At 38.7% G+C, this 72,089-nt stretch overlaps 1 protein-coding gene and 1 long non-coding RNA gene across 2 annotated transcripts; one reads left to right on the forward strand and one right to left on the reverse strand.

The window, feature by feature from the left end:
* Positions 1–29,544: 29,544 nt before the first annotated feature.
* lyplal1 (lysophospholipase like 1) lies at positions 29,545–43,248 on the reverse strand. Its single transcript, XM_072267056.1, has 5 exons — positions 43,101–43,248; positions 41,812–41,911; positions 40,996–41,165; positions 31,575–31,690; positions 29,545–30,622 (listed from the first exon to the last, which is right to left on the reverse strand). Exons 1-5 carry the CDS (start codon positions 43,177–43,179, stop codon positions 30,395–30,397), a joined length of 693 nt encoding a protein of 230 aa, XP_072123157.1. The 5' UTR covers positions 43,180–43,248; the 3' UTR covers positions 29,545–30,394.
* Positions 43,249–43,266: 18 nt separating this feature from the next.
* On the forward strand, positions 43,267–59,337 carry LOC140202187 (uncharacterized). Its single transcript, XR_011887024.1, has 4 exons — positions 43,267–43,301; positions 48,608–48,703; positions 55,229–55,304; positions 58,229–59,337. It is a non-coding gene; the product is annotated as an uncharacterized lncRNA (long non-coding RNA).
* Positions 59,338–72,089: the final 12,752 nt, after the last annotated feature.

A 72,089-nucleotide genomic window follows, 5' to 3' on the forward strand; every position in this document is an offset into this window, starting at 1 on the left:
ATTAAATTTAGATGTGTGGTAAAAGTGAAAAGGGTAAGTAATAGACTGCAAGAAGACATAGGTAGACTGGGAGGTAGGCAGATAATTGCCAGATGAAATATACTGTAATACAGAAAAACACAAGGCGGAACATTTTGTAAGAAAAAACAAGAGCAGACCGTAAACGGAAAGGTACATTTCTAAAGAGTGTGCAGAAATTAAGAGATCTGACTGTGACTCTTTGGAATATTGTATGAAAGTAATTTTTACCCATTCTCCAAATGGCACAAATCAGAAAGATGATCTGCACTATGTGGTGGTTCATGGCATACTAATAAAAGCCATTTTAGAATTATGGACAACTATTGTAATGATTTTTATTGGGTATATGTTTCTCTTGAGAAGAGCATTAAAAGGTTGCTAGACAAGCCCTTCAGCAATACCTGTGTAAAGATTATGTCTATGGAGCGAAGGCACATTACAGTATGATACATTTTAACAAAACATTCTGATCTGAAAAGTCTATTGAAAGTTTATTCAGTTTCACAATATCAGGTATCACAAAGTGCTGTGCTTTATTACAGATCACATCTAAAAATATATTTGTAAATGTAAAGAATTAAAAAAAACATATTAGTTAATGGGGCTAAAAGTGACAAATGGAATTCAATCCAGAGAAGTGTGTGGTAATGCATCGGAGGGCAAACAAGGTGAGGAAATGTCTAACATATGGTGGGATATAGAGGGAGTGCCAGTCTACAGATTTCTGAAGTGAGCTAGACATATACTGTATATAAATAAGGTAGTTAAGAAAGCATATGGAATACTTGCCTTTATCAGGTCAGACACAGAATACAGAAGGACGAAGATCACACTATGACTAGAAAACTTTAGTTGGACCATTCTGATCATCAGACCACAAAATGGACATGATGTCATTTGAAAATATAAATAGATTTAAGATGATATTGCTCTGCCAAAAAATTGAAGAATTCTAACTCAAAGAGAGACACTGGAATGTGGAGAAGAAGGACCTACCTACCTTGAAAGTGGTATTGCATTCTGGAAGTATCAAACTAAATACATTGGGATAAGTTTTATAGTGGAGTTAAGAAAACAATTTGTACATGAAGGGATGGAGAATCTGGAATTTACTGTCTGAGGCGAGGAGTGGGGTTGAGGTAGAAGGCTATTAACCTTCAGACTCTTCACCAAAGAGAAGGCAGTGCTCATAGTCACAGACATATTCTGTGAAGTATCTGTTTGTAGGCAATTCCTAGTGTAACCTAAGGATTTCAGAACTTGCTTCTCAAGAACAGTAAGGAATGGGCAACAAATTAAATACCCAAATCTTGAAAATGATTAAAACAAAATAGACATTTAAAATTGGAAAAATGTTTGACATTGAAATGAATAAATACAAAATAATCTGCAGATGCTGGGGTCAAAGCAACACTTACAACTCGCTGGAGGAACTCAGCAGGTCGGGCAGCATCGGTGGAAACAATGAGTCAACGTTTCGTCAGGACTAAAGAGGGAAGGGGCAGAGGCCCTATAAAGAAGGTGGGGGTAGGGTGGGAAGCTGAAGGCTGGTAGGTTCCAGGTGAGAAACCAGTAAGGGGAAAGATAAAGTGGTGGGGGAGGGGAAGCAAGGAGGTGATAGGCAGGAAAGGTGAAGAAGGAATAGGGGAAAACACAATGGGTAGTAGAAAGAGGCGGAACCATGAGGGAGGTGATAGGCACCTGGGGGAGAGGGCAGAGAGAAATAGGGATAGAGGAAGGGACGGGGAAGGAATTACCAGAAGTTGGAAAATTCTATGTTCATACCAAGGGGCTGGAGACTACCTAGACGGTATATGAGGTGTTGCTCCTCCAACCTGAGTTTAGCCTCATCATGGCAGTAGAGAAGGCCATGTCTGAATGGGAATGGGAAGCAGAATTTCACCCACCCACCCGGCACTTACCCCTCTACTCCCACCCGGTACTTATCCCTGTAAGCATAAGTGCTACACCTGTCCCTACACCTCCTCTCTTGCCACCATTGAGGGCCCCAAACAGTCCTTCCAGGTGAGGCAACACTTCACTTGTGAGTCTGTTGGGGTCATCTATTGCATCCGGTGCTCCCGGTGTGGCCTCCTCTACATCGGTGAAACCCGATGTAGATTGGGGGACCACTTCGTCGAGCACCTCTGCTCCGTCCGCCACAATAGACAGAATCTCCCGGTAGCCACCCACTTCCACTCTGCTTCCCATTCCCATTCAGATATGTCCATACATGGCCTCCTCTACTGCCATGATGAGGCTAAACTCTGGTTGGAGGAGCAACACCTCATATACCGTCTAGGTAGTCTCCAGCCCCTTGGTATAAACATAGAATTCTCCAACTTCCGGTAATTTCCTCCCCCTTCCTTCTTCTATCCCTATTTCTCTCTGCCCCCTCCCCCAGCTGCCTATCACCTCCCTCATGGTTCCGCCTCCTTCTACTACCCATTGTGTTTTCCCCTATTCCTTCTTCACTTTTCCTGCCTATCCCCTCCCTGCCTCCCCTTCCCTACCCCTTTGTCTTTCCCCTTACTGGTTTTTCACCTGGAAACTACCAGCCTTCTCCTTCCCACCCTCCCCCCACCTTCTTTATAGGGCTGCCCCTTCCCTCTTCAGTCCTGACGAAGGTTTCCGGCCCGAAACGTCCACTGATCGTTTCCACCGAAGCTGCCCGACCTACTGAGTTCCTCCAGCCTGTTGTGAGTGTTGGAATGAATAAATAGTTGGCAGAAAAGTAGATTTTAAGAAAAGTGCAACAGGAGGGAAAAGAGGTAGAAAAATAGGGGTTAGGAGGAAAATTATCGGCACTGGCCAGTGATAGGCAAGTGAGGGAAGGGATACTGAGATATGTTGGAGATTATACTTGGAGGAAAAATTCTGTGAAGGTTAATGGACCAGTGGAGCTTTTATAAGTAGGGAGAAATCATAGTGTATCAGAATTTCAACCATCCAACAAAATTTAGTTTAAAATAATGGGGACTGAACGAAGGGTTCCAGCCCGAAACGTCGACCGATCTTTTCCATAGATGCTGCCCGACCTGCTGAGTTCCTCCAGCGTGTTGTGAGTGTTGCTTAAACCAAAGTAGCTCACAGGATCAACTGGTAAGCGGAACTTGGTGCAGCTTAAGAAACAGTAAAGTCAAAATTTTCATTGCTTTCCTTTCATTTAGTACTTTCCTCACAATTTAACCTCCCATCACCTTCCCCCAGCTGCTAAACACTCAAAAATAACTGAGCAGCTGGATTGTATGGATTCAAATCAGCAGGGTATTTGAAACATTGCTAGATTCAAAAAAAAATCAGTCAGGAATTGAAATTGGCCATTTCAAATTATTCGTCTCAAGGGAAACTTTTCATGATTTGAAGTAGAAGATGTATTTCCATAAATTCACTCTATTTCTAAGTTAGAATGATGTGTGGCTTGAAGAGCAACTTCCAGATGGTGATGTTTCCGTGCTTTTGCAGCCCTTATCCTTCCAGCTGGTAGAGTTTGTGGGTTTGAATTATACTGTCTATGGAGCGAAGGTACTTGACAAAGAGGTCCTTCAATTTGTATCGGGTCTCCCTGATGTAGTGGATGCTGCAATGGAAGCACCGGATACAATAGATGACACCCAAAGACTCAGAGGTGAAATGTTGCCTTATGTAGAAAGACTGTTTGAGACCCTGAATGATGGTGAGGGAGGAGGTTTAGAGGCAGGTGTAGCACTTGTTTTCCTTTTAGTGCAGCATCAGGTAAGATCAATTACCTCTGCATAAACTGAAGAGAGTAGAGTCTTTCTGTTTGATTATTTGCCTTGGGATGTGAGCTGAACTAACAAGGCAGCAGTTACTGCCAATCTTTGGTTGCCTCAAGGGGTTTAAGTGTCAATCACTTAGGATTGGGTCAGACACAGTCTAGTCCCATAGCTGATGGACATCAGTCACCCTGCTATGTTTTGTTTAATTATTCAACTCCCAATTAGCATTATAAATCACAAATGGCCCAGCTGAAGCCTTCCCAGTCAGTATGTTTAATGTGGCAGCACAAGGAGAACTGTTGTGAGGCTACTTGAGCAAGAAGAATGTAGGAATCATGTCCAGTGCTGACGCTCACAGAATCAACAGTTTCAGCAGGAACTAGGGATGAGAACCCTGGCTACTTCTCCTTTCTTTTTAGTACAGACACTAAACCCAATTTTAATATCCAAACTACCTCCACCAATTGTACCCCACTCCTACTTGGAGGCCAGCTAATTCAGTACATATGCGAGACCAACACTCATATGTTTGGCTGCTTCTGTTAACAAATGGGCAAATCAGAGCATCTGGAGAGAAAAAAAATGATTAATGGAGAACTTCTCAAGAAAGGTAAAACATTATTGGTGAAATCATTGACTCAATGTGTAGATGAAAAGTTGAGCCAATGTTTCTTCTTTGAATGAGCTAATAATTAGTCATATTCTTTTGCTCTTTCTTCATAATATTTCAATTAAAAATGCATTCACTTAAAAAAGTGCTACTGAATATTCTTCCAGTCCCCTTCCAGACAGTGCTTTCCACATCATAACTCCATGAGTCAAAAAATTCTCAATTGCATCTAGTTTTCATAACAGATATGTTTTAAACTGTTTCCTTTGGTATTGACCCTACTGACTGTAGAAACACTTTCGCCCCATCTAAATTTCTTAATCTAGGAATTTTATGCTGAGCAATAAAATTTGAAAAAAAACACTTAAATTCAGAAATTCAAGCAAGTTTCCGGCCTCAATGTACAGTTGAAGTCAGAAGTTTACATACACCTTAGCCAAATACATTTAAACTCAGTTTTTTCACAATTCCTGACATTTAATCCTAGAAAACATTCCCAGTCTTAGGTCAGTTAGGATCACTACTTTAGTTTAAGAATGTGAAATGTCAGAATAATAGTAGAGAGAATGATTTATTTCAGCTTTTATTTCTTTCATCACTTTCCCAGTGGGTCAGAAGTTTACATACACTTTGTTAGTATATGGTAGCATTGCCTTTAAATTGTTTAACTTGGGTCAAACATTCTGGGTAGCCTTCCACAAGCTTCTCACAGTAAGTTGCTGGAATTTTGTTCCATTCCTCCAGACGGAACTGGTGTAGCTGAGTCAAGTTTGTGGGCCTCCTTGCTCGCACACACTTTTTCAGTTCTGCCCACAAATCTTCCATCGGATTGAGGTCAAAAAATGATGTCAAGTCCGGTTCATCCTTGGGAGCAATTTCCAAATGCCTGAAGGTACCACATTCATCCGTACAAACAATAGTACGCAAGTATAAACACCATGGGACTATGCAGCCATCATACTGCTCAGGAAGGAGACGCATTCTGTCTCCTGGAGATGAACATACTTTGGTGCGAAAAGTGCAAATCAATCCCAGAACAACAGCAAAGGACCTTGTGAAGATGCTGGAGGAAACGGGTAGACAAGTATCCATTTCCACAGTAAAACGAGTCCTATATCGACATAACCTGAAAGGCTGCTCAGCAAGGAAGAAGCCACTGCTCCAAAACCGCCATAAAAAAGCCAGACTACAGTTTGCAAGTGCACATGGGGACAAAGATCTTACTTTCTGGGGAAATGTCCTCTGGTCTGATGAAACAAAAATTGAATTGTTTGGCCATAATGACCATCATTATGTTTGGAGGAAAAAGGGTGAGGCTTGCAAGCCGAAGAACACCATCCCAACCGTGAAGCATGGGGTGGCAGCATCATGTTGTGGGGGTGCTTTGCTGCAGGAGGGACTGGTGCACTTCACAAAATTGATGGCATCATGAGGAAGGAAAATTATGTGGATATATTGAAGCAACATCTCAAGACATCAGCCAGGAAGTTAAAGCTCGGTCGCAAATGGGTCTTCCAAATGCACAATGACCCCAAGCATACTTCCAAAGTTGCGGCAAAATTGCTTAAGGACAGCAAAGTCAAGGTATTGGAGTGGCCATCACAAAGCCCCGGCCTCAATCCGATAGAAAATTTGTGGGCAGAACTGAAAAAGCGTGTGCGAGCAAGGAGGCCTACAAACCTGGCTCAGTTACACCAGTTCTGTCTGGAGGAATGGAACAAAATTCCAGCAACTTATGGTGAGAAGCTTGTGGAAGGCTACCCAAAATGTATGACCCAAGTTAAACAATTTAAAGGCAATGTTACCAAATACTAACAAAGTGTATGTAAACTTCTGACCCACTGGGAAAGTGATGAAAGAAATAAAAGCTGAAATAAATCATTCTCTCTACTGTTATTCTGACAGTTCACATTCTTAAAATAAAGTAGTGATCCTAACTGACCTAAGACAGGGAATGTTTTCTAGGATTAAATGTCAGGAATTGTGAAAAACTGAGTTTAAGTGTATTTGGCTAAGGTGTATGTTGACTTCAACCGTATGTTCCAAGTCGTACATGGGTCTTTATTGAAATAGTGCATGAGGGTAATAGGACAAGTTCAGTGGCACCCAACATTCCCTAATTCAAAGGTTTCAAAGGTACATTTAATGTCAGAGAAATGTACACAATATATATCCTGAAATTCTTTTTCTTCACAACCATCCACAAAAACAGAGGAGTGCCCCAAAGAATGAATGACAGTTAAATGTTAGAACCCTAAAGCCACCCCCAACTCCCCTCCCACACATAAGCAGCAGCAAAGCAACAATCCCCCCTCCCCCACCAGCAAACAAAAATGCATCGATGCCCCCCACCGAGCACTCAAGCGTGCAGCAAAGCATCAATAAAAACACAGACTTGCAGTACCCCAAAGACTAGTCATTCACTCGATAATTCGACATACACAGGCTCTCTCTCTCTCTCTCTCTCCCCCTAATAAGGGAAAATGGGGTATTCTTCTGTAGTTTTCAAACTGGTTTGCAATGTGTGTGAACAGAAGTGACAGCAAAACTTATCTTCCTGTGCCTTAAATGTGTCTGTCTGAGAAGAATTCCAGATTATTGTTTGGTATGTGACTCATTTAAGGTTTCAACCCTCGATTTCCTTGCTCTGCCACAGAGCAATCCCCAGATCAAGTACCAGACTTGACAGCTCACCCACCGATTTACTGATCCAACAACACTCCACCTGATCACTCAATGGAACCTCAAACCCCATCATTATTGATTAAAAAACCAGTCACCTCTACTCTACTGACTGACAAGGCAATTCACTGTTGACTGCCCAACTCCTGTACCTAATACTTTTATTTATGAAGACAATGTGCCAAAAGCACTCTTTGTGACCCCAACTACCAGTGACACCACTCAGTGAATTATGAATCTGTATTCTCAGATCTCTTTGTTTTACCACACTTGCTAGTGTCCTACTGTTCACTGAGTAATTCCTACCCTGGTTTGCCCTCTCAAAGTATAACACTTTACACCTGGCTGCATTAAACTTCATCTCTCTTTTTTCAGCCCATTTTTCCAGCTGGTCTAGATCACCCTGCAAGCTTCCTTGCATTCCTTACTGTCCACTACACCCCCAACCTTGGTGTCATCCACAAATTTGCTGATCTGGTTTACCACATTATCATCCAAGTAATTAAAATAGAATACAAACACCAACTAGCCCAACACCAATCATTGCGGTACCCCACTAATCACGGGCCTCCAGTCAGAGAAGCAACCATCTACTCTCACACTGGCTTCTCCTGCAAAGCAAATATTGGATCCAATTTACTACTTCATCCAAACTGCCAAGGGACTGAACCTTGTTGAACATAGACCAACAAACAAAAATTCATGAGCCCAAGTCATGTGCCTTTTGGTGGCATTAAGTTTTAGGAAGTCATTGTTTGAATTTCTCTATTAAAACTTTGACTGTTCCAAGGGAAACAAACCTTGTTTCTTTAGTCATAAACCAGTCTTGCTACAATGTAGTGTTTTCAAGAGAGCCCCAATTCTGCTAGGAATTCTACCACTGGGCTATTTTTATTTAAGTACTATGATCCAAATGCTTTTGGTTTATGACATAATAGGATACAGTGATCACAACTCTTCTGAAATGAATATTAAGCAGGATATGAAAATTGAGAGAAAAGGCATACACAATCAAAGTGTGCACTGATCTGGATTATTTAACCATTTTGCTAAAACCTATTCCCCAAAGCACATGAATCATGGACTTTTAAAAGACCAAAGACAATGAATGATTTCATGTTGTGTCTAGTCATTTGGAACCATCTGGCACTCAACTCAATTTTGATTTGATCTGTTCATTTGTGTGAAAGAAAAGTTTACAAAAGGGTTATATCCTTTCCAGTTCTCATTTAACACAGTATAATGAGGTACACACAGGTTCTTAAATCCAAAGCAGTGAAGAATAATTTAGCAGATGTTAGATGAATGTTCTATAATTTCCTGAAGCAATGCCTTACAAAGTTTTTTCCATGTCATACAAGAATGTGTGCAGACGCTGCTTAACCACATAACAATGGATCAAATTAATATATCTTCGAATGGATGCATGTAATTTAAGGCTTATGCTACTGTATCAGGTTTAATTTTGTGACATTCAGAATACTGTAAAATTAGTGGTCTAGTAAGAAAATAAGAAAGATTATGGAACATTTTGACAGTTGCCAGTAATTGATAAAACCCAAATGATACATATAATAATATGTGGTTTAAAACCCCTGAATGCAGTTTAAATATACATTATTTTTAACTTTGGAATATGGCCATTGATGGGAACATCAACATTTTTTGCTCACCTCTAATTGCCTGTGAAAAGCTGATAATGAGCTACCTACTTGAATAATTTCAGCTCTTTTGCTGAAAGTACACTCATAAGCTCTGAGAAGAGAGTTTCAAGTCTTGGACCCAGTGATTATGAAGGACCTGAGTCAAGAGATCTTGTCAGTGTAGCCCAGCGGTCGTGCACTTCATGGATGTTGAAGGTGCTGGTGGTGGAGGGAATGGCTGCTGCTATTAGCGAATGAAGTACTATTCAAATAGTTGCTTTGTCCTAGATTCTGCTGAACCTTTTGAATGTTTTTTTTCCAAGCAAGGCATTAGTCATACAACTACAGAATATTCCATCACACTCCTTGCATGCTTTTGCACATGGTGGAAAAGCTTTTGGGGGTGAGTTATTTTCTGAAGCGTACTTAAGTTAAAAGTCAATATGACAGTTGATGAATAAGAAAAGTTTAAAAGATTATGGGTCAAATGGTTGCAAATGGAACTAGCTTGAGTGGGGCTGGAATAGTTGGGCCCGTTTCTGTGATGTCTAATCCTATGACTATAACTTCAACTTCAAGTTCAAGTTTAATTATTATTCAATCACACATGAATACAGCCAAATGCTCCTCTGGGGCCAAGGTGCAAAACACAGTACCTCCAGTCATACACAGCACAAGGCACATATAGCTCATATAAAGTAGCAAGTCACATACAAAAAAAAACTACATTATGATGCATTACTGCTTTCAGCATTTGGGCTCTGCATCAATGAGGTTGGGAATATTCTTAAGGCCTCCTCCACTATTCACCACTGGATGTGACAGAATTACAAAAACTATGACCTGATTTGAGATTGCTTGGGTCTATACAATGTAGTTTTTGATGCTTGACATCATTTAAGCCTGTGGTGCAGTTTCACCAGCACAACATCTCATTTTTGGTACAGTAGATGCGGCTCCCATCGGCAGTCCTTTTTTTTTTAACTGATTTCCTGATTGAATTTTAAAACTGCAAACAACAGGAATTCTGCAGATGCTGGAAATTCAAGCAACATATTCGGCCTGAAACATCAACTGTACCTCTTCCTAGAGATGCTGCCTGGCCTGCTGCGTTCACCAGCAACTTTGATGAGTGTTTCCTGATTCGATTGTCCAGGTCGTCCTGTGGTAGGGTTCTGTGTCTATAAACTGTAACAGGTAAAATTTGTGTTTCAGATAGAATGATACATCTTGTGATGCACTCAGGTACATCATCAGTGATGTAACTGGGAGGTCACAGGGTGTTTTGGGTCCCTTAACACCGGAGACCCTTGCCTGGGTGACCCGGCCAGGGTTGATCAGGCCCCGATTTGTGTCTGAGTAGCATTCTGCCATGAATCACTTTTCCTGATCCACAGCCATCTTGAGGCTCGCTCTGCTACCTCTATGGTGCTCCTGGTGGCTTTCCTCTCCTGGGCTCCTCAGATGCCCATCTGGCTGTAGGCAAGTATTAAAAAGGGTGTTTCAGAGATATGGCTGCAGTCCAAATTCCTGGAAGTGGAAAATATCTGCAGTGCTACTGTAGTTGGCAAATCTATGTACTGGTCTTCCAAACGCCTGTTCGTTTATATGATGCTATAAATAAATAAGTCAAGTATTAATAAGCTGGGTAGGACCTGTAATGGGAAAGGGATATAATAAGCTACGAGATTACAAAGTGTGGTGGTGCTGTAGATTCGGCTGCTTTGATGGTCCACAACATCTTCTGAATTCCAGGTTTTGAACAATGATATCTTTTCTGAGTCTATCCCGATTATTACAACTGTCACGCCACACATTTTGATTGTGGGTATTCTTAGTCTAAAGATGAGATTCTGTCTCCAGGTGGGCTATGCAGTGGTCACTTCTACCAATTCTATCATAGAAAGATGCATCTGCTATCATGTAACACACACAAAATGCCGGAGGAACTCAGCAGGCCAGGCAGCATGTATGGAAAAGAGTAAACAGTTAACGTTTTGGGCAGAGACTCTTCATCATGAGTCCTGATGAAGGGTCTCAGCCTAAAACGTTGACTGTTAACTCTTTTCCATAGATGCAGCCTGGCCTGCTGAGTTCCTCCAGCATCTTCTGTATGTTGCTTGGATTTTCAGCATCAGCAGATTTTCTTGTCTTTCCGCTGCCATGTAGATTGATGAGAAAAAAAAAATCAGCAAGATTGGTAGCTAAGTCCTTCAGTTCTGTGATGTTAGCCACACTTGCAGTTCCCCGGGCAAGGTACATTTTTTGTTATTGCTATTGCAAATGTTCAACCTGGAAAGGCATTAAATTGTTACCCATGGAATGCTGATGAGTAGAAATCAGGAGGAGGTTTCCTTGCCTATGAGGTGTCAAGCTTACTCTTTTCTGACTGTATAGTATTGTTCTGTACCCTCTGGTATGTTTAGCCTTCCTGTGGAACAAGAAACAGCAAATTATTTTGATGGGGAAGTCTGGCACATTGTCTGCATGGTAGGATTCCGCTGTCAGTTGCTGTTTAATAAGCCTACATTTAGTTCGTCCTATTTAGACGGCAGACCTCAGATGTTTATGAGAAAGCCTTTGCAAGGCTAATTGTCTGAATTTGATGCCCAAGTTTATTTAGTAATATATTCTTATGTTCATTCTCTGAATTTACATTCAGTGGTTGAGCTATAAGACAGTGACAAGAGTATTCAGCTTTAAAATACATATAATTGTAATTATTTATCAGCTAATTGTGGAATTGATTAAATGAGGGCATGACAAAATAATGAACCATTGGCCAGGTAGCCTGACACTATCTGCTGGAAAATGTTGGAATCTATGAACAAGGATGAGGTAGTGGGGCATTTAGAAAATAATAATTTAATTAAATAGAATAATATGAAAGTACAATCATTTTAAAGGAGATTTTTTTGAGAAAATACTAGCTGGGTAGATAAAGGGTAGGATGAGACAGTGAATCTAGTTTGTCTGATTTCGGAAAGGCATTTGATAAGGGACTTCATAAAAGGTTGTCATATAAACTAAGATCCATGAGATTAAGAGCAACATGTTAAGTTAGATAATGAATTGCTTAAAAGGCTGTAATTGCAATAGAAATTATTGGTCTTTTTCAGATTGACAGATTGTTGCTAGCAGAATGCAGCTGAGATCAGTATTAGATCTTCAGCTGTTCACAGCTTACATAAATAACCTAGGTAAGTTACATTGTCTTTTCTTCTAAATTTGATAATGATAAGAGACAGTAAGAAAATGAGCATGTGAGAACAGTAGGAGTACACAGGCAGGGTTAGGCAAATTGACAAGAAAGTAACAAATGGAATACAACATGAAAAAATGTGAGTTTGAGCACTTTGGTGGGAAGAAATTTCTTTTTTAAATCATGAGAACCTAACTGTGTGCAGAGAGATCTGGGTGTACTAGATGGGGAATCAAAGAAAATAAATAGCCTGGTAAAGCAAGCGATTAACAAGGGCAATGTTATGTTGAAATAAGGCTGAGATCCATTTATGGGTTTCCACACTGAAACAGCTTACCCAATTATTTAATTCACTCCAGTTTCTGAGGACTGATTGTGTGCTCGTATACACAATGATAGTGGCTACACTTGGCTGTGAAATCCTTTGCAACATATGAAAAATATGAAAGGTAAATGGGAGTACAAGCTCTTTCTTCCTGGAATTTGCTATTCAGCAATGAGATTACTATCACTGTAAAGACTAGAGTGGTTTAATGAGAAATCTAACTTTTCAGGGCGATTTGGAGTGATAAATAATTCGGTCTTGTCTACAACCATCAATAAGATAAATATAATAAAAGGAAGGTCACATAGAAATAACAGATTGTTTTGCACAAAGGGGTAGAAGCGGTTCTGATCCCAAATGAGAAATTATTCAAGATTTCGGTAATGCTATTTCTGTTCTATTAATACTAAAAATGGTCTGATGGGATTCAAAGGAGAACTTTCTGAAGAAGTGTGTATGGGGCTGAGAAAAAATGATGTATGAGGAAGGTGGTATCCCTCATTATGGACTCTCGCCATCCAGAACATGTCCTCTTCTCATAACTACAATCGTGGAAGAAGTACAGGAGCTTGAAAATTTTTAGGAATGCTTTAGAAACAGCTTCTTTCCCTCTGCCTTCAGATTTCTGAACAATCCATGCACCTGTGAACACTAACTCACTATCCTTATTTTGCACTATTTATTTATTTACTGTAACAGTCATTTTTATGTCTTTAACTGTACTGCAGCCACAAAACAACAAATTTCATGACCTATGCCAGTGATAACAAACCGGATTCTGATTGTGACCATTAGGAAGAATGACCAGCAAAGCCACACTAGTTAAAGAATATGGAGCATTTAATAGTGTTTGCTGAGTGAAAGGAGGATGGAGGTTCTTCAGATGGGAGGGTCGGTGCTGAAAATAAAAGATACACCCAGAACTTAAAATGAATTACATTATGTGTAAGTTGAGATTGGGATAAGTTTTCCAAAAAGACAAGAAATAAAAAAAGCAGCTCAGTGCCTGTTGTAAAAAAACATGTGAGAAAATATGAGTAACCTTGTTCACTACTTTGTAAAGGAAGCCCCAAGGCTAACAGCTTCTTTAATGAATGCCCTGTGTCTCACTGATTTTAGAGCAGCTTAACTGAGATGTGTATGTGAATGTACATACATTCACCAACAAAAAAATTAATCTCCTATAGTATACCTTTAAGACTTACAAGTTGTCCATTCACTTCCATACAAGTTCTGAAAATGGTAAAGTATAAAGATCTTTATTTATCACGCTAGATTTTTTAAACAGGAACAGGTAAAAATTTATATTCAGAAACATCTGCTAAACTTGCAACAAAGGCTGTGTGTTTCTGAAATTTGCACCCCTTATTTTGCATAGAAGTGAACCTTGCAGATGACTTGGAAAGTGTAGGTGCAATCATGGGATAGATATAGTTTATGAATTTCTATCCCTTTGGAACCTCAAAGCTAAAGGTTCAACAATAAGCACTATAATGGTCATAGTACTAATACATAACTTCTAGATTCACACTATTTTGCACCCTTCCTTAATAGGCAAGTCCAAAATGATGTCTATCCAAGAAGGAACTTGTATTGTAAATATGAAAACATTAAAAATAGGTGCAGAAGTAGGTCATCCGGCCTGTCAATCCTGCTCTGCAATTCTACAGTATCATGGCCAATCTGACAGTAGTCTCAGCATCACCTTCCTGCTTCCCCCTGCCCCTTTATCCTTAGTTCCTCAGCTATGCAAAAGTCTATCTAATTGTGCCCTCAATGTATTTAAAATGAGGTAGCCTCTTCTGCTTCTCTGAGCTGAGAATTCCATCAATTCACTACTCTCTGAAAAAGTTTCTCTTCACTTCCATCCCAAATCCATTTCCTAAAACCATGAGGCTATTTCCCTTAATTCTATTCTCACTCACCAGTAGAAACAACTTTTCTGTCTCCATCTCATCAGTCCCCTCATAATTTTAAATGTTTCTATAAGATCCCCTCTCATTCTTCTGAATTTCAATGAGTTTGGTCTCAGGCAACTCAATCACTCCTCATAGATTAACCACCCCCCCACGAAATCTCCAGAATCAACTTGGTGAACCTCCTCTGCACCAACTCCAAAGCTTTCTCATGTAACGAGAAAAGAACTGCACACAGTAGATCTAGGTGTGACCTCAGGTTATGTACGATTGCAGCATAACCTTCCTGCTCTTAAATTCAATCCCTCTAGCAATTAAGGCCAACATTCCACTTGCCTTCTTGATAACCTGTTGCACTTACAAACCAAACTTTTGTGAATCATGCACAAGCATTCCCAGGTTCTTCTACATAACAGCATTCGGCAATATTTCACCATTTAAAGAATGCTCAAATCTTCTACTTCACTATTCAAAGTGAATGGCCTCATATTTACCAACATCGCACTCCATCTGCCAGACCCTTGCCTACTCACTTAACCTTACTACAGTATACCTCTCTGCCAACTTCCTGCATCATCTGCACAATTTGCTTTTCTACTTAATTTAGTGTCATCAGCAAACTTAGAGATGCTACACTCTGTCCACTCTTCCAAATTGTTAATGTATATCATGAACAGTTGCGAGCCCAACACTGACCCTTACAGCAATCTGCTCACCACTGACCACCAACCAGAGAAACACCTATTTATTCCAACTCTCTACCTTCTATTGGTTAACCAATCCGCAATCCATGCTAATACATTATCTCCAACTCCATACATCATTATCTTACGAATATGTCTTTTATGAGGCACTCCAGAAATCTAAGTATACAACATCCATCTATTCCCCTTTATCTACATCATCAAATAACTCCAGTATATTTGTCAACCCGGACCTGCCCTTCATGAATCCAGGCTCTATCCGGATGTCTTACTATTCCTTCCTTTATGATAGCTTCAAGCATTTTCCCCACTACGGAAAATAAACTAACTGGCCTACACTTACTACACCTTCTGCCTACATCACCTTTTAAACAGTAGTGTGATATTCACTCTCTTCGAATCCACTGGGAGCTGCCCAGAGTCCAGAAATGTTGGTAAATTATTAGAAATGCACCTACTTTACTAAAAATCTTTTTTTTTAATCCACAAAAGGATATATTATATTCATTGTATTTATTTTACATATTTAAGAACATAGCAAATAAAACAGCAGAGCACAAAAACAGGTCCTTCAGTCCACAACGTCTGTGCTGACCATAGTGCCAATTTGAATTTGCACATTTCACCAGCTATTAACATATTTTAACCATATTTAACCATATTTAATCAATTTTAGCTTTATAAACTTCCATTTCTAACTTTGGGACAGTAAACATGTATTTTTTTTACTGCAATGTTGCTTACTGCACAAATTTTTTGTAGACAGTTGTTTGTGCTAAGGATAATTTGGTTCTCCTTGAATTCTATGGGTCTGAGGTGACCCATAATTCTTACGAGGGTTTAGCAGAGCCTACCATAGGAGGGAAAATTGAGCTTTTATTCATTTTAACCAATAACTATCTTAATTACAAATGGCCTGCTTTTAATTATTTTCAGATGGTCTTGCTTCTAGGTCTGTTTTGGGTAATAATTAATTTTTTAAAATGTAACTTTTCTGCCATTAGATTTGATTGCTACACTTTTGTATTGTCGCCACTGTAGTCAGGCTTGTTTTATTATAGCTGCTGTTAAAATTCAGGCAACACACATCAAAGTTGCTGGTGAATGCAGCAGGCCAGGCAGCATCTGTAGGAAGAGGTGCAGTCGACGTTTCAGGCCGAGGCCCTTCGTCAGGACTAACTGAAGGAAGAGTGAGTAAGGGATTTGAAAGTTGGAGGGGGAGGGGGAGATCCAAAATGATAGGAGAAGACAGGAGGGGGAGGGATGGAGCCAAGAGCTGGACAGGTGATAGGCAAAAGGGGATATGAGAGGATCATGGGACAGGAGGTCCGGGAAGAAAGACAAGGGGGGGGGGGGACCCAGAGGATGGGCAAGAGGTATATTCAGAGGGACAGAGGGAGAAAAAGGAGAGTGAGAGAAAGAATGTGTGCATAAAAATAAGTAACAGATGGGGTACGAGGGGGAAGTGGGGCCTTAGCGGAAGTTAGAGAAGTCGATGTTCATGCCATCAGGTTGGAGGCTACCCAGATGGAATATAAGGTGTTGTTCCTCCAACCTGAGTGTGGCTTCATCTTTACAGTAGAGGAGGCCATGGATAGACATGTCAGAATGGGAATGGGAAAACAAAGCTGTTAAAACTCAGCTTTGTTTTGTTTTTATTTTTATAACCCCTTGCCTCTGCTCAAATAAATACATCAGCCTTTTGTAATTGTGTACATGTGATATCATACCTCTTGACCTTAATTCAAAGTGCCTCTTAAATAGACAATAAAATTTAATTGGGGGGGGGAGGTTGACAAGAATCTGTTAAGTGTTGAGATACCTACACCCAGTGGCCACTTTATTAAATACACAAATACACCTGGCCATTAATGCAAATAGCTAATCAGCCAATTGTGTGGCAAAACTCAATGCTTAAAAACATACAGACGTGGCCAAGGGGTTCAGTTGTTGTTCCGACCAAACATCAGAATGACGAAGAAATGTGATCTAAGTAACTTCGACCGTGAAATAATTGTGGTGCCAGACTGATATATCAGAAACCGCCGATCTCCTGGGACAACAGTCCCTAGAGTTTACAGAGAATGGTGTGAGAAACAATTTTTAAAAATCCAGTGAGCGACAGTTCTGTGGGCAAAAGTGGTTTGTTAATGAGAGAGATCAGAGGAGAATGGCCAGCCAGACTGGTTCAAGCTGACAGGAAGGTGATAGTAACTCAAATAAGCACAGGTTATAACAGTGGTGTGCAGAACAGCATCTCTGAATGCACAACACTTCAAACCTTCAAGTGTATGTGTGGGCTACAGCAGCAGAAGACCACAAACATACACTCAGTGGCCACTTTATTAGGTACAGGAGGTACCTAATAAAAGGCCACAGAGTGTATTTTAATGCTTTCACATTCCTTCCTCCCAGATATCTATTATTACTCTCTCATCACCTGTCCCTACTATCTCCTTTTCCATCTTCTTTTACTAATCTTGTCTCTATATCCTCGTCCTCCATTTCTTCTTTTGCCACTCCATTCACTTCTGCTCTCTTCTATTAACACTCTTAAATTTGTCACACCAGTTCAGAATACTGAACAAGAACAATGGAAAGGACAAAGGAACTTAAACAAAGGTCCATGAGATAACTCTGTCTCAGTCACAATTTTCCCCAATTTCACACAATGCTATATTGAGGCAGAGTAGCACATTTATATGTTATTTAAATAAGCAAATAAACTCTTAACAGATTGACATCATCATAACACTCAATGATTCTTCACAGGACTTCAAAATGACTGAGTCTGAGTGGAAGAAACAGCAAGATCTTTGTAGTTCTGATGATGATTGTACTTTGTTAAATGTAATTACCAGTAAGAAAGAGAGAGGAGCATCATCGCTGAAAATGGCAGAGTTTTCCATTGGGCCGTTGCTTATAATCAATACCTGTACCTGGCTTGAAGCCCAAGAAGAGTTTATTCGTCATATACGCCGGGAAAGCACTAGTTCCTTTTTAAGGCAGACAATGTTAGCTAGTAATAAAGCAGGAAACATTTCTTAGAGAAGAAAACATACACAGTTAATACTTAAGTACTGGGTCACAGTTAGGTAAGGAAAACAAAATGACCACTCTAGTACAGAGAGGCTTTGTTGGCAGCCTTGAGGTATCCATCAAGGCTCATGAATCACTCACAGACTTTGTAAAAAGGATGGCAATGTTTTTTATGGCCAACAATTTTTTTCAGGTGGAAATCACGCTGAAAGTTCATAGGCACTGAATGTTACTGTGACAGAGCAAAAGAAAGTGTGCTTGGCCCCAAAACATATTTACCTAACAGCTCCACATAAAGATCGCGATATCCCATTTGCTGAAGGAGTACAGAAATTAGAAATGTGCTTTAACCCATGGTCATTTAAGATAGTGGAAAGTTACAGACCTGACAAAACAGCCAGAAATGGGAGAAATACTGAGTGATTATATTGCCAAGATGAAAGATGTATCAAGCAACCATAATTTTGGATGGCATTTAGAATGTACCAGAGAGACGGATTCATGTGAAATTTGAATGATGAAGGATTGAGTACAAGATCGTCAGCACAAAGGGACTTAATATTTGATCTTCTTTTCAGGATTTCATCTTCAACAAAATTTCAGAAAACAAAAAATGCTTAGAAGACAGAAAGCAGCAACAGATTGGAGTGCTGTTACTCACATGATTATGTTCTTCACTAAGAAACCAGAGGGGAATCTGCAATGTCAGACCTACGCACATAAGTTTGAATTTAATCTGTGCAACATCAATTCTAATAATGACGATGATGTTAATGAACTTGATTTCAAAGTTACATTGTTGACTAATAGTATATTGTTAGTAATGCAGGTTGGAATCACATCAGAGTGTTCTATTCTGGATAAGTATGCCTATAAAGAGAAGTTTAGTTACCACCTTAGCAAGGTGCATCATAGGTATCAAGATCTATCTGAGTGATTCAAGACATGTACAATGGAAGCTCTGTTATTATGGCCAGCACGTTGAGCTGAAAATATTTTTAAGTGACTTCATTGTAAGATCAACACTGCAGTAGAAGGAGAGGCTCAGAATAAACCTTGTGAGGATATATTCAGCATCCTGACATATATCCAAAAGTTAAGCTTAGAGACATTGTTTTATGATGACATCTTCAGTGATTCCTTACAGGAATCACACATAAGAAATATATATCAAACTGGTCCACTGCAAAGCACAGTCAATGCCTTATTCCTTAAACAGGCATGTAGACGAATATCTTGTCACACTAGACAGAAATACTTGTAGATTCTTGGTGAAAGCAATTCACAATAAATGGGCAACTCCAATAATATTTTTTATGTAACACAGGTAAGAAAGACACACTGTGCAACAATTACGAAGTGTCTTTGAGCAGATAAAGTAGATAAGGTCTCATTGGTCAGGGTCAGCCATGGATGATGCGTCCTAGCTGTCTAGATACGCAAGCCATGGCAGTACACTAAGGAGAGCAAGCCGTTACCCATGTAGCAAGCTCCCCTCTCCACGCCTCTGATGAACCCAAAGGAACAGCAGACACCGATACAGTTTGGCACCAGCAGTGTCGCAGGAGATGCCAGTCAGCATTGAACTCATCATAGGACTGTCTCATGGACTCCAGCTTGGGAGTTTTCACCCTGGGTTTTCTCCTGAAGCCGTCGCCGTGAGTGGGTATAGCCGCAAGGCAGCGGAGGTTTCAGATCAGAGTTTTCCTTCTCCTAGACGAACTGCCAACCACGGCTGACAAGCTCTATCTGTCCGAAATGACTGGTTTTTAGGGTGCCAATAACCCGTCTTTGCCCCTTCTCCTCAGTAGAAACGGTGCCGCCAGGCCTAGTGGCTAAGCCACACTTGAAGGCCAGGAGCTGGACTTGGTTGTCAGAGACTATACATATAAATTAAGAAAGCCATCAGAACCCTTCCCCTTCAAACCTGCTCTGCCATTTAACATCTGTTGCTTAGATTTTAATCTCTACTTGCAGTAAGCTTATCTCCCATTGATTTTTCGGAATTTACTGAACTGTCCTAAAAAATTCAAATAATCTGCTTCCACTACCTTTGAGAAGAGAATTTCAAAGACTCGCATCCCTTGGACAAAAGTCAACTCATCTGCTTAAAGCAGTGACCCTGCAATTTTAAATACTGACCCCGATGATAGATTCTTCCACAACTATCCGATCAATCCCTTCAGTACTTGTGACACTTCAATAAAGTCATGTCTCACTCTTATAAATATTAGAGAATAAAAGGCTCACCTGTGCAGCCTATTCTCATAAACCATGTCACTCATTCCAGGTGCTGGTCTAGTAAACCTTTTCTCAGCTGTTCCCAGTGCATGAACATCTTTCCTTAAGTAAGATACAGTACTCTGTTTGTGGTATTACCAATGCCTTGTGTAACCAGAGCATAACCTCCATTGAATTTCCCTCACAATAACTAAAAGTCATTATTCAAGATGTCCTGAAAAGATATATCTTGCCAGAGTTATAAGCAGATATTATTCTCATGAATGCCATGGAAAAAAGTTTTGTGGATTGGTCAAACACTGATAATGACGATTAGTAGGAATAGTGTTGGTGTGTACAATATGCTAACAATCAAGAGCAACACAAAGTAAAACACCACTACATGCATGGAGATGGTTGATTCAATCATTTCAAAAAAAAAATAATGTTGAGCTCCGTCAAAATGAAATAACAATGTCCTACATTTCTATAGTGCACATTCCAAATGGGTCAAAGTCAGACATGTGGGTATTTCTAAGACAGTGAATTGTATGATCAAAGAGTTTCAGTGGATACTTGTGACACTGAGTATCAAAGCTGTTACTGTATAACAATGGACCAGGGATAATCATATTTCTCTGAACATGCCATGTGGCGTAACAGATAAGTTGAATCAAATGCTCACTAATTTGCCCTTCTCATCCTGGCTCCAATGGTGCAGCGGAGAGCTGTTTGCATGTTGAAGGAAGCTCTGAAGAGTCAAGTGTTTAAAGGTTCTTCCAGTGTGACAATTAATTATTGGATGACTAACATTTACTTATGTACCACACCATATTCTACCATAGATTTCACTCTGACAGAACTGTTGACAGAGTGTCACCTTCAAACTAGATTAAGCACAGTATGGGTTAGTCTTGAGGAAGCAGTGGATAAGTAGCAATTGAAATAAGTTACCAAAAACACTCACACATCTTTACAGATCTACCATGGAGAGCATTCTAACTGGCTGCATCACCAAATGGGATGGATGGGCCACTGCACAGAATTGAAATAAGCTACAGAAAGTTGTAAACCAAGTCAGTTCCATCATGGGCACTAGCCTCCCCAGCATCCAGGACACCTTCAAGGGGCAATGCCTTAAAAAAGCAGCATCTATTATTAAAGACCTCAATCACCCAAGACATGCCCTGTTCTCGTTGCTACCATCAGGAATGAGGTACAGAAGTCTGAAGGCACACACTCAATAATTCAGGAATAGCTTCTACCCAAAAGAAATCCAATAAAACCCATTAGAAAAACAAAAGACCAGCAAACACCCAATATGTAGAGAGAAAAAAAAATCGTCCAAACATTAAAAGTAAGTAAAGTAACATTCAGAACTGAAGTTCACAGAAGTGAGTCCACAGACATGAAGCCAGACATCATGGCAGCCGACTCAAGAGCCACTTAGTTGCAAGCCACAGCTTCAGTTCAGTGGAGTGAAGAGTAAACGTTGTGGAACAATGAGCTGAACTGGCTCATACCTCGCCTCCGGCCCCGACATTCTGACCTTTTCATTCCGGCCGTCTCGATACCCAAGCCTGGCTGCCTCGATTCAGCTGTACCCTACCTTTCCAATTTAGTCCAGCAGTTAAATCAATCAAAAATCAGGTCTTTCCTTGCTCTCAGGCCTGGACTCCACCTCAACTCTGCCTCGTCTTGAATCTACTGCATTGAATCCCATCCAAGTCCACTCCCAGCGATGGCCAAACATTGGCCCATTCCCCGCTCTCGGACCTGGATCCTGCCATCTTTGGCCTGTACATACAACACCACCACCGTCCTCGTCCTGCTCCTCCAGGACTTCAATTCACACCACAAAAATGCTAGGTCAAGCAGGCGGTTCAAAAGCTCAACTCCGAAAGGGAAGTACAAGCTATTAATTGCAGTGATCATTTACCAGAAAAAAAGTGACTCGTGAAGTATTTAACATTTAGCATAATAAAGTATTTACCTGTTTTCTTTGCCACCGGCAAGTAGTTGCTGAGCTTCACAAGTGCCATCTTAAACTGAGTCATCTATGCAGTTAGAGTATTTAAGGTCAGTCCTTCCAGCCCAGTTTACAATCCATACACAAGTACATTATTGTCTTTACCCATTTATGTGCTTTGGCATATCAGCTTGTTGGAGGCACCACGGTGGTATAAACCGCTGTTGGTGCTAATATCAAGACAAGTCTTTCAAAAATAGAGACAGGCTTAGCAAATAGAAACACTCTTTAAAAAAAAACTTAACAATTTTTTTTCCTGTACATAATATATGAATAACTTTGAAGTTCAGTATCTCAGATCAACTGAGACTTTATATTACTCAAAATATGCTCCTTTGGGCAATTTTGAGAAGACAAGTGAAATCATATTTCAGTAAGATATCTACTATTCAATATGGCACCAGAAAGTTATTCACTCGGTAGTTTAGTGTTCCCCAAGGGCGAAACGCTGGGTGAGAGCTCAGTGTATGTAATGAAGATAATATTTGTCTGAGTCTCATCATTGTACTTCATTTCCCCCGAGATATAATTTATGACATTATTTAAAATGACACTTCTTTTTGTCCCACCTGTATCTAATTTATGTAACAATAGTTCCACTCATCTGTATTAGATGCATGGAATAAGGAACATTTGATGTTTAAAGCAAATATTAATGGATCTACTGGTGAGCTAAAGACCTTATAAAGACCACTGTATTCTTCAAAGAGAACACTGGGAAAACAGTTGCTGAACAGATCTGATGACATCATCAAGGGCCATGTGCAACTCACAAGTCTGAAAATACAAAGTGAGTACAAAATAACTTCATGTTATGAAAGCTGCTGGAAGTCTGCTGATGTAAACCACTGTTTCATATTTAATATTTAATCATGTAAAATATTTTAAAGACAGATCAAATTTTAAAAGAAACTTCTACCTTTCTGAGAGGACTTGGGCAAAATTACTCACTTCTGCAACTGTCTTGAGGCTGCCTTGATCTTTAGTGGTTAGTGTTGGGGGGGGCAATAATATGTTACGTTGATAATGCATGGAGAATACAATGACAAATTGCTATTTGAGAGTCTTAGGTAATGAAGAAAAAATGATAGTGAGGTTTAAGAAACCGCATTACCATCAGTAATCTAATTTGACCTAAAAGTAAATGTCAAAATGTTGAAATAGCATGACATAGTAGCTGTGTAATGTGCTTCGAACACTGAAATCATTATTGGCACTACTGTTTTGGCTCCTTGACAAATTTCTTCCATAGTTTTAAGCAACTTTTAGTAACTGTTGCTTTAACTATAAAGTGTAAAAATCATAGCAAGCAAATCTTCAGAGATCACAATGTTATAATGCAAGGTCCATTTGTGCATTCTTAAAAAGAAACAAAGGTAGATTTGAAGTAGTGTATTTTTAACAATTAAATACAGACATTGGACAAATATGAAAATATAGCTCAAAATTATCCAAATAATGGCAACTTCTTAAGCACCTTAATTACTCGGTCAGAATAGTACTGTCAATCATTTCTGAGGAATTTCTATTAGGTAGTTAAAAGGCCCTAGTAAAGTCTGACACCCTAATATAAGGTTCTACATTAGTATTCTATTAGGAGTATAATCAGTATGCATAAAGGCTCTTAAAATATTTATGCATTCCTGATGTCTGTTTTGAAATTAATAGCTTAAGGATTTATAAGCAAAATTAAAAAGCCTGAAACTGAACTTGTGTATGGGTATTAGCTAGGAATCCTGGATTTTTATCTACTGCAATTTCATACATTTTAAGACATTCAGCACCTCCTCTACTGTAATACAGACATAACCATTAATTACCTCCATGGTAAAAATGAAGAAGAAATATTTACTGAGGATTTGGCAGTTCCAAATGTAGATGTCCATTTTGATCTTTCTGGGCCCTTAATCTCTCCCTAGTTACTCTTTTTCCCATAATATACTTATAAACAAATCTCTTTGGATTTTCCTTAATCTTCTCTGCCAGAAATAATGCCTCCTTTTTATCCTTCTGATTATTTTCTTCTCTAAGTAAACTCATGCATCCTCTGTATTTCCCTAGGGATTCACTTGATCCCAGGTTATTGGTACCTAACTCATGACTGTTCCTTTTTCCTTACAAGAGTCTCAATATCTCTTATCATCTAGAGGTCCCTGCTCCTGTCCACCTTAGCCTTCACACTAGTAAGAACATCAAACCTGGAACTCTAGTAAAAACACTTTTAAAAGCCTTCCACTAACTGGACATCAAATTGTCTGCAAACATCTCCTCCAATTAATCTTAGCAAGTTTATGTCTTGCCTTGCCCCAATATAGAAGTTTGAATTCACGGGTCAGATATGTCTCTTTCCATAATTGATGGTACCATGGTTCCTGGTCCTAAAGAACTGCCCACTGATACCTCAGTCACTTGTCCTGCCCTATTTTCCAAAAGAAGGACAAGTTTTGCTATTCCTTTATAGGGCCTTCTATATCTTGCCTGAAGAAAGTTTCCTGAACTTAATTACCAAATTGTTCTTCTAATTCCCATTAACTATGGGGGAGGGGGCAATGCATGCTTTTATGCATTGAATTGCTGCCACATGATTCGCTGATCAGATATTTGCATTAATAAGCAGGTTTACCTTAAAAAGAGGCCACTGAGTGTATAAACATGGGCCCTGATCCATTGAACATCACCTGAGTTTCTTAAGTTCTTTTAGTTTTCTCTCATTTAGGTTAGTCATATGAAGGGTATTTGGTACTATCTCAAACCAAGTTTATATTTATTTCAATGGATTTAAAAAAAAAATCTGTTGTACACTCGAAGATTTGATGATCAATGTTTTTGGTGACACAGCAATATAAAGCCAAGGTAAATTAATCTTGAATGTTTTTAAAAAAATTGATTATTTATTATATACATGATAACAGAGGATCTATTTGGAGTGATATTAGCTTGATGCAGATTTTGAAAATTTCCAAATCAGCAGGACAATTGTCAAGTGAATTTTTCAAATCTTTTTATTATTATTATCCAACAATTTCTTTAGCAAACCCCACCTCACATACACACACCCAAAGTACTCAGTTACAATCCAAAAAAGCCCTACCTCTTAGTTTCAAAGCAGAATGAAAATCTTTATAAATACTTTAAGTATCCTATTAACAGAATTAAACTCTTTGTGCAATAGCTTCAAAGCAAATGGGAGAAAAGTATCATCATCCCTACACAGGAAGGGATCTCACATTAAATGTCCTCATTTAGATTAATATTCTATCCTTTATTTGTGCAAACACTAGAATATGAAAACCAGGGACTTTTTAAAAAAAAAATTGTATCATTTCGTTTTTAATTTGTACTGATGCTTTAATCGTGCTTTATTTTGCTCAGATATTTGTCTGTACCTCATTTGTTTTGTTACTATACCATGATTATGCAGAACACTGCAGCTAGCTGTAGATTATTTTATCAGTAGTTAGTATAACTGCAAGCAATCAACTGAACACGACACCCACACCAAATCAGTTCTCAGCTCATTAATGGTTGGCACTAATAAATCAGTTGGCAAAGCAGCAGAGTTCCGTGGAAACACTGGGAACTACAAGAAACAAGCATTTCTTTCATGACCCTGATTTGCTCCTTCAAGTGCACTTGTGGTAACAGTTATTTTCCATGACTTAAAGTCGTAGGTACAGGAAAATTTCTTAATCATTATAATTTGTCATTGTCTGTCACCTTGACAAAAAATTTTATGTTTCTGCATTCTGACTATATTTCATCCAACACATCCCAATTGTTTTTCTTTTCATCCCATCCATACTTATTTAATATGTTGCTTATTTATTTTGTGCACTTTAACTGTTGTATTATGATATATGTTCCTTTCACTGATAATAATCCTCAGTCATATTTTAATCTATCATGGTATGACATGTCAGAATATTCTAGTTTATGTGGAATAGAATTATAGCAAGATCCCAAAGCAATAATAAAAAGAGTGGCACAAGATAGCTGGCTGTTCATGTATTAATTGAGGCAATACTTACAGATAATAGACAATAGGTGCAGGAGTAGGCCATTCAGCCCTTTGAGCCAGCACCACCATTCACTGTGATCATGGCTGATCATCCACAATCAGTATCCAGTTCCTGCCTTATCCCCATAACCTTTGATTCCGCTATCTTTAAGAGCTCTATCCATCTCTTTCTTGAAAGCATCCAGAGACTTGGCCTCCACAGCCTTCTGGGGCAGAGCATTCCATATATCCACCACTCTCTGGGTGAAAAAGTTTTTCCTCAACTCCGTTCTAAATGGCCTACCCCTTATTCTTAAATTGTGGCCTCTGGTTCTGGACTCACCCATCAGCAGGAACATGCTTCCTGCCTCCAGCGTGTCCAATGCCTTAATAATCTTATATGTTTCAATAAGATCCTCTCTCAGCCTTCTAAGTTCCAGAGTATACAAGCCCAGTTGCTCCAATCTTTCAACAGATGACAGTCCCACCATCCCGGGAATTAACCTTGTGAACCTACGCTGCACTCCCTCAATAGCAAGTATGTCCTTCCTCAAATTTGGAGACCAATAACTGCACACAGTACTCCAGGTGTGGTCTCACCAGTGCCCTGTACAGCTGCAGATGGACCTCTTTGCTCTTATACTCAATTCCCCTTGTTATGAAGGCCAGCATGCCATTAGCGTTCTTCACTGCCTCCTGTACTTGTATGCTTGCTCTCAGTGATTGTTGTACAAGAACACCTAGATCTTGTACTTCCCCTTTTCCTAACTTGATTCCATTTAGATAATAATCTGCCTTCCTGTTCTTACCACCAAAGTGGATAACCTCACATTTATCCACATTAAACTGCATCTGCCCACTTACCCAGCCTGTCCAAGTCGCCCTGCATTCTCATAACATCCTTCTTACATTTCACACTGCCACCCAGCTTTGTGTCATTGGCAGATTTGCTAATGTTACTTTTAATTCCCTCATCTAAATCATTAATATATATTGTAAACAGCTGCGGGTCCAGCACTGAACCCTGCAGTACCCCACTGGTCACCGCCTGCCATTCCAAAAGGGACCCATTAATCGTTACTCTTTGTTTTCTGTCAGCCAGCCAATTTTCAATCCATGCCAGTACTCTGCCCCCAATACCATGTACCCTAATTTTGCCCACTAATCTCCTATGTGGGACTTTATCAAAGGCTTTCTGAAAGTCCAGGTACACTACATCCACTGGCTCTTCCTTGTCCATTCTCATAGTTACATCCTCAAAAAATTCCAGAAGATTAGTCAAGCACGATTTCCCCTTCGTAAATCCATGCTGACTCAGACCGATCCTGTTACTGCTATTCAGATGTGTCGTAATTTCATCTTTTATAATTGACTCCAGCATCTTTCCCACCACCGATGTCAGGCTAACCGGTCTATAATTCCGTTTTCTCTCTTCCTCCCTTCTTGAAGAGAGGGACAACATTAGTCACCCTCCAATCCACAGGAACTGATCCTGAATCTATGGAACATTGGAAAATGATTACCAATGCGTCCACGATTTCTAAAGCCACCTCCTTAAGTACCCTGGGATGCAGACCATCAGGTCCCGGGGACTTAACAGCCTTCAGACCCAACAGCCTATCCAACACAATTTCCTGCCTAATATAAATTTCCTTCAGTTCATCCATTACCCTTAGGTCCTTTGGCCACTATTATATCTGGGAGATTGTTTGTGTCTTCCCTAGTGAAGACATCCAAAATACCTGTTCAACTTGTCTGCCACTTCCTTGTTCCCCATAATAAATTCACCCACTTCTGTCTTCAAGGGCCCAATTTTGGTCTTAACTATCTTTTTCCTTTTCACATACCTAAAGAAGCTTTTACTATCCTCCTTTATATTCTTGGCCAGTTTACCTTCGTACCTCACTTTTTCTCCGCGTATTGCCTTTTTAGTTACCTTCTGTTGCTCTTTAAAAGTTTCCCAATCCTCCGACTTCCTACTCGTCTTTGCTATGTTATACTCCTTCTCTTTTTTTTTATACTGTCCGTTACTTCCCTTGTCAGCCACGGCCTCCCCTTAGGATCTTTCTTCCTCTTTGGAATGAACTGATCCTGCACCTTCCGCATTATTCCCAGAAACACTTGCCATTGCTGTTCCACTGTCATCCCTGCTAGGGTATTGTTCCATTGAACTTTGGCCAGCTCCTCCCTCATAGCACCATAGTTCCCTTTGTTCAACTGTAATACTGACACTTCTGAGTTTCCCTTCTCCCTTTCAAATTATAGATTAAAACTTATCATATTATGGTCACTACCTCCTAATGGCTCCTTTACCTCGAGGTACCTGATCCATGGAGGATCCATAAGGGGATCCATGGAGAATTCCCTTCTCTTCAAAGGATTAGATTTCAGCATCTTATGATGCATCAGCTCATTTCGCAGATTACACATTTCTAAATCAACATTTGGATTCAAGAGCCAGTCTAAGCACTTGAACATGTAAATTAAGAAATTTCATTGCAGTTGTTGGGTGAGATATTAAACTAGGATGAAGTTGGCCTATTCAATGAGATGTTAAAGAAATCAACTTTCAAAGATGAATTACTTTTGCCAAAACTCAACAATGCACCAAATTGGATGGGCTTTTCTGGTGAATTTCTTCGCTGAAGAACGTTTCTTTTATACAGCAAAGTAATTTGTACACAAATACTTCAGGACACATGACAGTTTACAGGTACTATGTAAATATTTTCTGACAATGGCAAACCCTTAAAAAAAGCTGGAGTATTAACTTGGATATAAATTGAAAACCTGGTGGCACTCTAAATTTAGAGTCAAAAATACTTTCAACTGGGTTAAACTGGCACTTAATTCTCAATAGTTTTCCAACTCTTCGATTTTAATAATGGTACTCAAAAGCACTTAATGGAATAATGATTTCTTTAATATCCATATGAACGGCGAGACTTCATCCCAATCCGCTATCTCAACGTATTGAAAAGTTGGCGAATTTATGTAGGAATTTGCATCCACAAACTTTTGACCTGCAGTGACTCCTGCAGCATGATTCTGAAACACTTTCAGAAAAATATGGGGCAAATTAGAACTAAAATATAATTAAGCCAAAACAATGACAGTGGACTTTATGAAATGAGAAATAAATGAATTGAGATTTACATAGTAAAGCCTTAGATAGTCAAGCCATAAGAACATTGAAAACACAGGATGAGACTAATATCTGAGTCAATGAAGTTACTACTACAGGAAGGGAACTCAGTAGTGGAGACAAGTGATGGTCATTGATTCACTTGAATATATCAATAACAGAAAAGCTCTACATTATTAAATGTGTTTAACATCATTATTTAGGATAAAACACATATACTTTTTACAATTAGTGTAAATTTGCAGCAGAAAAAAAGCACATGCCATTAGCTAAAGAGTCAATATTGTAATAACAAAATCCTTAAAGTAATGTAGTTTTGGGTAACTGAGATACACTCTGCCTCACCTTACCTGGTGACATTTGCCTAGAACAGCATTCTCATTGTCAAGGTCAGTGTTCAGTCATTGGTTTGGGATCCAAATACACAACTATCATAGCACCACCTTCAGGTATACCTGGCATTGCAAGAAAACTCCTAAAATGGAAATGATGATAGTCTTCAGTGTACGTGAACTAGGCAGCAGGCCTAGTACTTTCAAAATTAATAGATACCAATCTTCAAGGAGTGAAAGCTGGGTGTTGCACCATTTAGTTTTAACATTTTGAACCAGGGAGGTAAAGAGTACAGTCTTTCTGTATTTGCTGGTTTCTCAACTTTATTTGGAGATCGAAAAAGATGAAATAGAAATATACATAAATCAAAAATTCCACTATTTCCTGCAATAAATATTTAACATCATTTTTTTTTCCCTTTGAGTGTAGCTGCAGATATTTAATGCTACTAACAGTAGGCAATTTGTAGAGAATAGGCACTAGGAATCTGCAACAGACTTCCATGCCTCATCTTTAAGAAATTTCCAGAGCATTACGATTAAGAAATATGACTTCATGTAACAAAGTACGTTCATACATCAAAGTAAAATGACAACACAATTCAGGAAAAGTAGGATATTTTAGCACTAAGTAGTTCAATATGATTTTTCTGCCATGTTTAATCTAGTTTATTCAACCTGCATAGCTATATATGCAATCCTCTGTGACATACTTTCATCCCTAATACATGGATTACAATCTAATTGAAAAATATACATTAAGTATTATTTTATTCAGAATGAATAGTATTATTGTTCATCATTAGGTAGCTTATGCAAAATCCATGACTTCAGCTGTTCCAGCTCCGGCTTGCAAAGTTCATGATGGAGATTAGGTAAAGTATTAAATGTGGTTTTCACTCCCAGTGATTGTAAATTCGAACAGCTCTCTTTACCCCACTCATATAAAACTAGTTGGTCATTGTTTCCATGACACTGGAACAATTCAGGCATTGATATTTTAGTCTTCTGGATAGCCTAGAGACAAGAATATGTTATTCACATAAACCCTTGCATATACCTTTGACAATTTATCATTCTTTCATATATTAAATAAAATCAGTAAAAAAAATGAAGCACAATATCATTTTTGTTCAACATACTAGTTGTCTAAATGCATACAAATATTAAAACACATGCAAGCCCAAGTATAAGTATAATTAATATTATCTATACATATGTTGCTATGAATGCTAAAAGCTTAGTGAGCAAAAAGTCATAGTTACATTGTTATGAATAAATTCACCATCAATAAAGCCTAACATTCAGGTTTAGACAAAACTTCAAATTTTAATGGAGTTAAATTTATGGCTTGAATCAGAAAGAAAATTAATTAAACATTCTTAAACCATAAATAAATGTAATATATATAAAATTCTCTTCCTGTTAATGCAGACAAATCAAAAACTTTTAATCAGGGGCTTATTATAATATTGAAATAAACAAATTATTTAAAATTACAACATCTTTGGCATGAAACTGTACTATGTGACAGCTAGGTCCACTATATTAGTGAACTGTACACCTTCCTCAGAACAACAATGAAGTGTTCTATATATGTGTTGTGCATCACTAGAGAGATTTCATCCATCCTATCCTCATGGTAATAATTTTGCGAGATAGATGTCCAGTTTCAATCAAAACAATTGCAGATTTCATCTGCCTAAAAGTGGTTTTATATTTTGCTCTACAGATGTAGGTTGACTTTACAGGCAAGTGAGAAGACAGTATGCTAGAATGTGTACTATACTGCAGTGCTAAAACAACGCCGAACTATCAAGACTATCAAAGCAGGTAAACATTCATTTATTTATTTTGCCATTCATGTGACTATATTGCAAATTCTCTGCAGTACAGATGACCCGAATGGGTATTAAGTTATTTAAACCATTAAAATTGCTGTAGGCACACATGTGCCACTTTTGCTTACCTGGTAGACAGCTGAATTTTTATTCAAGAAAGAGGACAACACAAATACTCCTGCTGCTTGTTGATGAAATCTATATGCTAAGTGCATAGCCATTGCCCCTCCCATTGAAAATCCTCCTACAAAGCCAAAAATGATTAAAATCAATAGTTTTATAAAATACAAATCAAATTGCAATTTGGTAGCACTTGTAAAAATCACCATCGTTAAAAACAAAGTTATTTTACTAGTATAATTAACAGTTTAATATTTGTAATGGTCTAGATTGCTTCACATTTATAATACAGAAGAAATAGGCAAAATTCTTGATTAAAACTTGCCTTTCTACACTTATAAACTTCAAAAAACCTTAAAGGAAGATAAAAGTACAGATGTTCGCAACTTGAAATAAGGACATAAAATGACAGAATTTCTCGACAAGTTAGACAGTGGCTGTGGAGAAAGAAACAGTTAACACTGAGGATTAATGATCCCTTATCAGAAGTAGAAAAAGTTCAAAAGCAAGCATGCTTTAAGTTGCAGTTAAAAAAAGGTGTAGAGACAATAAAAGGAATATGTGTACTTTGGTGAATGTACACCAAGAGTGAATGACGGAAAGAAAATGGAATGTGACAGCTTGTAAATCACAGCTAATCTGTCAGAAGGAAGTGTAGTTACAGCGAGGGAGAAAAAAAGGTACTGTAAAATACAGAATACTGTAGTTAAGAGAAATCTTAAATAAAAGAGAATCCTGGAAATATCCAGCATGTCAGGCAACTTCTAAGAGTTAAAAAACACTATAACAGTTTGACGACCTTCCATTCAAACTGCTCAGTTCTGACACATATTGGGAAGTCTGGTAATCTGAAATGGTTGAATTTGCACTCATCTAATTTATCCGTGCAAAGAAAAGCTTTCTCATTTCAGTATGTATACCATCATCATTTTCTGATCTCTTTTTATAAAGCAACTTGTGCCATTAACATATTTAGCTGATTTTTTCCCCTATTTCTTAACTCAAACCAGATCCAATACTTCTTCCTTGATGAACTAGAAACATTTCAAAGTAAATTTATTATCAAAGTACATAAACGACATCATATACAACCTGGATATTCATTTTTTGTGAGCATAGTCATTAAATCCATAATGAAATAATAACCATAATAGAATCAATGAAAGACTGCTTCAATTTGGGCGTTCAACCCTGTGTGCAAATGACAACAAACTGTACAAATACAAGAAGGATGAATAGCACAGTGATGTACTGGTTAGTACAACACTTTACAATCTCAGCGACCCGGGTCCGGTTCCCGCCACTATCGGTAAGGAGTTCGTACATTCTCCCCGTGACCACGTGAGTTTCCTCCAGATGCTCTGGTTTCCTCCCACAGTCCAAAGACCTACTGGTTGGTAGGTTAATTGGTTATTGTAAATTGTCCCATGATTAGGCTAGGGTTAAAGTGGGGGATTGCTGGGTGTTGCAGCTCAAAGTGCTATACTGCACTTTATCACAATAATACACATCAGAAATGCATCTCCCTTCCTATCAGCATTATCTTCCTGTCCTATAGTTTTTATATATTTTAGGTTTATATGCAATATTACGTCCTAAAATATGATACAAGTCTGCCAATGAAGAAATACTTAGGTTAATTTAGGATATCACTTTTTTTTTTTACCTTGCACTTGTTTTTGGCTGATTTGCACAATACCTCCTCTAAAAAGAAAAATATTAACTGTACCACAGGAAATGAAAGTAGGAGGTTTGGACTTTACAGAGAGAATTCCATGTTAGAACTTAAATCAAGAGGAATCTTTAATTACATTAATAATGGCTTTAAGTATCAAACCAACTGGTGAAGGTAAACTTATAAGTCATCGATTTAGTCCAGTGACTCTCAAACAAGATGAGAATTTCCCAAAATGACCATACTTCAGGTTTTGGTTCCCCCTTAAACACTACTTTGATTTTAAAATTTTCACTCGTTTTTTAGTCCTATTGTAAATCTACTCTTTCTATCTCTGTAATCTCCTCCAGTGTCCCATGAGTTAAACTCCTTAACCACCACACCGCTCTACTTCTCTTTCCTCCTTAAAACCTAGCTTTTTGGCCAAATGTTTGGGCCTCTGATCTAACATCTCCTATTTGAGTCTGTGTCAAACTTTGGTAATGCTTCTAGAAAACACCTTGGCATGTCTTGCTAGTCAAATGGCACTCTCTAACTAGAGGCTGAGTTTTTATTTGTTGAAATAATAGTTCAATGGGTCAAATGGCACTTCATTTTTCCCGATTTTTTTTTCCCCCTAGAAAAAGCCTGTTAATCCTGTTAGAATTTTCCCATTGCTAAAAGCTGATCTTAAAATTCTGCACTAACAGTAACTTCAGCAGTGTCAGCTTGTTGCAAAGGAAGTTTGTTTGATTGAATGGTTATAACATAATGCATTTAAAGAGATCAAAGTGAAGTTCCAACACAGCAATGTAATTTTAGCATAAGGCAAATCACTGCATTTATTTAGTCACATGCTGGCCAGAATGTCTATAGTTAGTTATGATGGTGCCTTTACACACATATATTTAGGCACTATGAGATATGAATAACTATGGAATTACACATTTTATGTGGTTGACCAATTCTTTTTCTGTTTGAAATTATAATAAACCAAAGGTTTGGACTCCTGATTTTACTTTTCTATGGAAAAACCTGTGATTTGTCTATCAGTACAGCAACCCCTTCTCATTGGATATAGTAAATGTAAAATGTTGATCTCATCCAACATGTTTCATGACAAATATCCTTATCTGACAACCTGGATGATTTCACTAGATCCTACTTTCAATACATTAATTTTCATTTATTCTGTGGTTTGCATGATTTTAATTAATTCAATCTCAAATTTCCTATATTTAGTTACAAGTTTCTTGAAACACAAACCATTTTGTATAGCAAAGGGAGATTGTCTATCCATTGATAATTAGCAAATATATTCTCTTAACCTCTCACGGTTCCACATGGTAGGCTTATTCAGAAAGTCAGAAGGCATGGGATCTAGGGAAGTTTGGCCAGGTGGATTCAGAATTGGCTTGCCTGCAGAAGGCAGAGGGTCGTGGTGGAGGGAGTACATTCAGATTGGAGGATTGTAACTAGTGGTGTCCCACAAGGATCTGTTTTGGGACCTCTACTTTTCGTGATTTTTACTAACGACCTGGATGTGGGGGTGGAAGGGTGGGTTGGCAAGTTTGCAGATGACACAAAGGTTGGTGGTGTTGTAGATAGTGTAGAGGATTGTCGAAGATTGCAGAGAAGCATTGATAGGATGCAGAAGTGGGCTGAGAAGTGGCAGATGGAGTTCAACCCCGAGAAGTGTGAGGTGGTACACTTTGGAAGGACAAACTCCAAGGCAGAGTACAAAGTAAATGGCAGGATACTTGGTAGTGTGGAGAAGCAGAGGGATCTGAGGGTACATGTCCACAGATCCCTGAAAGTTACCTCACAGGTAGATAGGGTAGTTAAGAAAGCTTATGGGGTGTTAGCTTTCATAAGTCGAGGGACAGAGTTTAAGAGTCGCGATGTAATGATGCAGCTCTATAAAACTTCGGTTAGGCCACACTTGGAGTACTGTGTCCAGTTCTGGTCGCCTCACTATAGGAAGGATGTGGAAGCATTGGAAAGGGTACAGAGGAGATTTACCAGGATGCTGCCTGGTTTAGAGAGTATGGATTATGATCAGAGATTAAGGGAGCTAGGGCTTTACTCTTTGGAGAGGAGGAGGATGAGAGGAGACATGATAGAGGTGTACAAGATAATAAGAGGAATAGATAGAGTGGATAGCCAGCGCACCACTGGACACTGGACAAGTGGACATGGCTTTAAGGTAAGAGGTGGGAAGTTCAAGGGGGATATTAGAGGAAGGTTTTTTACTCAGAATGGTTGGTGCGTGGAATGCACTGCCTGAGTCAGTGGTGGAGGCAGATACACTCATGAAGTTTAAGAGACTACTAGACAGGTATATGGAGGAATTTAAGGTGGGGACTTATATGGGAGGCAGGGTTTGAGGGTCGGCACAACATTGTGGGCCGAAGGGCCTGTAATGTGCTGTACTATTCTATGTTCTATGTGAATTAGTAGATTTATTAAGAGATTCAACAAACCTTTCTACATAATGTCCAATCTTATTTTACTTCCTTGAGGGTTCATTAGCCTTCAATCAGTAACACATATGATGTTATTTCAAAATGTAGTGTCCCAAAAGGAAATTGTCTGTCAAATTCACCAAAATATTAAAACAAAGCTTTAATAGTCTTTATTTATTCATGTTTATTGTATTTTATGGTTAAAAATAATCCATTAAGTTACTCTTGGGTATGGTGAGTAGTTTTATGGAGTCACTGAAATAGAAACACCATGACATATTGTAGAACTTGCTTGCAAAATGTGTTCTTCGGTATTAAAGCATGTTTAAGTATTGAATAAAATACAAATGTACAGAAAACCCTATAATTATCACCAAAATCAGTCAAATATACCTCATTAACTGTTAATTACAAGGAAATGTTCATCAGGAATGAACCATAACTCTGTGATGCCCACATATCTGACAATTTCTTACCACAATACAAGATTATCTACCTTATTTCATATGCTGTGTGTATTCAAATATAACATGTTCAGTCCTGTATTCACCACCTTTCTTTTCAATTACTCTCCTTCTCCCTTTCTAAAGTTTTTACCTTATTCTTTATTCTGGAGACTTTAGAAAACTATCCTGCACTCTCTTTCCCTTTTACTTTATTCATACTTTCCTAAGCTGTTGAAACACTGCTAAGTTTAAAACCCTATCCACATTCCTAGTTTTGCAGTTCTCCAGGACACTGGTCCCAGATGGTTCAGGTGGAGCACATCTTATCGGAATAATTCCCTTCTTCTCCAATATTGGTGCCAATGTCCCACATAATCAAACCCACTTCTTCCACACTAATCTTTGTGCTATGTATTTAACTCTCTGATCTTATTAACCCTGTGCCAATCTGCATGTGGCTCAGGTAACAATCCAGAGAATGATTGCCTTTTTGATTCTGTGTTTTAATTTAGACTCTAGCTGCTCAAATTCCCTCAGCAGAACCACCTTCCCCTATCCCAGGGGAACTTACAAGGACTGGTGGGACTAAATATGGAGAAAGGATGAGCAAGTTGGAATTTTATTCATTGAAGTGAAGGAGAATGAAAGGTGATATTATAGTGATATTTCAAATCCTGAGGGGCCTTGGTGAATGAGCAGTTTTTTCCCCCAGGGTTGAGGAATCAAGAACTAAAGGACATAGGTTTAGCATGAGGGGAGAGATTTTAAAAAGTATGTGAGGAGCAACTTTTTCACCCAAAGGGTAGTTGATATATGGAATGAGCTGTCAGAGGATATGGTTGAAGCAGATACATTAACAAGATTAAGAAAAAATGAGCAGATAAACAGAAGAGACTTATAAGGATTTGGGTCAAACATGGGCAAATGGGACTAGTTTAGATGGGAATTTTGGTCAGCATGGACAAATTATGCAAAAGGCTTGTTTCCATGCTAGCTAGCTCTATAAATCACAAAGAAAATTGAAAGTACTTTGATAATTTCAAAAATATTATGTATGCTATTCAATCATATTTTATCTATTGCAATGCTTCTTGCTGCTCCATATAGTATATAAGGAAATTATTGATAGGAATATGCATGACTACATTTTCAATAATTTTTGGTCATTTTACTTATTAATATAAAATGGAATTTTTAGAAAATATATTGTGCTGCTTGCATTAATCTGTGATATCACACTTGGGCCATTTCTGTCTTTCAAAGGATAAGCAGCAATGTTTACATATTGGTCAAAAAAAAGAGAAGACATTTCCATTGGTGTTCTGATTTTGCTGTACAGGTTCCCCCGCCACCCGAAGGTAGAGCGTTCCTATGAAACGGTTCGTAAGCCGGAATGTCGTAAAGCGAAGAAGCAATTACAGGTGTCCCTCGCTTTTCGAACGTTCGTTTTACGAAACCTCACTGTTACGAAACACCTACATTAGTACCCTGTTTTCGCTTTCAGAAGGTGTTTTCACTGTTATGAAAAAAAATCAGTGCGCGATAAAAAATCAACACGCGAAAAAACCAGCGCGCGATAAAAGGCAGAGCGCGCCCCGAGCAGCCACTCTCCCCCAGATTGGGAACTGCTTTGCTTTAACACGTGCCTGTGAGCAGCCATTTGCAAGATGAGTTCTATGGTATCGGAAAAGCCTGGAAGGGCTCGTAAAGGTGTTACACTTACGGTAAAACTAGACATAATTAAGCATTTTGATCGTGGGGAATGAAGTAAGGACAACGTGAGTTTGGCTTGTGGAAGCTGACGAACATGATGTTGAAGATGTTTTGGCATCCCATCACCAAGAACTGACAGATGAAGAGCTGATGCAATTGGAAGAAAAAAGGATAACAATCGAAACCGAATGAGTAATGATAAAAGTACGACTTTAATTTTGAAAGGGTACGTCGGTTTAGGGGATATTTACAGGATGGTTTGAGTCCTTATTAAAGAACTGTGTGATAGAAAAACGCATGAGGCTCAGCAGTCAAGCAAGCTTTCCACATTAGCCACAGCAGAGGACGAACCTCGACCTTCGACATCGAGGCGGGCAGAGATAGAAGAAGATGAGCTGCCTGCTCTAAGGGAAACAGGCGACGAGATGACACCCCAGTGTCCCGCCACCCCAACCCCCAGGGCACGGACAGATACCGATTCGCAGAGAAGGCAAAGGTAGCCAGGAGGCACACAGCGCATCTTTAAGAAAAAAGCCAAAATAAACATGCTAATTAATTAGGTGCCGCCGACACATAATTGACGGCCCAGATCAGAGACGATACAATCAGAAATCGGCACTGATCTGGGCCGACAATTACGGGCGGCACCTAATTAATTAGCATGTTTGTTTCGGCTTTTTTCTTAAAGATGTGCTGGGTGCCTCCCGGCTACCACTTCATTCTCCGCGAATCGGTATCTGTCCGCAGCCTGGGGGTCAGGGTGGTGGGACACTGGGGTGTAATCTCATCGTCGTCTGTTTCCTTTAGGGCAGGCAGCTCATCTTCTATGACTGCCCGCCTCGATGTCAGAGATCGAGGTTCGTCGTCTGCTGTGGCTGATGTGGAAGGCTTGCTTGACTGCTGAGCCTCGCACATTTTTCTATCATACAGTTCTTTGTAAGGACTCAAACAGTCTTGCAAAAATGTCCTATCCTGACATACCCTTTCAAAATTAAAGTCATACTTTATCATTACTCATTCGGTTTCTATTGTTATCCTTTCCTCTTCCAATTGCATCAGCTCTTCATCTATCAGTTCTTGGTTTTGAGATGCCAAAACCTCTTCAACATCATCTTCGTCAACTTCCACAAGCCAAACTCACTTTGTCCTTACTTCATTCACCCCGATCGAAACGCTTAATTATGTCTAGTTTTACGCCAAGTGTAACATCCTTACGAGCTCTTTCAGGCTTTTCCGATACCATAGAACTCATCTTGCAAACGGCTGCTCACAGGCACGTGTTTAAGCAATGCTGGCGAGAATGCTATTCTGAATCCGGGGGAGAGTGGCTGCTTGGGGCGCGCGCTGCCTCTTTTCACGCGCTGCTTTTTTCGTAACAGTGAAAACACCTTCTGTTAGCGAAAACAGGTAACTAATGTAGGTCTTTCGTAACAGTGAGGTTTTGTAAAGCAACTGTTTGAAAAGCAGGGGACACCTGTAACTTATTTGGCACACTACTATCTACAACTTCAAATTTGTACACCTCGCATTCATCTGGTTGAGAATTTCTTAACCACCCCACTCCATACATCCCTGGCCATTACTCCCAGCACAGTAGTGCAGGTAACAGCATTTCCTCAGCCAACGTGAATTATTCATGTATAATTAAATAAGTAGTGCAACAAGAGAGCAAAAATAAAAGACAAAAAACACTCAGTTCATGGTTTCATTCAGAAATCTGATGGCAGAGGGGAAAAAGCTGTTCCTAAAACATTTGCATGTGTGCCTTCACACCTCTGTACCTCTTCCTTGATGGTAGCAATAAGAAAAGGGCATGTCCTGGGTGATAGGGGTCCTTAATGACCGAAAATTACTTTTTGAGGTATCACCTTTTGAAGATGTTTATAAACTCGTACAAATATTACTGAAATATAAGTTGTATTAAAAATGGGATGTTATCTTTTGTGATCGTTAAGACTCTAATTGTCTAGAATGAAATCACTGAAAGTACACAAGTTTGCCTACTTTGCAAGTGTGTATAGTATCAATATTGAGTTAGAGAAAGCAGAATTGCAGGAAAGGGGATGAATTTTCACTTTCAGCATAATTGGATTTTTCCCAATGAGGTAAGGCAACAAGCTGAGGTTTTACCAATATATTTTTAAACATTGTAGTGTTAATTGCAGGAAAAATGTATTAACTGAGAAACAGTTAGTTTCACACCTCATCACAGCAGCCCATTTTGCACTTATAGACACAGTAGTATAGGACAGCACTCTGTTAACTGAGAAATTGAAAAGTGTACTTGTGGCCACTTGTTTCAGTTTGAGCCAACAATAAAAATGGCAGTGATAAGTTGAGTTTTTTTTTACCCTGATGTCAATAAAACTGCTGCTAGCTCAGACTATGCTGCAGCATAGGTTTTGATATACAATAATAAAAAAAGAGATGAGTTGTCCATTTCACCTAATTTTCTCTGGGCCAGATTATTAATAGTTTCACTAAAAACAACAGATGCGTCTTTTCAGTAGTTCTGCAAAGTAAGCAAGATCAAACTAGTATATTACTTAATCAGCATGACTAACAATCAGGAACATACAATTGCCAAAATAGCTCTTACTGTGGTGCTGGAATTATAAAAGTTTGTGTATTGTTGCTGCTTGTTCTAAAAGCACTAATTTGGAAAACATTGTCTTTGCCTCTTACCCTGAATGTTAGACCCAAACCCTTCTGAACAGTCAACTTATTTAGTGAGGGTATATTCAAGGTAAAGCCTTGCAGCTCAGGATATGATAATCTTCTGAAAATGTACATTTTTTCCCCACCAGAACGGAAATAAAAGTATCAGGTTTCACAGGTTTCAAGCAAATAAATCATAGGGAAAGAAAACTGATTAGACAAGCGTGCATACTTCGCAAGTAAAACTATCTTCATTTGCCCTGGAGTTGAAAAATCATTGACTTCACAAATAAAATGATATGACCAGAATTGAAATTACAAAAGGACACGATCAGCCACAGAGATCTTTATTTTTAGACAATCTGTGATACAATCCAGTGGCTATGAAGTGATAAACATGCTCGATGGAAGGATAGCAGACAGGAAACAGGAACTCAAAAGAAAGGTGGATTCTCAGATTATCAAACATAAAAAAAACGTACTTTTTGTTTACCTAAGATTATCCTGTCCTTTGCAATTCCAGCTTTGACTTCTTCATCTACCAAACCACCCAGTACGTGGCACATTAAGTCAATGGATTCCAAATGTTCATGGCTGTTAATGCTGATTTTGTACCTGTCAAACCATACATTTGATGGAGATCCATTCATGGGCGTATATGGTCTGAAAAAGTGATTGAATATTTTCTTCCATCATTAGTCACATGCACAAAGCTATCTTAGATAAGTAAATCAACAAGTATCTTTTGAATATTGCATAGCTAAAGTAACAGTGGGATGCTTTAATTGTGTATACAGGGGGAATGAAATTACCACAAAAGCAGAGTGTCTTTGTTCATTATAACTTTTTTAAAATGAGTTTTTGAACAGAACTAAACCATTTTGAGGGAAACTAAATATTTTTGTATGAAGGAAGAAAAATTACCATACCACAAAATATTCGGGGCAGAGGGGTGGGAAACTAAATTGAAAAGAGAGCAAAATAAACATAATCAGATAAAAAGGGAGGGAATAAGAATCTGCAAAGGTCAGTACAGAGATAGAACAAAAATTATATCCTGTAATTTAATGTGAAATACATAGGATATCCACCAGAATCTTTGTACAGCTGTATAGTTAATGTCTTTTCTAACGATTCCCATTAAAAAAATTGTAATTGTTAAATACAAGATTATTTGGTCATCATGGTGCAAAAATTGCAATTTTGAACACAGGAGCTGCACTTATAAACAAAATGTATACAATTCACTTTTAATTCTGGGGAACTTTTGGATAGTTAATTGCATTACTTTTAGATAGTTAAATAATACCTCATTGGTGCTGTTGGATAGATAACACGTACATGTGGAAAAATCAACTCGTGTTTCAATACATCTTTGATCCATGCTCTTACACCTGGCCCTGTATCACCTAAAAGTGAGAAAAGTTAACCACAGCATAGGAAGTTTTGCATTTTGAGGCAATGCCTAACAAAGAGGAAGGAGAAAAGTCACAAAAAATGACACATCAATGTCATCAGAACTGTTCAATGAAAGCTTAAACACATTACAATATAACTACACTTGCTTCCTAAACAATTGGTGGAGGCGCTGATAGGTAACATGCTGGTAAATGCTGTGTTGCAATGTAGCATTTGAAAAGAAAATGATAGCTATTCTTCCTTGCAAATTAATTTTTATTTTGGTTTATCTGGGCAACATCATTGGAACTGCCATGCTCACATAAATGAGAATACAGTTGAGGAAGTAGGTCCCTAAAGAAGGTTGCTACATGGACAGAAGTGAATGAACACATTTATTGGGAAAATGCATCAGGATCTGAGTAACTAAGTAACACAAATAAACTTTAGTATGAGTTACTTGGAATAAAACTGTCATAATAGAGAATATTGGAAAACTGTAATTACTTTTATTAGAATATGTTGTGAAAGAAATCTGTTTGATGTTACATAAAATTGTGTGGTTTTCATAATAGGAAAAGGCATCTTTCATCACCAAAAAGAATAAAGACAATTTTCTTTTGTGTAGTGGCTAGTTCTGATATGGAATGCTCCACAGGAAACAGCACGTGGGACACAATCACCATTAACATGATAAGCAAATAGTTACTTGAAATTTTAAAAGACGGTGGAGAAAGGGCGGGAATAAGTCTAACCTCTTGAAATTGCAGGGAAAAAATAAAATGGTGCCAAATTTAGCCCGGATCTGAACTGGGAAGGAACAAAAGGCTACTTAAATCTTTTGTGTCCTTCAATTTGTCCTTTATACCTTTTTTGCAACAGGTGCACATTTGGAGACGCCACAGATTTTTATGGCTTCTGCTTTGCTGTTGCTCTGTTCCAACCGCCCCAAGTATTTTAGAATTCAAGGAACCTTTTTGCCAAACATACTGAGTTACAGTGGATGTGAATTCTTACCTTTACAGATGATGTACTATACCAGGGAGAACTGGATGGGAGTCGGGTAAAATTAGATGAGAGGAGATGTGAGGACAAAAGGAAATTGGCAAAGGGCGAAAGTGACAGGAGAGGTGAGTAGGTGGCAGAGGAAAGGCTAACTATCTGCATACCTAACCGAAGAATAAATTGCTGCAGTCTAACCTGAGCCGTGAAGGAAAATGACAGATGCGGTATGTTTCTTAGTTTGAGCAACAACGCTCCTCTGCAACTGCATCGCCATGTCGAGAAACCGAACGCTTCCTGGAGATCAGCGACGTGAGCGTCTGACGTGGCGGCAGCGCATGCGCAGATCGCTACTACTCGGTGAGGCGGTGCCGTGTTTAGTCTGGGTGCGCAATATTTGTAAGGATTTTTGTGGAATTACATTTGCCCATAAAATTATATTCTCAATAACTAAAATCGTGTTAAATCAAACTTTGGCAGACTTTCTACTCAGGTGGGTAGATTACCGTACGCAGTTAGAGGAAAGAGGTCACATTGAAGAAATCGTGGTATGAATGCACAGAGGCACTAAAGGAAGGAGAGTATGGATTGTTTGGAGGGGTTCAGTTTAGAAAACCCGGATATGCTTCCAAGCAGAGCTTTCTAATAAATTCCAGGCATCTTTTAAACGATTGTCCCAGAATCTTTGCCAACATTCAAACTTCTCCAGCCGTGAGTTAGTAATCATTTGTGGAGCCTTGCTATATATACATAATTTGTCTGCATTTTTTTTGCATTATAACAATGATTATGTGTCAACTTACATGGGAATTGAGGTAGATTTTACTTAAATCGTTTTCTTAAACTAATTGCGAGAAGATAATAGTTCATATCTGTCAACAAAACAAAGTAGTTTTGTTGTTACACGTTAGTGAGCAACATACGTGAAATACTGGAGGAATTTAGCACGCCAGACAACTTCTCGAGAGTGAAATGAACAGTCAACGTTTTGGGAGGAGACCCTTATCAGAACTGGGTAATCGGTGCTGATGAAGGGCGTCGGGCTGAACACCGACAAAGGAAGCACAAATATCAGCAATCTGGGGGGCACGGTATTTTTAAATAAATTGCTGAAGCAAGTAATTAATTATTACATCAATAAGCACAAGTAGATTAGAGAGCTGAATGTTCGCAGATAAAATTATGTTTAACAGAATCCGAGTTTCAGCAAATTCATGGATTGATAAGCATATAAATGGTGAATAAAGCAACGACTTAATGTTGCCATTTCTGTTATGATTCCTCATCCTTTCCACAGAAACGATACATCCACCTGCGGCATAAATATAAAAAAAAATATGAATTGAGAGTATTGGAAAGCGTTCGGTTACTGATACATGCACTAGATTTATAAAAAAAATAGCAACTTTCATCTGTTTATTGATAATTGCATTCTGCGTTTCTTGTCCAACAGTAAATCACCCAAGGCAGATATAAAAGTTAGAACCTCGCAGTGATAGTTCCTTAGACTAATGACTACAGTAAAAGTTTAAAGTTCAAAAGTAAATTTATTATCAAATTACATATATGTCACCATGTACCTCCCTGAGATTCATTTTGTTGCGGGCATACTTAAATCCATAATAGAATAATAAACATATTAGAATTAATAAAAGACCTCATCAACTTGTGCGTTCAACCACTGTGCAAAATATCAAACTCTGCAAATACAAAACTAAGGAAATAATAATTAATAAATAAATAAGCAATAAATACCAAGAACATGAGATGACGAATCCTTGAAAGTGAGCCAATAGGATATGGGAACATTTCAGTGATGGGGCAAGTTGTTATCTCCTTTGGTTCAAGAGCTTGATGGTTGAGGGTTAATAACCATTTCTGAACCAGGTGGTGTGGGTCCTGAGGCTCCTGTATCTTCCTCCTGACGGTAGCAGCGAGAAGAGAGCATGTCCTGAGTGGTGAGGGTCCCTAATGATGAAAGCTGCTTTCCTGTAACAACGCCCCATTAGATGTTCACAATGGTGGGGGAGGGAGACTTCACCACGATGGACTGGACCGTATCCACAACTTTTAGAAGGGTTTTCTGTTCGAGGGCATTGGTGTTCCTATACCAGGCTGTGATACAGCCAGTTGATATGCTCTCCACCGTACATCTAGAGAAGTTTGTCAAAGTAAAATGAGGAAAAGTCATTGTCAAAGTTCCTGTAGAAAACGTTAATTTCCTTTTGAGTTTACACCCTAGGATTTGTCATTCCTTAAAACTTTACAGCTGTGCTCACTTAGCAAAATATTTAATGTATTTTACTCTCAACGTTTGATTGTTGGATTCAAAAACCTAAAAAAAGTCAGCTATACCAACATTGTAGCTGCCAAGTTTATTCACAAAGAAAGAAATTGGCTCTATTCAGTGATACTTCAACTGGAAGAGATGAGATAGACTGATTAATATATTTGTATCTCCTTTTGAGCATTTACTCCTGATAATTTATTTTTGGATTGATGCAAATAGGATTGTGTGAATCAATTTAGCCACTTTCAAAGATAGAAAAGCCTTAAGTAAGAGCCTCTAAAGTACACAGTTTATAATTAATAGTTGACTGCCAAGGTAAAATTGCTTATTTAGTGATTTATATTATTTTTATTAAACAAGACTAGAGTCAACTTATTCAATTGTGGTTCAGAATATCTGAAAGTTGCCAAACTACTTGGGTGTGAACATGTTACTGAACAAACTCTCTGGCTCAAACTTCTGAAGAGACTCCGAAGGATCTAGTTGGCTTTGTGGTAGGTCTTGGATGAACACATATTTGTTTGAAAAGATCATCTTGAAACAGTATATTTTGGCTTTCACAGCCTGCCAGTATGCAAAAATTGCAACAACAGAAATATAAAATTTGTTTGTAGAAAGCACTTACCCATGTTCTTCATACAAGAAGCACCTCATTTATATTATTATGCATTTTTTTCTGCAATACGCTGTTTAAAATACTTTTCATTTTGTTGTTGCAGAATACTTCATTATTGTGGTAGCTTTAGTGTGGGTTTACAAGCATGGTGTCATTTGTTTGGTGTCCAAATGTTTCTTTAACCTTAAGAGACAACGCAGACAAGAATCTCATTGTTTCCCTGTGTGTTGAAAATGATAAAGTAGGCAAAACCACATAAAATGATAATTATGATCTATTGGAATGGGATAAAATAACCTAATAGACTATCACCTTGGTTTGACCTGGCAAAGGTTTATAAGATGAGAAATACTGTTTTTTTTTCACCACTTCAATAGCAATGAGTAAGGTTAGTAATTAAACATAGAAATGTATAATTTGATCCAACTGGTTGATGTTGGTAGTTTTCTGTCTGTAGAAGGAAATGTTCCATCGCCAGCACTGCTTTATTATGGTCCTCTCCTGTTCATTCAGTCAAAGGGGACTCATGACTTTTGCTCAGCTATTGATTATGGAAGGAAGACCCAAACCTTACAATCCTTTGAATTTTCTCCTGAAGTCTGTTGCAAGAAATCCGATTGTTTGAAGCCACATGCTTCTATCTCAGGGGTCCCCAACCTTTTTTATGCCGTGGACCCCAGGTTGGGAACCACTGTTATAACTGCTCTTCCCATCCATTAATATATTTAAACATAATTGTCCCATACTCTCATAACCTATATCCTTCACACAAAGCTCCAATTACTTCACTTTTTCTGTTCATTCTTCTTTATTCCAATGGAGCCTGATTACACTCAGAGAACTTTAAATGAGGTTGTTAACATTTTATGTGTATATTATTGCATCTAGATTTTTATATTCAATGGAGGCAAAAATGCACTTGTGATTTTTTGGGGTGTCTGTAATGCTCTTAAATATTCAAATGTGGCATTTTATGTGCAAATAGAGATGCATTTGAGAATTGAATTGAATTCTATATTTGGTCACACACCATGAGGAACAGCCAGGTACAGTATGAACAGACAGATGATGTTGTCTGATTAGAACATGGCACACTGCAAGAAATAAAAAACCGAAAATACTGGAAATACTGACCAGGATGCCTCTGCGGAAAGAGTTAATGTTTCAAATCATCTACTTTTCTTTCTGCGGATGGTGCTTCACCAACCAAATATTTCTAACATTTTCTCTTTTTATTTCTGGTGTTTTATTTTTCAACTGCTGATAATAGCTTGTGAAATTTTTTGACAGCCGAACATGCATCCAGCAGCATGAAGTATCCAAGTTTAGCCTCGATTCCTCAGCAGTGTGCTTTAAATTAATCAGCTGTGGCAGTTGCAGCAAACTTCTGTTGAGATATATATATTTGAACTTGCAGAATTCAATAAGGAATGATGTGGCAAGCGTTGAAAGGATTTTTGATAACTTCAAAACTACTCCCTTACATGGATGCATTGATGGGTAATGGATGTTAAGCATTATAGCATGGTAACACCTGCTAGAAATGAGAGACTGATGGGTGGAGAAGCATGGGGAAAGATGATCTACAGAATCCTGTATTTAGCAATGCTTGCAGAAGCAGTTCTCACACCTGAGTAGCAGTGAGCAATATAACTATATCATGGGAACAGAGTCACCACAATGAACTAAGGTGGAAACGCTGGGCAGCTTGGACTCTCAGCTGAACACAAATAATTAAGGAGTGTAACCTATTCACATGTCTGGTGTATTTACAATGCTCATGCACAAAGAGAAAGTCTATGGTTTGCTGAAACAATGGTTCTTCGGCTTTTACTGCTATGAAAAGGCTTTGAACTATTGTTCAGAGTGACTGAAATCTGTGATGATCTCCAACGTGTTACCCACCTTACCATCATGACAGAACATTGCTACTTTCTATGTAGTAGTAACGAACTCTCCAATTTTCCACTCTAACAACAATTTCACACCTTATTTTCCTTCTACAATGATAATCATAGCAGTTGCTTGATCACAAAACCAAAATACAAGTCATCACAAAATATCTATCTGAAAGTGTGAAGTTATGGAAGCATGTAAAATTATGCCACTTTATATATAGCAGTGATTAATCACCTTGAGCGTTTCTTCAATGCCATGTTTCCTGACTCCTTTTCCTTTCCTTCTTATCTAAAATAGTACTACCCCACTGGCTGAAATTGTGGTTAGTCTTGGAGGTTAAGTTTAAGTAATAAATTTTAAAATATTGATTAAAAGCACAAAGGAATACCAGAAATGCAGTAATAAAATTTTAAAACAAAGTAATTAAAATACATTCTGTCCTCTCCACAATTCAGAACATTAACACTCTCTATTAATCTCATGTTCTACCCTTTTAGAAGCTTTTCTAAATACAGCTTCACAACACATCAACAACTCTACTCCCCAAACTGGTAGCTTTTCATTGAACGGTGTGCATATTGGCTAGAGCTGGGATAATAATAGAGTTGGATTGTTGGACCTTAGGCTTCATTATGGAGTATACCTAGATACCAGGGCAGCAGCTTTTGTTTCATCCCGAGGGGAACTTGATACTGGAGAAAGCAGTTGGCTGATTGGTGGGAAGAGAGGATCTGAAGAGCGGAAAGGAGATTGCATGATTTCAGAGGTAGATACAATATAAATTATAATGGCAGCAAGTAGGTAAACAGAAAAATATTTGCCCCAATTGTTTTCCTGTTTTTCTAGTTCTGATTAAAGGTCTTTAACCTGATATGTTAACTCTCGTTCCTTTTTCCATAGATGCTGCCTGACTTGCTGAGTGTTTCCAACATTTTCTCCCTTCATCTCTACACAAACACTGCTGACTATGAGCCAATTGGAAAAGCTCTCAGTTCGGTAAGTTCTATAAAGCAAGCCATCGACTGCTTCATTCAGGAATGGGCAACAAGATTTTCAGTAGCATGGTAGCATTTCACACTCTCATTGTGGATGCACAGGTCTGCTCCAGATAGTCTTGTTTTCCCACACATCCCAAAGTGCCAGGTAAATTGGTTAATGTAAGTTGCTTCTGGTGCAGGAGAAATGGGGAGTGGGGTGGAGATTGATAGACTTGATAGAATATAAGTGGGGGCAGTGAGAATGATGGAAATTGGCATGAATTCAATCAGCCAAGAGGTCTCATTAAGACAAAAGAAAAATATAAAAAACAACATATTGTCAGCAGATCTGCACCTTCCTGCTTATAAACATCTTAGTATTCCCTTAAAAAGCCTTCAAAATAGACAATGAAAGCCATTGAACATAGTGGACGGACAATATAGAAACTAATTTGCTTATAGTAATGTAATAACCTTAATTTGAATTTATTCATCTGCCTATAACAGGAAATTCCTGGGCTAAGCTTACTGTTCATAGTTTCTAATGGAAGGATATCAGGAATTCAGAATCAAAGTGCCTAGTTGTTGTTTTATTTTTCATTACTATAGAGGCAGTAAGGATATAATGATGGTTCATGTCAGTATTGGAAATGGAGTTCATTGTCAGTTAACAGCTATTAATTGTCAGCTGAAACTTAGCACAAATGGCAATGGCAAGCCTGGTACATCTCTTTTTCATACTAATTCAACATAATGTCACAGTAGGGTTTGATTGATCCTTTGAAGTCCAATTTGAATCTGTTGAAGCTCAGTGAACATTGGAATCTAATACCCATCAGGGAAAGGAAATTTAAATCCTGCCAGTCTGGACTGTATTTAAGTGCAAATCACCAATGTAAAAGAACGATGTAACTCCACTTCCCGTCCTGGTTTTAATCTAACTCTGGAGGCTTAGGGAGCTGGTGAGTATCCACCTTCTAAATTCTTCACAGTCCTTCCATTTGCATTTGCTGTTGTTTGTAATAACACTTGTCATTTCCCTTTTCAAAAATGGTTAGAAAATATCTTTTAGTTTCTATTGTCCAGTGTATCAAACAATTAATTTTAATAGCCTGGTGGATGGCTTTTGAGTGCTGAAAACCCCTAAAATGGCATATTGATGCAGCAGCTCTAAGGTAGAGCCAGCCCAGACAGCACGTAAAGGTTGCAGGTTTCAGAGGGATTGCAATTACAGACAATGCCGCTGGATGCAGGAGTCAGTGATTCCAAATATTGTTACAGCAGCAGTCACAAACAATATAATAGCCCAGGAGCATTCCGAATATTGAATATAGAACAGTACAGCACAGGGCAGGCCATGTCTACACCAACCATGATGTCAGTCTAACTAATCCCACTTGCCTGATCCTGGTCTGATGCCCTCTATTCTCCTCCTGTCCATGTGTCTGTCTAAATACCTCTCAGACATTGCTATTGATCAATTTCTACTATTTCCACTGGCAGCATATTCCAGGCATGACTCTGTGTAAAGAAAAAGTGCCTCACAGTTCGCCTTGAATGTTTCCCTTTCTCGCCTGAAATCTATGTCATCTAGTATTTGAGATTTCTACTGTGAGAAAAAGATACTTACTTCATTAATTTATATAGTTCTAGCAGTTTTTCCCTCTGTCTAATCTAGACAACATCTTGGTGATCCTATGCCCTCTAGTATTTAACATTTCCACCCTGAGAAAAAGATTATATTTACCTCATAAATTTATATAGTTCTGTTAGTTTTCCCCTCGGTCTAATCTAGACAACATTCTGGCGATTCTCGTCTGCACAATCTCCAGTGATTCCAGATCCTTCCTACAGTGTGGTGACCAGAACTGCACACAGTGTTCCAAATGTGACCTGAACAAAATTTCATGCCCCAAATGACAAAGGCAAGCATGCTGTACACCTTTATTGTTTACCGTATCTCGTAGTGTTGCTACTACAGGGAGTTAATGAGTTGCACCCCAAGATCACTTTGTACATCAATGCTCCTAAGGGTCTTGCCGTTTACTGTATGCTTTCCTTGCACATTTGAACTTTCGAAATGCAACACCTCAACTAATCTTGTCCAGCTGAACTCCATGTACTCCACCTGCTATTTCTCTACCCACATTTCCAACTTATCTTTCTGTATACTTTGGCAACATCCTGAGCCAATAGGCTGGTCCTGGACTTATTTCCTGGGATAATTTACATATTACTATTTAATTATTTATGGTGCAACTGTAACAAAAACCAATTTCCCTCGGGATCAATAAAGTATGACAATGACATTCCTTATTAATCATACTGTGCCTCCACTAATATTTGTGTCATCTGCAAATTTGCTGGTCAGACCAATTACATTTTCATGCAAATAATTTACCTGTATACTGCATATTACAATGAACAAAGGTCCTAGCACTAATGATTGGTGACCACCTCTGGTCACAGATGTCCAGTCAGAGAAACATCCTTCCATCACTACCCTCCATCTCCAATGTCCAATCTAATTTTGGATCCAATTTACCAACACACTGTGGTTCATATGTGACTTGATTTGCTGGACCAGTCTACCATGTCAAATGCTTTGCTAAACTTCATGTCAGCAACAACACTGTCCTGCTCTCCTCAATCACCCTTGTCACTCCCTCAAAATCAAATTTGTGAGACAGGAACCCCTGCACACAGACTTGCTGGCGTTTTCTGATAAGGCTATGCTTTTCCAAATGTAAGTAAATCCTGTTTCTAAAAATCTTCTTCAGTAATATCCCTACCAGTGATATAAGGTTCACTAACTGTAGTTAGTGATCTTGAAGACTTTTTAATACACTTCTTGTCCTGTGTATTCATAAATGCATAAATGTGAAATGCATAAATTCATGACCAGGCTGAAAACTCAGGCGCACATAAAATAGAAGTGATTTGAACAACAAATGGAAAGTGATGTGATAATTCCACTGCTATTATTTTAACTCAGCTTCTGCCTAGTTTTGCTAGTTTGGGGGAGTTAAGAACTTGCTACAGTTTGTATTGCATAAAGTGAGACTCAGTTGCAGCACAATTTTGAACTGCGCACCTTGTTTTAGATGTTTATGTTACTTGCCAAGGAAGAATGTGCACATGGTTTTACTGTAATCTTTCTGATAGGCAGATGTCCAATGTTATTAACTGAAGGAGCACAGATAGTTTCTTAGGGTGACTGATTCAGTGGAATGTCTGTGTCTCTGACTAAGTGCCAGCAATGATTTTTTTTTACTTTATTGGAGATATCATTCAGGATCACTTTTAATGGTAAGCAATGCAATTTAAATATTTTATTGGTGTTTGATGAAAAGCAGTTGAGCTTTCTCAGACAAATGGAATTAGAATAAAAAAGTTCTACATAGTACATACTGATAAGTACAGCAAAAGGCTGGAAAATGGATGCAAACTACAGCAGTGCCAGGATTAACATGACACTACACCCATTTGGGTCATGCTGCAAAATGTTAAAAATAAGTTTATTCCATTTTTGGGATTGCAATCCCCATTTTCCTCTTTCCCCCTTATTTCAAAGCCAATGACCTTATTCATTTGGGAGAGAAGGCATGGGGATCACAAATTCCTCTGCTTCTTCCAGGGCTTTTAGTACATTGCCATGCTTTCCTATGAGATCAGAGCACACAATACACAAAAAGAACAGTGCAAGGATAAATCAATTTTATTCACACAATCATTTGACAACTGAAGCTATCTATTATGAACTACTTTGCTGGCTAGTACATTGGACTCCTGATCTGTGTTGGTATTTCCACTTTTTGAAATCCAGAATTTATTGGAAAATTAAAGAGAAAGTTAACATAGGCCAATTTTGTCTTGAAGTTAGGGCATAGCATATTGTTTAATAGGAATTTTGGGCAAGATGGCACCAGTACCTCATAGCAACATCTTGTAGACAGCTTACAAAACTACTGGATTCTCTCCTTCTTCTAGATATTCATCTTCTTCCTCTTCTGAACTGAGATCATTTGCAGCTTGTAATTTCCCTTTTAAAGATGCATTTTTTGGCTGTCTGAATGATCTGGCGCTTCTGCAATTCCTTATAGGATTCAGTGTGGAGTGCAACTACGGCCATCCCTTGGAGTGACTACGTTGACTCCTAATGATGGAATGCAAACCCATGGTCAGCACCATTACTCCACACTGAATGACGCACCGAGCAACACTAAAATGGATGAGGACAAGAGCGGAAAAGGGACGTGTGTTCAGTGCCGCCTGCCTGCATTTGACTGGTCTCTCTTTTACTGTTTCCAGCAGAAAATGCAGGAGTCTTGGATCCCACGCGTGCTGCAATGTTCGATTGCTTCGGCAGCTCTTGGATGTGGATTCACTTTCAGCTGCGGTTAGATGTTTAATGTCCTCAGCACTGAACGGGTTTTAATAGTTGTTCAATTTTATCGAGACACTTTGGCACAGAATTGGATCTGCAGCTGTGGTTTGCAGCCATTGACACAGTGCTGAACTGAGTGATTCGGTGGCTGTGTTCGTGGCCATTGGGCCCTGGACCAGCTTCACTTACCTTGGCGGCTCGTGGATGTGGACTCTCTTTTGGGGATTCCATGGTTTGATATTTAATATTCTGTGTTATTTGTTTGCTTTATGTTGTTTGCATGATTTGTTCTGTTTTTTGCACATTTGTGTGAGTTTTTTCTTTAAACGGGTTCTTTGGTGTTTCTTCGTTTTATGACTGCCTGCAAGAAGAAGAATCTCAAGGTTGTATACTGCACACATACTTTAATAATGTATTTAGGACTTGATAAATTTATTCTTTGAGCCTGTCCTTGAGTGCTATTACATCTGATGACTGGATGCCACATTATACAAATCTTTACTGGGTAAATTCCATTTTCAGGTTTGGACAACTCCATGCAGAGTGCTTACTCTCTATATATTGTCATTTTGCAATTCATCCAAGGAATAACGCTAGATAAGGTTTGCTGATGAGCCAGAAGTTATCCACTGGCCTCAAAAACCCAGCTTTGATTCTGCCACCCAGGTTCTCATCCTGCTGGAATCGCATCCATTCTGGTTCTGGATGTGGCTTCTCAAGGCCTATAATCTGACTGGACCACTTCATTTTATGAGAGGTATGAAGCTTCTTGCCTAGCACCTACTAGTCAATGTTAATGATTTATGTCAGAAATGAGTAAAACTTGCTTGCAGCAGCTTCACAGACACATGGGTACCGACAAATTATTCAAGACAGTGAAGAGAGAGCAAAAAAGTTAATTAGAGACAAGTCCATGGTTGTACAAGAGGTGTGTCGTTGTGTTCCATTGCTGAGTAGGGTTCAAGTTGTGCAGATTGGCTCAAGAACTTGTTAGTTGTAGGAAGGTAGCTGTTCCCGAGCCTGGTGGTGTAGGACTTCAAATGCTTTGACTCTCAAATGGGCTGGTACAACTGCAGATTTTCTCTTGTTGGCACCCCTCAGGGTTATTCAGTAACTGGCTGATTGATTAGCCATTCAAAGCTGCACTGTGGAAAATTGTACCCCTTAATACATACATTTTGCAGACAGAGAAAACAAATAATGTCAAGTAGGGGATCTGTAATATACCCAGTAAAATTCTCCTTAAAGGAAAATTAAATAGATTGCATAATGAGTAATTTACTACACATTTTCTCCCTACTAAAACTATATTTTACCACCTTTGTTTTCCAAATATTTTTCTGTGGTGACAACTTAAAGGTTAATTCACATCATTCTTGAAAATACTTTGCTATTTTATATTTTTAATCGCTTAATTTTTATGGATCTGATTAATGGCTCTTATGCGGAACAAACTGATGTTAGTTCAGCATAATGTATGTGTTTTTCCTTCAACATCCTCAGGGACACATAACTTGAACTGAGAAAAAGGAACTGTATTTGCAATCATGCATTACACTATTTGTACATGACATAAGTGTATGTGTATTGGAATGGCTTCCTCTTAGCAGGAATGCTGGTCGTAATTTGCTAAACTGAAAAGGTATGGCTGACAGAATTCCAGTGGTCTTTAGAGAACAAGATTATAGATAGTGTCAAACATGGTTCTGTTTAAAATTACAAAATTGGTTTACAGCCTGTGGTTAACCACCCACGGTATATACAGCATGCAACATATAATGTTTTGTGACAGAACTAAAGTGGTTGTCATGTCTTCCAAGAAGTTTTGCAAGACAACTTTATTCTTCTGTTTAAAAATCATTTTCAAGAACAATTTTATGCATATTTTTCAGAAACACATTACTACAAGCTCTAAACCTGTGAGGACTATTTTCATCATATCCTGGGCTAAATGTTTGTGATGGCAACACCTTTTTGCTAAAAGGATATAGCATAAGTGTTAGTTCTACTGAGTTAGTTGAACAAAATGTCTCACTTCAGCGTTCTCAGAAACAAAGTATTAAATAAAGTTAGCAGTTTATTGTGATAATGGGTCTTCAATTGAAACTGCAGTCACGGTACAATAATGTTACAACATGGATGGCTTATTCTTTTCAGGTACATTAACCCACCAACCTTAAAAAGCAGTTGCATTTAACAAGACCCTAACAGACCAAAAGGAAAATGGATGCAGGTAAACAGTAATGGGGCTATAGGAGGGGGTTGGGGGTTTGGGTTTGATGTTTAATTGACTTTTCAGCATGGGTGATCTGTTAGCTTTTGTGTGAGGGAGGGGTTGGGGGTTTGGGGTTTAATGTTCTAGCTGCCATTTTCAGTGTGGGCGATTTGTTAGGTTTTTGTGCGAAGGAGGAGGTGGGGGGTTTGGGGTTTGTGAGTTTTGTTTCTTCTTCTTCGTGCGGGGGGGGGTGTTGATGTCTTTTCTTTCAACAATTCCCATGGTGTTTCTGTATTTTATGGCTATCTGGAGAAGACGAATATCAGAGTTGTAATGTGTATGCATACTTTGACAATAAAATGAATCTTTGAACCTTTGAACTGAGGAACAACACTGATGGGCACAGGTCTAAAACCATGTAATAAAGTACAGTAGTGGTAGTGCCGGATTGTCACCATAATACTGCTGACGGTACTAGTGGGTATTGGTCTTTCACTGTAAATTCAGATTATAAGGAGCTGGTGCAAGCACAATGCGATGTAGAATTCCTTTAGTTATCACCACTGCATGATATCTCTCCCACAATTTACATTTGTTGGAGGTGAACAAATCTATGTGAACTTATCTGATGCCATGAAGTGTGGTGGTAATGAACACAGATGGGGTAGAAATATTGCTAAAGAAGTAGAGAAGATGCTATCTGTAAGAAAGTTCAAAATATGTCTCTGGTTAAAATGTAATAGATTTTGTAACATAGGATGGACTTGGACTTGTCAAATGCAATTTATGATGATGTGATTTCATGATTTCATTTATGTATAATTTAGCCAACTCTATTCAAAGAATTTCTTCCCCCATGGCACCCAGCAAACCACAAGGGTAAGCTAGCTAGAAACATACCCAGTACTCCATAATGAGTGATACCAAAGACTGTTCTTCGCTCCTTCAGTCTACCTATTCTCTGCAGATGACCATTAAATAAACACAATCTCAAACTGTAAGCCATTTACAACATTCTGTTTGAATCACCATTTCAACAATCCCTCAGTATAGAATAGGTTTATCACTTACAGTTTAGCATTCAACACCATAATTCCCTCAAGGCTTGACAAGAAGCTTGAAGACTGCAGCCTTCACCCTGCCTTGTGCAGCTGGATCCAGAACTTCTTGTCAGATCATCAGCAGGTGGTAAGAGTGGGCTCCCTCACCTCTGCCCTCTCTGACCCTCAACACAGTTGCCCCTCAAGGCTGTGTCCTAAGCCCCCTCCTTTACTTTCTATATACCCATGACTGTGTTGCTATCCACAGCACCAATCTGCTAATTAAATTGACATTACATTGATTGGCCTTATCTCAAATAATAAACGAGGCAACCTACAGAGAAGTCATCACCCTGACACAGTGGTGTCAAGAAAACGACCTCTTCCTCAATGTCGCAAAAACAGAGGAGCTGGTTGTGGACTACAGGATGAATGGAGACAGGCTAACCCTATTGATATCAATGGATCTGGGATTGAGAGGCTCAACAGCTTTAAGTTCCTCAGCATACACATCACCAAGGATCTCACGTGGTCTATATATACCGGCTGTGTGGTTAAAAAAAAAAGCACAACAGTGCCTCTTTCACCTCAGACAGTTGAAGAAGTTTGGCGTTAGTCCCCAAATCCTAAGGACTTTCTACAGGGGCACAATTGAGAGCAACTTCACTCAATCACAGGACTCTGCAGAGAGTGGTGCAGACAACCCAGCACAACTGTAGATGTGAACTTCCCACGATTCAAGACATTTACAGAGACAGGTGCCTAAAAAGGGCCCAAAGGATCACTAGGGAAAGAATCACCCCAACTACAAACTATTCCAGCTGCTAACATCTGGGAAACAGTACTGCAGCATAATAAAAGCCAAGACCAACAGGCCCCAGGGCAGCTTCTTCCACCAGGCCACCAGACTGATTAATTCACGCTGAAACGATTGTATTTCTATGTTATATTGACTGTCCTGTTGTACATACTATTTATTACAAATTCCTATAAATTGCACATTTATTGTTTGGAGAAGTAACGTTAAGATTTTTAGTGCTCATGTATGTGAAGGATGTAAAATAAAGTCAAGTCAATCCACTTTGAAGGTAGCTCCTGCATATAATGCAGTGTCTCCTAAAATATTTGAACTTATGCCTAAGAAAATGAAAAAGGCAGTTTCACAAAATAACAACTGTTAATTACACTGCCACAATTTTCAGATTCTTGCACTATTTAGAACACGTGAACATGAATCACTCGTGAGCAAATTTTTCCTCCCAGGTATTGCTGAATATGTAACTTGCTCTGCACCAACTAGTTATACTTTGAAAGGTATGGAGATCGTAATGGTATCTATTGCTTCGTGGGGTGATTACTGAAATATATATGTCTCTCATCATGGGAAGAGGAAACAGCAAATCAGGAAGCCATTCATTTCCTTGATCCCGTTCCATCATTTAGAGCATCATTGACTTGACCCCTATCTTCATATATCCATCTTGCCCCATCCCTCTTAAAACTTTTGGTAGAAAATAGCCATCTGTTTTCAGCAAATTTTTAATTGCTATGTGAAGAAGAGTTTCCCAAACCTCTAGCACTCTTTCTGTGTTCAATGATGAATCACTTAATTCTTTTCTTATTACTTTTTAGTTCTTGACTCACCAATCAGTGGGAAATAGCTTCTCTCTTACTTCACTCTCTGTTCCATTAGTAACCGACGCTTCAATAAAATTGCCCCTTAGTCTTCAAAATTCCTGGGGGTATAAGCTTAATTTGTGTAGTCTTTGCTTGTAATTTTAACGCTGAGAGTCCTTGGATTCTAATAAGCGAAGCTTCACTCACTCCAAGGTCAGGATATTTTTCCACAAATTGCACATAGCACTTCAGGCGTAATCTAACTTGATCTTTGATTGTTTGCAGCATAAACTTTATTCACCTTTACCAAAATGCTGTGGCTACTGGAGTAGATGAAAGGCTGAATATCCAGCAGAAAATATCTCACTCTCTGAATTCTCAGCTTAGAAGACACAAATCAAAAGTGTGATGGAATCCTATTTGCTTACCTGGATAAGTGCAGCTCTAATAATGCTCAAGAAGCTTATTACTATTAAGAATTGAGCATGTTTGACTGGTGTCTCATTCTTCAATCTAACAATTTAATTCTCTGCCAATTTGTAAGTTGCATGAGGCTACTCTGACAACACCTCCTAAACTCATGGCATATAGCACCAAGAAGAGGGAGGGTAGGAAGTACATAGGAACACCATCATGTACATATTTCATTCCATTGCTTCCTGACTTGGAAAGACTATTTCTACATTGTCATTGGGTTCTAATTTAAATTATGTACCTTTATTATAAAGGTCAGCATTCTGTTAGCCATTTTGATTTATGTACTTTCACCGTAAGCCAGCCCTCATCAAGGGATTGGAGGTGGAGAGGATCAGCAACTTTAAATTCATCGGTGTTCTTATTTTGGAGTACCTATGCTGGGTCCAGCATGTAAGTGCCGTTACAAAGAAAACATGGCAGCGCCTCTACTTTCTTAGACATTTGTGGAAGATTCGCCATGTCATCTAAATCTTCAACAAACTTACACAGATGTCCGGTGGAGAGTATATTGACTGGCTGCATCACGGCCTTGTATAGAAACACTGATGTCCTTGAATGGAAAAGCCTACAAAAAGTAATGGGGCTTGGGACAGACTTTAACTTTAACAAAAAGTAATGGATATAGCCCAGTCTATCACAGGTAAATCCCTCCCCACCATTGAGCACACCAGCATGCAGTGCTGTCACAGGAAAGCAGCATCCATTATCAAGGCCCCCATCATCCAATCATGCTCTCTTCTCAGTTCTGCCATCAGGAAGAGATTATAGAAGCCTCAGGACCCAACAGCACCAGGTTCAGGTTACCCCTCAGCCATTAGATTCTTGAACCAGAGAGGAAAACTTCACTCGCCCCAACACTGAACTGTTCCACACATCCTATGAACTCACTTTCAAGAACTCTTCTAATATTTGTATATCTGTGCACTTGTAATGCTACTGTGAGATTGTAATTTCCTTTGGGATCAATACAAGTATGTATCTAGCTAGCTATCTCGTGTTCTTGACATTTCTTATTTACTTATTATTTGTATTTTTTTCTCTCGTTTTGTAGGTGTAGTTTTTTGCAATATTTGGTTGTCTGTCCTATTGGGGGCGGGAGTCTTCCACTGATTCTAGTGTGATTATATTTGCTGTGAATTCCCACATGAAAACGAATCTCTGGATTATATATGGTTCTTTCATTGCTTCTAGCTTGTCACCATTTAGGGAACATTTCCATCTATCTACTTTGGGTTAAAAAGCATGACTTCATATTTCCTACATTGAATTTGATATGTCACAATTTTATGTAACCTTTACCTGCTGAGTTATTTCAGCATTTTGAAAGGAAGCTCTCCAAGTACGCAGGACTGGTCAGCAACTGTCAGCAGGCTGGATGGAGAGCGAGGTGTCTCCCAGTGGAGGTTGGTTGTAGGGGATTTGTAGCACGTTCTTTAGTTACAGCCTTCAGCATTTTGGGCATCGAGGGAGAGAGGAAGAGGAGAGCCATCTGCAGTACCACCGATGTGGCGGAGAGGCCCTCAAGGTGGCTGTGGCTCAAAAGAGGGGAGCCATGGAGTGATAAGTAGCTAGCCATCTGGACACAAGCTGGGGTCTGATCAGCCCCGGCTGGGTCACCTGAAGGAGGTAGTATGATGTTGAAAGACCTGAAACACCCGATGGTTCCTGGAACATCACTGAGGATGTGTTCAGAAGCATCAGTAGATGTATGTACACAGCTGTGTGTATTGCCTAATGTTGTTGAAGAAAGTGCAAAAATGGGTCTATCTATTAATTGTAAAAAGACAGAATGTATGGTGATATCCAAAAAGAAGGAGAATCCTATCTGCAGGCTGAGAATAAACAGGGAAGACATAAAACAAGTACAGAACTTTTGCTACTTAGGAAGCTGGGTGATATCAGATGGCAGGTGTGATATGGACATCAAAAGAAGAATAGGGATGGCAAAAGACACCTTTACGAGAATGAGGAGTATACTGACTAACACTAAACTAGGCATGACAACCCGCCTCAGAGTACTGAAATGTTACGTTTATCCAGTTATGTTATATGGCTCAGAATGTTGGACAATATCTAGTAATATGAGGAAACGAATTGAAGCAGCAGAGATGTGGTTTTTGAGGAGGATGCAAAGAATCTCATGGACAAAACGAATATCTAAGGAGGATGTCATGAACAGAACAAACACAAAAAGAGAAATAATTATTAGATCATGAAAAGGCAACGTAATTTCACTGGACATGTGATTAGGAAAGAGGAGTTAGAATGCACGTTGATTATGGGAAAGATTGAAGGGAAGAAAGCAAGAGCAAGACAAAGACAAATGATAATGGAGACAGCAGCCAGAGAACTGGAAATGAATACGATCCACTTGACGCGAAACAGGAGCGTGTGGGTCATGGTAGTCAAAGCACAAACTAGGCACGACACTTGATGATTATGATTGGCTAATTGTTTATTCTATTGATATCATTAAGAAACTGGTGTACTTTTCTATTCTTTCACTCACATGATTAACAGATACAGGTGGGTTCTAGACTATTCTAATAATTTGATCTTGCACTAAGATACCAAATAAGAAACCCACAAACTTATCTCTCAACAGTGAGTGCTCACCCACATTCACCGAATGTGCTTGCCACATAATGGCATAACTCACTATAGCTCATGCACCGGGTGACAAGACACAGAGAGGCTTAGAAATAGCACCAGAAATCTGGGTGGAAGAGGCTTGGAAATGGAGGAATGCTATGTCACTATTTGAGGAAGGAGTTAATCTCACTGAGCTGTACCTCCTACCCATCTTTGCAGTTGCAGCCTTTACTGCCTTACTTAAGCTCATCGCCCCTCCCTACATAGTATGCATCCCCAGGGAGCTCTTATTCTTTTATCACTGCAGCACTCTGGAAATTCCCTGAGTATTTGTTGGTACTGCATTGGTGACTTCTTGAGAGATGTTCCAGGTAGACTCTGATGTGTTCCAAAAGTCATCTTCAAAACTTCAATTCAAATAAATAATGATTATGGTGTCACTTTTAAGTAGTAGTCAAAATCCTCTGCCACAACTAGTTTATTTCCCTATAGGTGTCTGTCATCTGGAGAGGATATATTCATCCTTTGGCTACCAAATGATGATTAGCCTTTTAAATGAGCAATTTTAATATCCTAATGATCCTCCGGGGTGATAGTTTCCTGATGCACTCATAAATACATTTAACAAGATGGTGTCTTGTCTTAACATAAAGATTCTTCATCATTAGGTCCCATCTTGTCCACTGCAAAACTCTTTGGCATGTGAAATGTCCAGAGAAAACGTTTAGTGAAACTAAATGAAATGCCGAAATTTCACACCAGCTCTTTCAACGTCTAATAAGTGATCTATATTTTCAAAGAAGTCAAGTCAAAAGATTACTATTATTAAGTAAATATTGTTAATATTATAAAGAATCATTTTAATTAAAGTAATAAGATAGTGAAACATATAAACCATTCAAATTAATAAATACTGTACTGCATGAGTTTCACATGTGCTCTGTTGGACATTATACTTCAATTGACTTTTAAAAATTAACAGATTAATACTCTAGTGATTTGTGATGAGCTCCTGATTAAGAAATCTTTGGATATTGCTTGTTTTATTGTAGTTGTATAAATTAGAATTGAAGACTGATTATAATGAAAATAGAGGATAATATTGAGGATATTGCAACAATAAATCTGTAGTGGAAATAACATTTAGTCCTGGAATAACAAGAGAAGATGCAAACATAGCTCTAAGTGTTTTAACAGGGAGGTTGGAAAAACATAAAGGGAAATAAAAGTTATGACATAGAGAGAGGAAAATTGGCAAATATTTGAAAGGCATTAAAACTCAAACCAGAACGATAGTGTTGAGATAATGCACCAATTGAACAGTGTACTGGAATGTTCAGATATTTTCACAACTATTTTTCCCTAGAAATTGCTGGCAGCAATCCCAGTCAAATGACTGTGTAGGTGGATTAAATTCACGGAGAAAATAGAGGTCAATCAAATCTACTAAAAATGAAAGAAACAATTGAAATTCATTACAGCTTCACAAGTAATTAACTCAAAAACAATTAAACAAGTTTAAACGCATGAAATTAATTCAAAAAATATAAACTATCAAAGCTCCAGTGAACAAAATGTACCCACTATTGTTTTGTCAGGCTTATGGTAAATGCTAGGGATTGTTGGAAGTGTACACTTTAGTGTGTGACGCCATAAAGTATGTAGCAGTGGAACACAGTTGGGAAAATAGCAAACAAGCAATTCTAGAATCCTGCTTTGGACATCCTGAACTTCTTAGCATGTGTGGACAAATGACAAAGAGAATTGTTGCCATTTCCCAAAGTGTTTCAGCGTTCTGTGATATCCTTGGTCTTCACTGGTGATGTTATACTGAATAGCACAACAGGCTCCATTGTAGATTCTACTTGTCAGTTTATCACTGGAAGCAGTGTACAGGATTTTAACAAAAAGCTCCAGCACAAACTCATTTGAGTGTGTAAAGCTTAACAGTTAATGTCTGTTCATTCAGGTTACAAATTATTACAGCAACACATAAAACTCAGCTGGATAGGCAGCATCTATGGAGGGAACTGGACGGTCAACATTTCAGATTGAGACTCCTCATCTAAATTGGGTCCGTTGTCTATTTCCTTCCACAAATACTTTCAGACCTGCTGAGTCCCTCCAGCTTTGTGTGTTGCTCCAAATTCCACCATCTGCAGTTCCTTGTGTCCACAAATTATTACATCCATTTTTAAAATGTTTAATTTTACATTGTGCAGAACAAGTTGTGGTCTAAGTTCTTATCACTTTCTGCTACTACCAGAGATTTCTAATCCTACTGCCATATTAAACAGAAAATGCTAGAAATACTCAATAGGTCAGGTCACATCTGTTGAAAGAGAAACAGAGTCTACATTTCAGGTCAGAGACACTTCATCAGAACTTAAAGGCAACAAAAAAGTTTGTAACACTGCGGGAAGGGCGTGGGGGGTGTCAATTGAATTGACTAGTGATAAATTATAGATCATTTTGTTAGTGAATGGGAGTAATTATGGAGTGAGAACAGACAAAAAATTGTGCAAAAGAGTGTGGGAGTTACAAAATGCAAAGCATGAGTCTGGAAGGTTGGGCTGGGTGTATCCACCACTCAGAGAGAAAAGAAAAAGGAAAAATAAAACATCGAGGTAATACAATGGGTGGATGATTGATACAGAGTGAGAAATCAAGTTTCTTGCAGTTACCTAGAACATAGAACAGTACAGCACTGGACAAGCCATTTGACCCATGATGTTCTGCCAGTCTTGATGTCAATTTATTCTAAATGTCCGCTTCCTGTGCATCATCCATATTGCTCCATTCCCTTCATGGGTCTATCCAACAGCCTCGTTAAGTTCCACCAAACTGCCTAATTCCACAATTACCCCGGTAACCTATTTTAGGAACCTATCACCAGCTGCATAAAAGTATACTTGCCCCTCACAACACCTTTAAACTTTCTCCCTCTAACCTTAAACCATGGCTTGAGGGGAAATCAATGCCTCTTATAATTAAAAAAACATATATAAAGTCTCCCCTTAGCCTCTGATGTGCTAGGGAGAACAACCCAAGCTTGTCCAATCTTTCCTTGTAGCTCATATCCTCTAATCCTGGAAGCATCCTGGTAAACCTCTCCTACATCCTTTCCACTGTCCCCACATCCTTCCTATAATGGGGAGACCAAAAATGCTGCCATCTGTCTAGTTTTATATTGCTGCAACATGACTTCCTTACACTTATACTCAGCACTCACTACCAATGAAGGCAAGCATGCCGTACATCTTTTTTATCACCTAATCCACTTGGTTAGGCACTTTCCGCGAACAATGGATCTGGAACCCAAGATCCCTGTATACCTCAATGCTATTAAGGGGTCTATTATTAACTGTATACTTTCTCCATTCATTTAACCTCATAATGTCCAGCACCCCACATGTCTTCATTGAACTTCATCTGCCACTTCCCTGCCCATATCTGTAACTGTTCTATATCCCACTGTATTCTATGATAGTCCTATTCACTGTCCACAACTTCGCCAATCTTGGTGTCATTCACAAATTCACTAATCCACCCATCTACATTTCAATTCATATCATTGATATACACATCGTGGCCACTTTATTAGGTACCTCCTGCATCTGATAAAATGGCCACTGAGTGTATGTTCATGGTCTTCTGCTGCTGTAGCCCATCCACTTAAAGGTACAATGTGTTGTGGGTTCAGAGATGTTCTTCTGCAGATCACTGTTGAAACACATAGTTACTTGAGTTGCTGTTGTTTTCCTGTCAGCTTGAACCAGTCTGGTCATTCTCCTCTGACCTCTCTTATTAACAAGGCATTTTTTCCCACAGAACTGCCAGTCTCTGGATGTTGTTTTTTTGCATATCCTCCAAAACCAAATGATCAGAAAATCTATTTTCACATAAATCATCAAATATATCCCAATTTGCCTTTTTAAAATTCTACCTGGGGATATGAGAACCTTTTCTCTGATACACTTTTATTCCCATTGCACAGGTAAGAGGGAAATGACCACCCCCCACTGTTGTATCATTATACACTTACCAGTTACACACACTTGCAAAGTGTATCCTCAGATGCCAGTGTAAGGTCTATAGCAGAAACAGTGTTGTTAATTAGATTTGTCCTTGTACTCCTACCATCATTGAAACACACCAAAAACTTTTCTTCATATTTGTGTTACTGCAACCTCACACCAATGAGCATTAAAATCCCCACACTATATAGCCTAATTTTTCCCATTTCCACCCACTTTCCAATATATCAACTGTTAACCTTTCTCGAGGGTTATAAAAATTATTATCTGTATTATTATCTATTCCTTCCCCAAATTTCAACCACAATTGACTCATAAACAACCCCAATCTCCAAAACTCTGTGTGCTATCCCATTTTTAATGAAGGTAGTCTCTCCTCCTCCATCACCCATTTTCTAATCGTGTTTTATATTAATATAACTCTGTATCTTAAAACTTAGACAAGATTTCAGCCAGGATTCGTATACACACATAACATCAGGTTTATTTGGTAAATCTTCAATACATTTCTTAAACTCTTGACCATTAGCTAACAGGCTTTTAGCCATCAATTGTAATATTAGAAAAAAACATTAACAACCCTCTTTTGAAGTTTGAACATTATTTACTCCTCCTTGTAAGACATCATTCATAACCTCTACAGTTAAATCTTTTACCTCCGGATGTTCTTCTGCAGCTTTTAATATAATTTTAATTTTTCTGTCCCACTTTTAGTTTGTGCTGTGCAATTTACCACAATGCCATGAAAGTGACAAACTTCAGTTTGTCAACAATCATTGAATCCTTTCTTGTATAATTATGCACTTCACTCACACGTTAGAATATCTGTAGTCCAGGTATTAATAGGTCTTATTGACACTGCCTCCTGTACTTCCTGTGGAACCTCTGCATATGACATGCTCATTTCCACCCGAACAGGCTGCCGCTTGCTTATATAAAGGACACCCTGCATAAGCAGAGCTATGTTCTCCTCCACTGTTGTTACAGTTTAGCCTATCACCTTTTTCACAATTGCCGTAATTATGTCCTTCAACACATCCACCACATCACATTTTATCCTTACACACAGCTGCTACATTACCAGACTTCTGGCATTGAAAACATATCAGAATGGGATGACACATAGACTCAAACCATGTAACTCATAACCTGAATTAACCCTATCTAGCAACTTATTTTCTATCAAATTTAACCAACACCAATAAGCTAACTCGACCATGAAACCCTTCTAAAAGTTTAGCATTCACAACTACTCCACAACTAAATTATTTTTAACTTGGTCTATAGGTACAACTAGAGGCACTCCAGAGATTACTCCCCAAAGCCACTGTCATTCTATCTAATATCTTGGTGTTACCTTCCTTCTTCCCACAGCTTTTAATCCCAAAGCTTTCTCACACTGCTCACCATCTTTACAAAATACTACGAGTGCACTAGCTATAAAGGTTTTGCACCCATAATATCTCCTATTGCTTTTTGCAATCCTTAGTCTGATTAGAAAAATCAGAAGTCAGAAACAGGTCCATATTCAAAACTCAATAAAACCATAAACTCTTCCATCCTTCGTTAATTTAAAGCTTGTCTTCTGCCTTTATCACTGGATGATAAGGAGAAGGAATGTTATATTGAAGTTGTATAAGATGTCGCTGAAGCCTAATTTGGAGTATTGTGTGCAATTTTAGTCAACTACCGACAGAAAAGATGAAATACAAAAGAAGGTTGAAAGAGTACAGAGAAAATTTATAAGGATTTTGCTGAGATTGGACCTGATCTATAAAGAAAGATTGAATATATTGGGAATTTATTCCTTGGTACACAGAAGATTGAGGGGAGATTTGATAGATGTATACTGAATTATGAGGGGTATATATAAGGTAAATGCAAACTGGCTTCTTCCACTGCAGTTGGGTGGGACTACAAATAGGGGTCATTGGTTAAGGGTGAAAAGTGAAAACTTTAAGGGGAACTTGAGGGGAAATTTCTTCGCTCAGAGGGTTGTGAGAATGTGGAACGAGATGACAGCGCAAGTGGTGCCCGCAAGCTCTATTTCAAGAGAAGTTTGGATAGGTACATGAATGGCAGGGGTATGGTGGGCTCTGGTCCGGGTGCGGATCAATGGTACGAGGGAGGTTAAATGGTTCGGTACAGACTAGATGGGCTGAAGGGCATATTTCTGTGCTGTATTTTCTATGACCCTGTAAGCCACTACAATCCTCAGAAACCTGTCAGTCACCCTCCATACAACAGCTATCACCCAATACCACCTCCCGTTCACTATCTGTCTTTTTGTTATTTCTTGCCATCTCTTACCCCCCCCCCTCCCAACTCTCTGCCTGAGAGAAAACTCCAACAGCAGGTTCAGTCCTTTGCTCCAACCCAATTCAGCTTTACTACTTCCTGTGATTGTAGCTCAAATCTCACCACTGAATCTCTTGACCATGCCTGCGTGCTTTTATGCATTGAGTTGCTGCCACGTGATTGGCTAATTAGATAATTGCAATAACGAGGAGGTGTATAGTTGTATCCAATAAATTGGCCGCTGAATGTATTTACTGATTAAAACTCTGGTTCCTGGTGGGAAATGCCACAGATCTTGGAAATCTGAAATAAAATAGAAACTGCTGGAAATCAGCAGCTCAGGCAGTATCTGTGAGGGAGAAAGAGTTGATCTTTTGTTAGAGCCAGCAAAGTGAGAAGACAACTGTAATTTAAGGTGCAGGGAGAATGAAGGCTAGAGAGAATGGGGAAACTATCTGTGATAGGTGCCAACAACAGTTGCAAAGGTAACAAATGTGGACACAAAATAAAGGTGGTGGCTGAGTTCAGGATCAAGTCCCAAGCCCTGCCATGTACTCAGATTGCCGATGAGGTGCTGTTTTTCATGCTTATATTGTTGAAGCAATGCAGGAGATTAAAGACAGAGAGGTTAGTGTGGAATTGGGATGGTTCCTACTGATGTGCCAAATTTGTGGCTTTGTTATCTCTGATGGTGTTAGATTAAAATGTTTCTTCAAGGCTTTTACTTTGTTCACATATAAATACTTCATCTGTAACATATGGCAGTACAGACTCACCAACATCGATGGAAAAGAGTAAACAGTCGATGTTTCAGGCTGAGCCTCTTCTTTGGAACTGAAAAGGAAGGGAGAAGATGCCTGAATAAAAATCATTCACAATTGGGTACATTTCCATTCATTCCATATCCAGGTGAATGGCTGGATCTACTCTCACTTCTCCCGCTCCCTGACGCAACCAACCTGCTGAACAATATCATTGTTCTCCTTAGAGAACAGTATTCCATACTTTCTTTTCATTTTTATTGGAAGTATGTCTCGTTATTCTCCTTAGTACTATTTTAGCCCAGTGTTTTCTGCATTTTCTGGTTTGTAAAGCCAAGTGTCCAATTTTCAAGAAGTCAGACGTGTGGGTTCCTGACTTTCTGTGGGCCAATAGAAAACTCTTCAGTTTTTGAATGTTTCATATTTGGCCCTCCTCATCTGAAATTTACAAATATGAGAAAAATAAGTCATGAATTTTTGTGGTAGAATCCCAAAATTCAAATATTTATAGAGTAAAACACTTAATCCTTTTGGCAAACTTAAAGTGTTCTAAGACTAGAAAAGGATTCTGTTGTCTTCAGAGTTCAGCTTCCCAAATCCAGATATCAACCATTATCCTCCTGATCAACCTATCAGTCTCTGCCTAGACTGCCATGAAACACAGATGTTAAATGTTACAACTAAAGACTAAAATTGGCTTATTCATCCTGTAGGCAACAAAAAACATATTGTTTTAATTTAAGATTGGAAATGTTTACAGTGGAAAGTACGGAGGTTTGACTGTTTGGTGACAAGAGTCTTGAGTGTTTTAGCACCAGTGGTTAAATATGTTACTTCTGTTATATTTTATCACTGCAAGTATTTGGTGGAATCGTATACTTAGAACAATGTTTAGAAAGAACCGTTTTGGTGCTTAGGCCAATGAAATTTTAGAGGGGAGCTTGCTCAAAGAAAATAAAAACCCTAATGTGGAGACTCTTCGTTATAAGATTTTGCATATGATTCTAGCTTATTTTATGCAGAGCATAATGTTTAAAACTGTTCCTAGTATTTGGATTATTCCCATATCCTCTATATAATAAATGACCCCTGTAAAATTTAAGAACTTAGATATGATTTATTTGCGAGTGTTTAACTATTAAAGATGCTGCGCATATTTAAAGTTAGAAATCCAATCATTAACATTGCTTAAATTTCTCATTTATTGGCTGTTCATCATGATTATTACAGGTAATGAAGTTTAAAGCTGAAGCTAAGAAATTGATCGTTTTATATAATCTTGACAATATCAGACATAAAAAGATGGCCGCATTTATCTGACTTAATCTGCCAAATATTCTAGTTCAAATGTGTGATGGATATTCTTTTTTGGTGCTATGAACCATACGTGAAACTGAAACTCAGACAGTTAATTTGAAGTTGTGAATCATTTTCTCACCCACTCTAATATGCCTCTAGACATGATCTAGAGTGAAGAATGAATTTGCAGCTCATAGCTATGTGACTTCAGGCATCTGCTATCCTTTACTTAATTGTTAACGTTTTCTGGTAAACTGCAAACATGTTGAAGGGATCCATCTGTTTTTGTTTCTGGGTGGAAATTAAATATTAAACAGAATTGTCTAAATGCCTTCATGAACACAAGTCATATCTAAGTAAGCATCCTGAACGCACAAACACACACACACACACACACACACACACACACACACACACCCACCCACCCACCCCTATATTCCTCTGTATATTTATTCCTCATCATCTTTCCATCTGTCTATCATTCTCTAAGATGTTTCTTAAAAGCCTAGCTTCCTGGCTAATTTTTTCTGCAAATCGGTGTAAAATTTAATCTGATTTGTTTGATAATACTTCTATTATTCACGTTGAGACATTCTCAAGGTGAATAGCAGAAAGGCAAAAATCATATCAGTATCCAAGAAGAGAAGGGGGAGCTGCCTTAATAATTATTGTCCAGCAGCACACACATCTAGGTGATGAAGTGCTTTGAGAGGTTGGTTACGGCGGGAGTCAACTCCTGTCTCAGCAAGTACCTGGATCCTCTGCAATTTGCCTACTGCCACAAAGGTCTACAGCAGATGCAATCTCATTGGCTCTTCACGCAGCCTTGGATCAATTGGACAATACTAATACTTATGTCAAGATGACTACAGCTCAGCGTCTGACACAATCATTCCTACAGTTCTGATTGAGAAGCTCTAGAACCTGAGCCTTTGTACCTCCCTCTGCAACTGGATCCTCCACGTCCTCAGTAGAAGACCACAGTCTGTGCGGATCAGAAATAACATTGCCACTTTGTTGGCAAACAATAAAGGCACACCTCAAGGATGTGTGCTTAGCCCTCTGTTCTACTCTATCTACACCCATGACTGTGTGGCTAGGCATAGCTCAAATTCCATCTACAAACTTGGTGACAACGTAACTTTCATTGGTAGAACTTCAGATGGTGACAAGAGGGCATTCAGGAGCAAGATCGGTCAGCTAGTTGAGTGGTGTCACAGCACGACCTTCACTCAACATCATTAAGACCAAAGAACTGATTGTGGGCCAGAAAGGGTAAGACAAGGGAGCATACACCAGTCCTCATTGCAGCATCAGAAGAGGAAAGAGTAAGCAGTTTCAAGTTCCTGGGTGTCAACATCTGTGAGGATATATCCTGGGTCCAACATATCGATGCAGTTACAAAGAAGGCATGACAGCAGCTATATTTCATTGGGAGTTTGAGGAGATTTTGTATGTCAACAAACACATTTGCAAATTTGTACGTGTGAACCGTGAAGAGCATGCTAACTGGCTGCACATCCATCTGGTATGGGGTGGTGGCGATGATGGGGCTACTGCACAGGATTGAAAGAAGCTGCAGAGAATTGTGAAGTCAGTCAGCTGCGTCATGGGCACTAGCCTCCTTAGCATCCAGGGCATCTTCAAGGAGTGATGCCCCAAAAAGTCAGCATCCATCATTAAAGACCCTCATCACCCAGGATATGTCCTATTCTCATTGCTACCATTGGGTGTCTGAATTCACACACTCATCCTTTCAGGAATAACTTCTTCCCCTCTGCCATCAGATTTTTGAATGGACATTGAATTGAACCCATGAACACTACCTCACTATGTTTGTTTTGCACTGCTTATTTAACTTGTATATACATGGTGTAGTTCATAGTTTCTGTTATTATGTTTTGCACTGTAGTGCTGCCACACAAACAACAAATTTTATGACGTGGTGGTGATAGTAAACTTGATTTCTGATTCTGACCATTGCATTTTGTATGTGTGTAAATGCAGCTGGTTGTACGTGGAGTAAATTTGAGTGAGTGGTGTACTTGTTGAAAATTATTTTGTTAATTCTTAGACCGTTCAGTATGAAGCTGTGCAGAATGTAGGGTTTTATTATCCCAATCACTTTGACAACACAGTAGCATAGGAGTTAGCTTAACTCTATTACAGCGCCGGTCACCTGGCTTCAGTTCCAGGTGAATTAAATTTTGTTTAAATACAAAATGTTGTAAGCGTATTCATGAACACCTTTAATCAGAGTCCCTTAGAATGCTGACTCTTTATTCGTTTATTCCTTTCCATAGATGCTTTTAGGTAAAATAGTACATTTAGAAATCACTTATTATTCCTGTTTGAAGTAATGTTCACTTGTATAGCATGAAATATCAAGGAGTATTCAAGTGTTCTCATTGTATGTGGCTGTGGCATTTTTCCCAGTGGAATCAGGATTTTACCACTGTTAATGCGGGTTTTAGGGCTCCGTTTTTAATACTTGGCTTTCTTTTAAAGTGATGCTGCACTTCCATGGGATTACTCACATTGAAGAAATAATCATTTAAACTTTTGCCCTATACTGAAGTATTTCCTGAAAGAATGTAGTTCAGTTTTTCAATAATAATATGTTTAAGCAAGCAAGCCTTGTGTTAGTATTTATGGTATTTTGAAATAACCAATATTTCCTCA

The sequence above is a fragment of the Mobula birostris genome, chromosome 8, assembly GCF_030028105.1.
Source record: "Mobula birostris isolate sMobBir1 chromosome 8, sMobBir1.hap1, whole genome shotgun sequence".
Classification (NCBI taxonomy): Eukaryota; Metazoa; Chordata; class Chondrichthyes; order Myliobatiformes; family Myliobatidae; genus Mobula; species Mobula birostris.

Bases quoted from the DNA above. Each gene is read 5' to 3' on its own strand.
- lyplal1 (XM_072267056.1), bottom strand. From the start codon at position 43,179: ATGGCGATGCAGTTGCAGAGGAGCGTTGTTGCTCAAACTAAGAAACAT. The intron at 41,166-41,811 runs GTATTATTTAAC...TCACTTTTTCAG, and splicing joins TATCCAACAGCACCAATGAG to ACCATATACGCCCATGAATG. The intron at 31,691-40,995 runs GTAAACAAAAAG...TTGGCTTTGTAG, and splicing joins AAAGGACAGGATAATCTTAG to GAGGATTTTCAATGGGAGGG.